At 48.9% G+C, this 71,125-nt stretch overlaps 1 protein-coding gene across 1 annotated transcript; it reads right to left on the bottom strand.

The window, feature by feature from the left end:
• Positions 1 to 1,254: 1,254 nt before the first annotated feature.
• Positions 1,255 to 44,994, bottom strand: ALX4 (ALX homeobox 4). Its single transcript, XM_027719432.2, has 4 exons — positions 44,598 to 44,994; positions 16,540 to 16,850; positions 8,592 to 8,720; positions 1,255 to 6,528 (listed from the first exon to the last, which is right to left on the bottom strand). Exons 1-4 carry the CDS (start codon positions 44,992 to 44,994, stop codon positions 6,205 to 6,207), a joined length of 1,161 nt encoding a protein of 386 aa, XP_027575233.1. The 3' UTR covers positions 1,255 to 6,204.
• Between the last annotated feature and the right edge of the window lie 26,131 nt (positions 44,995 to 71,125).

The raw sequence follows: 71,125 nt of genomic DNA on the forward strand, positions 1-71,125 counted from the left end.
TTGAGCTCTTGGTGGTCCCAGTGCTGGTGGGTCTGTGCAGTCTGAAGGAAACAGGTTTGCAGCTGAATTTATTCATGGAGTGAAAGCAGCAGAAATGGCCCACACAGAAACCAGTTTTCTCCGCAGCAGGGCAAGAGATGTGCCCTGGGAACTGGTGGGGCTGAGACAAGCCCTCTCCTTGGTGTGGGGAGAAGTGAAACCTAGAGGGCTCAGTCTGCCCTGCAGCCCAGTGAGCAGCATCTGTCTGCAGGCAGGCACCTCTGGGGAACTCATCATAGCCACGGTGGAGGAGAGGGTGGGTAAGGCTGGGATGCCTCTGGATGCCTCTACTAAAGTGGATCTAGGAGGGGAGAGAGTGTGACAACCTGCAGGAATGTGGGGAAAAGGAGCACTTTTGGAGGGAAAGTCCCCCACTGCCAGCACCGGGTGTCATCTCTTTGGACTTCAGGCTGCCCTGTGCTGTGGTGCCCCAAGCGTGACTGTGCTGTGTAAAAGGGGTGGTGCCATAGCACAGGGAACTGAGTGGCTGAGGGTCCCCAGCTCTGTGGCATCTTGTTGCCAACTTACCTTCTCCCCGTGTCAGCTGTGATTACCTGCTGCCTCACTAAGGACTGCATGAGAAGGGCTCATGCAGGAGCCCTGTGAGGCTTAAGCTCTGCTAGAAGCAGCAGCTCCTGAGCAGTAAGCACAGGAGACCATCCTTCTCTCCCCCGTGGCCAGGGTGCCCTCTCTGCTGTCTAGCGCGGATGCCGAGTGATGTTGAATGCACTCCCAGAGGCAGAGAGGCCCTCGTTAGCTGGGAGCTGGCTGGCAGGACACTCCTGCGCCTGGTTGCTGGCTGTTAACCATCTCTTTGTACGGGGAGAGGCAGCAGCCCGTGAGCTGCCACCTGTTGTTAATCTACCCCCAGCTAATCCATTCTGCTCTGCGTCAGCAGTTCAAAAGGGCACTGTTAGTATTTTTTGCCAACTTCAATTAACGTGAGATTTTGGAGGCCCCTCTGATCACATTTCATCTGTCATGAGTCAGGAACAAACCAGCCAGATTGCAGTTGAGAGGAGAGAAGAGAAGGAGTTTATTGCAAACCAAAACAACAACAACAGTGTTTGTTCCCCCTTGGCCAGGGTGGCTGGGAAGCAGGGTCCTTCCCAGTGATGTCACTGCTTTCAAAACCTAGAAGAATAAAATTGGTGACTGGAAATTCCAGCCCTCCACCTCCACCCCCCTTCCCTCCCAAAAGAAAAAAAACCCTGCAAGTGCAATAACTTATTTCAAAAAAGTTAAAAATAATCAAGCTGCAAGACTGTTTGTTCTTTTTTAATATTCCACTGTAATGAACAGGTAATACATGGTTGCATAGGCAGTAACATTGTATGGCACAAACCTCACATGGCAACATTTTTAATGATTTTTTTAATTCTTTTTTTTCCTGAACTTTTTAAAAACTTTTTTATTTTTTTAGTATGTTCTACCCCAGGCCGGTAAGCTAAAGAGGAAAAAAAAAAAAAGGTTGCGTTTATACAAGGTTACAATATTTTACAACAAAAACCCAACAATATTGATTGAGGTTTGTTTTCTTTCTCCCAGTCTCTCTTTCAAACACTGCACACCTAAACCGATATATTATTATACATTGAAAACCGTCCTTCAAAATCAGTAGTATAAAAGTCCTAGCTCTACCTACCTACCTAGCTATGTGGGGGGAGTGGGGAACTGTGTTACCAGCAAAGAGTTAAGGGGGTACAAGGCCGCTCCCTCGTCTCTTCCCAGCTCCCTTTGGGAAGCTGCAAAGGACTGAATGACTTTCCATCTGATTTCACTCCCTTCCCATTTGGGTTTAATTTCTCCCTCAGTCTGTTTGCTTTTTGCTGTGTCAGTCAGAGTAGCAAAATAAACACGGGGCTCTGCCTCTGCTTGATTATTTTTTCAATCCTTTTCCAGGAAACTACCTTTTTGCCTTTGTTTGTTTGGAAAGTGTTTTACAACGTGCTGCCCGGTCTGAGCGTGCTCTGGGAATCAGGGAAACGCGCCTCCCCACCCCAAAACACCTCCATTACTGGAGAAAACCAGCAGGCAGCACTGCTCTGCAGCACACCGGGTACACCTGCCCTGGGTTGTGCTGTGTGCCGGTGGCTGATGGGGCAGGTGGAGCCATGTGTGCTGCAGCTCTGCGACCTCATGTGTGACACATTGTCACTACACACGGCCTTTCCCTAACACCCTGCCCACGCTCACGGCTCAGGCCAGATGTGTTCCATCAGGGATGCGTGTTCTGGCAGGGATGCAAACTCTCTCACACTTTGCCATGGGCTCTAGAGGAGAACGAAGTTGGTTCTCTTTTCATCTTGCTGTCTTGGTACTCTTCCCCATAAGCTCTACTCAGGTAGGTGCTGGGGCAGTGAGACCTGAACTGAGTAGCATATTCAAGATGCGGCAGCTGGAGCCTGGCTACTGGCTGGAGAGCCCACTTGGAGCACAGGTAGGTGGCAGTGCTGGCAACAGGCAACATGCCTGAGGGCTGACCTGGCCCCTGTCTCACTCCTCTCCATGAGCTTGTTCAGGCACAGCAGCCCTTAGAGTCTAGACCCTGCAGGGCCCAGCAAGCCCAAGCCTGGTTCACCACTGGTTTGCAATTGCTACCAAAGCATTAACTACTGCTTGTAGGCAAGAAGTGCCTCTGAGTACTTGGCAGCGAGTGGTACCCAACCACTTTTAAACAAGTGCCAGGAACCCGTGCTGTTCTCACTATTTACATCCATCCTCCTGGTCTCAAAGCTCTGGGACATCTCTGGTAGTTTCTAACCATGGGCAACATAAGCTGGCCCCCACGTATGGTACCTGCTGCACAGGCAGGGCCAGGACTGCTTGGGAGAAATGTTTTGCTACTGTCATGAGGCTGGAGAGAGTGGATGGGTGAGTCCAGCTAGCTGGGCTGCATCCACAGAGGATGCCACTATGGGGGTGGCAGGTGTCAGAGCGGCTGGGGCTTGTGAGACATTTTGGTGGTGGCTGGGGACAAAGCTTGCAGCTTTGAAGGCAAGTCCAAACCAGGGAATCGCGACTCAATGTATGGACAGGAGTAAAATACTAAATAAGAAATAAATAGAGAAGAAAGTCATAAATAGAATTGAAAGGTATTAAAATAACAATAATAATAATTAAAATGGTATCATCACGGTAACTTGAGATTGCAAGAACAGCACTGACCCTGTGACCCTTAAGAAATGCAGTAGCTGCAGACCTGCTAGGTTAAGATACACACACATATATATGCATGTATGTATATATATATATTTATACAGTTTTTCACGTTAATTTAACAGCTAGTTTTAAAAAAACTTTGAAATAAATTTTTAAAATGTGTGTAAATACAGATGTATATGGGTTAAAAACTGCCAGAATAAACTGCTTTTGGAGATTTGTGAGGGGCACGCCTTCCAGCATGACCCACAAGGGAGCTCGCCAGAATAGCAGCAGCACCCAGAGAGGTGGAGCAGAGCCTGGTGAGCAGCAGGGCTCCCCATGGCAGGGGGCAGGAAGGGAGCCCTGCGGTAGGGGGGTCCAAGGAACAACATCCCCCCTCCCCTCATGATGCTTTCAGGCAGGCTGAGGGCTGGGCATGTGCAGTGGCATTTAAATTAGACTGAGTGAGTCCAACATGTGCTTTCCACATGAATTTTAAGGTGAGAGAAAGTGGGGGCCAAGCCTCTCTAAATGCCAAGTCGGCTGCCAGGAGTCTCTAACAAGACAGGGATACAGCACTTAATCCTCTGGGCTATGAAACAGCTTGGATGAAATCCTGGCCTTGTGGAAGTCTGTGAGGAAAAGCTACCCTTTAACTTCAGTAGGGAACGCAGCAAAGTTCTTGAGTAACTACAGTCCTCCACTGGAGCTGCCTTTGGTACCTGTAGGCCATGCGGGACGCATTCCCGTGTGCCTGCCTGCCCCATCACCCTCTCCTTAGCTCTCCCTGTTGCTAATTTGCCTTGTCAGTAGTGGTACTGGGCTGTTTGGGCAGTGGCCCTTCACAGATTGCCTGCTGACTGTGGGAAGCATCATGCTCTTTGGTGTACCTGGGAAAGTGCTCTCAACACCATATTCAGCTGCCTGCACAAAATCTAGTGGAGAAATCACCTCCTGCCACTGGTCCCTGGGTGGTTGGGAACCTCAATGGCTTCTGAGGCACCCACTAGGGGTGGTGTATGTACACTTCCAACTAGTCAGCATGCCTGTTCAGTGATCAGCATCACTTCTAGCATCTAACCCACCATGGCCCAATGTCTCAGCTGAATGTTTAGGTTAGGATGTAAATCCTGGCTGCTTGGGATGGGAGAGACCCTGGTCATACAGATGGTGTGGTTAAATGCATGCTGGCTCCCTGTGTGTACCAGGGAAGGCATCTCTTAGCATTTCTGAGAAAAGATACAGTACTACTGATCTTTTCATATTCCAATAAATATATTACTTTTGACCTAGAAATGGTGTATCATTTAGGTAGTATATGACAGTCTAGACACTATGGAAATACTTGTATAGCTTGTTAACCTGAAACCTGACATTTGGTTGTAGCTTATTTGAAGCCTTTTCCAAGACCACTGGATATTCCTGGACCTCGAACTACAAGATCCCCTAACACTATGCATGAGGAGACAGGGCAGGGTGACAAACCAATTTTTATGTGAGTAATATCCTATAGTTCCCTTGCAAATCTTGAGGACAGCTGCCCCAGTCCAAGCCCAGCCTGTGTAGCCATACTGTGGCAGTGATAGTGCTCAGCTGACTTTCAGCTTCTCTCTGGTAGTATTTCAGTGGTAAAAAGATGTTCCAAAATTATTCCTAGCACTGTAAGATCATTGAAAAACTTCTAAAATGTTCAGCCTTGCAAAGGAGATCTTACTTAAAATGCTGTGCAGGTAAGAGCACTGGGAGGGAAAAATGGGGAGGCGCATTGGCTCAGACAAACCAGGCAAGTTCTGGTGTCTCCTCCTCCCTCAACAAGCTGAAGAGGGTCCAGGGTAGCTGGAGATTGGACAGCGTCACCTCATCCACCTTTGGATCCCTTCCCAGCCTGTTCCCTGTGCCATCCCTTGCGCAGAAATGCCTGCAGCTGTTGTGTGCAGCAAGGCACTGGAGTGGAGGGCTGAGGGAGGGCTTGTCATTGCATGTATCTGACCCCAGGATAAGGTATATGAGGAATTTGATGGTCTCATGCCACTGTGGTTGTGTGCTAGCACTTGAGCTGTTTCTCAGAGCAGTCTCTTTGGGGACCTGTAGATTTACACAGCATCTGTGCTTCCCTGCTTTAGCTACTGTCTCTAAATTGAGGTTAGTGATTGCCAACCCAGTGAAAGCTGGAGGAAACCTTTTGCTGCCCCACCATGCACATAAGCCCCATCATCAACCACAGCCAGGAAAAGCAAAGCCCAGGCGCTCCCTGAGGCAGCGAGCCATGCTTGGGAAGATACTGTCTGCTGGGATGCATCTTTGTCTGGGTCACCAGAGGGCTGGCGAAGACTCTCAGCATGATAGCACTGTGCCATGTTGGGTAAAAGGGTATCCCCTTCGTGGACTTCATCTCAGACTACAAGGTGGAGAGAAAGCTGGGTAGAAGGAGGTGGGCTAATGTTGCCTTCTTAGTTATCTTCCCAGCCCTGTTACTGCTCAACTGTGGGAAGTCTTAGCTCCCGCTAAAATGACATAAGCAGCACGAGAGGTGTCTCTTTGCTGGTGCCAGAGTTCCCATCCAGTCCCCTGCCCAGGGCAGAAAATATGTGTGTTGAGAGAGAGTATGTGCATGTGTGGGTGGGTGGGTGGGTGGATGGGAGAAGCTGCTGAAAAGCCAGTGGGCTCTTTCTCTTTGGAAAGGCAGATCTGGTGTCAAAAAAAATAGCAGGGAGAAAAAATGCCCAGGTTACTGGGGAGGTGGTGGTGAGGAGGGATGCATCTCATCCCAGATCTTGATGGAAGAAGTGCTGCTCCACAGCCTCCCTCTCCCTGCCTGATCCCAGGAAGCCAGGAGCTGCCATGTTCATGCTGGAAACACTCCACTTACATTAACATATGTACTTTATATGCCTAGGGTAGCTAAAAGTGCTGCATTCAGATCCCCGAGGAGGCAACTGCTGTCTGGCGTCCAAGCGGATGGATTTGTTCAGCTGTCCCTATGTGCTCTCTCCGTGTCACGGGCACTGGGCTGCAGCCCTGTCATGTCGCCCAGGAGATAGCGGCGCTGTGCTCCTTTGCTTTCATCCTCAGGGCAGCGATGCTGGAGGTCTTGCGGTCCGGCTCGCTGTTCAGCTCGTAGCCATTGAGGCTGGGGCTCATCCCGGCCGTGCCAAAGAGGCCACCCATGTGAGTCTGTCCCACGTGGCTGCCAGGGCCGGAGACGCCGAGGAACTCGGAGACACCGCCGGCCGCGTGGGGGTGGGCATGGGGGGACATGCAGGAGGGCACCGTCTCGCAGGGGACAACACAGGCAGGCACAGGAGAGGCAGCTCCATTGTTGCCAATCCAGGAGGGGTTCTGGATCTGGGGATGGGGAAAAAAAGCATCAGGGCTGCCCTGAGCAGGATGCGTCCAGCAGCTGGCCTGGGGGGATGGATTGTGTCCAGCCCCAGCCCTGCCGGGCAGCCCTGCGCATGAGGGGCAGCCAGTGTGAGCCAGCAGATCCACTCCAAAACCTCTATGCCAGCCCAGACAGGGGCAGGGACTGCAGGAGGCTAACTTGAAGGGAGCAGGATTGTGCCATAGCCTCTGCCATAGCATCTCTCTGTTTACCTGTTCCCCTCCCAGGCATTTCTCTTATTTTATTTGCACCATGAGCACTTTTCTCAGCGCAGAAAACCTTATGTCATCCATGGTGTTTCTGTGGTCACACCCATCACACAGGGAACAGGCAGAAAGGGGTGCTGCAAGGCTGCTATCTAGCCCTCCTGCCCCAGCCCAGGGCAGCTTTGCCCAGGCAAGAGCTATTTTGTACCACACAGACACGCCTGTGGGAGCTGAGCTGCCTGCAGCCCCCAGCACAGGCAGTTTCCTGGCCCCTCTACCCAGCCCATCAAGGCAGCATTGTCCACCCTTCTGCAGAGCAGAGCCCTGGAGGGCCACCTCGAGCGACCTTCTGGGCTCCTGCAGTATCACTTATGAAGTGATACTGCAGAAGAAGAAAGGGGGGCTCAGTATTTGGCAGTGGAAATAGGTGTGCTGTGGCAGGGAGGGACATGGGGATGCAGGATGAAAGTGGGGAGGAGATGAGCAGCTGGCTGGAGCAAGAGGGCAAAGGGCCCTTCATCCCACTGCACCTCTCCACCATGGGCCCTTGGGCCCTCTCTGATCTCTTACCTCCAGCAAATTGCTTTTCAAATTTTTGATCTCTAGTGCTGGGAGAAGAGAGCTGTGTGGAGGGAGTGTAAGTTACGAAGACAAGAGAAGGGCGTGCTGAAAACGCTGCTGAGAGTGTCCCCTGCTTGAAAAGCTGCTTTGGCATCTCTCAGCTATTTCATAAAGGTTTCTTGTTCAGTTTGGGGGAGACGCCAAGCAGGAGAGAGGTCAAATGCTCCTGGCTTGGCTGTGGGGTAGCACTGGTACAGCACTGGCTGGGGAGGTACCTGACAGCCAGGGAGTCAGGAAGGGAGGACTCCCAGCACATCTGTGAGGACAGTCAGGTTCAGAACATCACACCTGCAGAACTCTGCCCTCAAGCAAATTCTGGGTGGTGGGAAGAGGAGTGCAGGATGGAGGGAGTGCTTTGCAGGGGCACAGCCTAGCCCTTGATCAAACAAACGCCTGTCTGGCATTCTCTGAAGGCAGCGTTGTGAAATGGGGGCTGGCCCAATGCTTAAGAGGTTACTTTGGTCAAAAGTTTTCCAGGACAGGAAGCTAAGGAGGTGAGGCAGCTGTGTGATCTGCTGCCAGGGTCAGGGCAGGAAGAGTTTCAACAGGACCCAGAAGCAGCCTCAGGTACCCCAACAAGGCTGCTCCCCCCACTTCTTTTGGAGCATAAACCTACAAGTCCATTGGGAAGCATCCTCAGATATCATCAAGTGTGCTGTAGGTACCACAGCCCATCACTGGGAGATGGCTGTAAGAATTTGCCGGGAAAAAATACTTTTGTCCAACCACCATGTCCCAGGGGCATGGAAACCCAGACACGGCAACAGGAAACCTTCCTGGAAACTGCTGTTCTTTAGGCATGAATTAGCCTTTTGGATCTTTTTCAAACTGAAATGAAGTTAGTGGGCAGCAGCACACATGATGGGAGAAGGGCAGTGTAACAGGATGTGCTGAGCAGGGTGACCTGTGCCCAAAGGGTGCTGCACTATGGCACACAGGGCTGGGCCTGGTACCTGCTTTAAAGATGGCTGCTCTTGGCGAGGGCATAAGGGAGCTAGGCAGGATACTTGACTAAAAAACTCCCAGCCCTTCAGTGCTTGACAACACATATAGCCCTGGCACCAGCATTCTTGCAACCTTGCCTGGGGGCAGGTGGATGAACCTGAGAAGGGAAACATGACTTGGAGAGGACTGGGACCAGAGGCAGTGTGTCCAGCAGGCACTGGGACAGATGGGCCCGGGCAGGGGAATGCACTCACCTGGGCGTAGTTCTCAGCACGGGTCAGCAGAGGCAGCTCATAGGCAGTGGAGAAGTGGGTCCGGACCTGCTGCATCTGACCGAACCGCTCCCTCTTGCGCCATTTTGCTCTCCGGTTCTGAAACCACACCTGGGAGAGAGCAAGAGGGGGGCTGTGACCAAGGGTTGCTGCTGCCAGTGGCTGGGAGCCTGGCAGCCCTGAGGAACCTGCCAGTGGGCAGGCCCTCCCCAAGTGCGTGGTTTTGCATGGCATGGAGATGGGTGCTCCTCCACACACAAGCTCTGCAGGAGAGTGACAGTCCTGCCCTGCATCTCTTGGAGGTCTGGGACCGGCCTTTGCTGCTAGACTGGGCACACCTAAGGCAAAAGGGGATGCCCATCTTTTGGTGTACTGCCTCTCTGGTAACATTCACAGCTCTTGCCTCCCACAGCCTAATTTGTCCTGGGATAGCCCATCTTCTTCTCACCCTGAAATCTTTGTTACCCAGGCTCTGCCTACAGCTCTCCTGCTGTCAGCCAGTCAGACAAGAAGTGTGAATACATGTGTGCTGCTGCCTGGCTAAAACCAGCAGTGATGGGGCTTTCCCCAGGCCTAATTCTGGCTATGACCATGCTGTTGGCTGAAGCTTGCATTTCTCAGCAAGCTTTAAGGGTTATTTTTCTTAACTGTGATGAGAGAGAAAAAGCCTAACACCCTTTCCCTCCTTAGCTGCAGAAAAGGGCAAGTGTCCTTCTACAGTGTCCTTTGCTTTACATTGAGTTTTCTTCGCAAAGTTTGCAGCTCTCTACTTCACAGTGCTGCTCAGATCCCTTCAAGGCAAAGACCAAAACTCTCTTTCTGCTCTTATTTTTACTGGCTTGACATCAGTGTGGATTATTGCACTGTTGTCAGCACCATTGCTCCTGATTTGCATCAGCCTAAGAGAGATCAGAGCCTGGCCCAGTGTCTTCAAAGCCTCTTGAAGCTCCTGAGTCAGGGAAACACATCAATCAAGAGCCTCTTTGAAGGCACTGAGAGATGAGGGCGATCACCAGGGGCTGGGTTGTGCAGGTCACGCCAGTGCATGAAAGGAGCAGTCCTAGAGCCTCTTGGCTCTGCTTCGAGTTTTACACGGTGACTCGCTGGGGGGGTAGCAGGGGCATTGGTAACAAACAGCTTGGCCCTTCCCATGCCTGGCCATGGGGCAGCTTTGCTGCTTGGCAAGCAGCTGGGGAAAGCAGACACCAGGTAGGAAACTCATGTGTTAGGAGAAGAGGAGGACATGCCAGACACTTGGCAGAGGGTGGGGTGGCAGGCCAATTCTCGGGGGCCAGGACAGCAGTGGCACCTGTAGCCTGCATCAGCAACTAGAAGCTTCTACAGGGAGAGAGAAACATGAGGGGCTGGGGTTTCTCATCTGAGCTGACCTTCTTGCTTGTGCTGGAAGAGTTGTTTCAGGCTCTGCTGCATCAGTTTCCCCCTTCCCACCATAGGCAGCCCTGCGCTGGTCTCTCACAGCTCCCCATTGTGGCCCAGCTGTCAGCCCCATGGTACAAGTGGGCAGCTGAGGGTCTGGCCACGTGCTATGGTCTGCTTGGTGCAGTGAGCAGATGATGCAGCACCCGGGCATGTCCTTCCCATGCAGGCTGCAGATGGTATAGGGTTTACTGCCCTGCTCCACGGCCATGGCAATGTCACTGGCATGGGCCATCCACAAGCTAGCCAGACTAGCCTTACCCAAAACAGCTGCTCTTAATCCCCCCCCCCAAATCAAAAACCCTATGAGTATTTTGAGCAGATTCAAAAAGCACTGGCAGAAAGGTCCTAACATCATCCCAGCTGAGCACACGCAGTACACGAAGAGCATCCTACTGGAGCAGGTTTGATGCCCCAGGCATCTGTCTGCTTTTCTTCTCCCTCTTCTTGGCACAGCCACTCCAGCCCAGCTGCAGGCCAGTCTCAGGGCTGGCCAGGATCATGCTGCTTTGATCTGCAGATTCAAAGTTAGCGGTGGTGACCCGGTTCCTCCTCGGGCGGAGGAGGCCCCGCTGTGCACAGAGGGGTGGGGAACAGGTAGGGAGCAGAGTGCTGACTGTGCGTGAGGCCGGAATGAACATATGCCAGGCATATGCGGCCGTTCTGTTCCTGGCGTAGGCACCGGCGGCCTTGCCCGCACACCTGCGCTGCCATGCAGGGGAGCCCGCCTGGGCATTCCTCCCGGGAGCAGGATGGCCAAGCACAGGCCCCCCCAGTGCTGAATTGCTCTGCGGTGTGACCTTTGAAGCCATCAATGCAGGGTTTGTGTGCTCAGCTTCCCAGGACAGCGCAGCAGCTGCCTTGATGGAACCGCAGGGAGGTTTCCTCGGGCCAGCTGAAGCAGAGTGGGGTCTCAGCCTTTGCTCTGCCACATTTATGCATTGGATTGAACTGGCTCTGGCAGAGCAAAATGGTTTAAACTGGCAGTTCCCGAATTGCAATCCCCACGTGTCTGGTGGGCTGGGAGGCTGTTGCAAATCATTGCATTAGGCTGAAAAAGAAGAGTGACTTCAGTCCAAGTGTTGGTGCCATGGGCAACAGAGACACTCTCAGAAGGCTGGCAGTAAGCCACGAGTCCAAAACACTTGTAGCAAGGTTTGGACTGTTTTTCAAAGTTCTCCTTTCACCTCTGGTCCAAACACTTATAGGTTGCTTGGTATTTTGCAGTTGGGTTTCTCCAGGCCTCCACAGTGCTCCAGGGAAAACAAGACAGGCAAGACAATGTGAAGATGTCAGCAAAAACCCCAGCTGATCCTCAGTATTTCCACAATCTTAGAAGATGTCTGCTTTTAAAAAGCAAATTTAAACCCTGACCGAAGTCCATTTTCCTTTCATTGCCTGTCACTTTTTGTCAAGAGAAACTGCTGTGGGATGGGGATGTGACAGCGGAGGTTGCAGTGGCTGGTGCAGCATGTCCTCTAGGGTTGGGATGGGGTACTTCGTGCAGAGACCAGCAGTTACTGTGGGCTGAATCTCAGTGTTAAGTTAGAGTGGGAGTGTAGGGTAACGTCATGTATCTGACTCCTGCAGACAATGCTTTGATAAGCCATGATGTACCAAATAAGCCCTATAAAAATCTACAGAACAAAAAATGTTTCATCTCTCCATAAACATTCAGCCATATGCTGGTACCTTAACCCATATGCATACACAGCTGATGTGCTGTTGGGGGAGGAGAGGCCAGGAATGGCCTGAGACAAAGAAAGCAAGCAGGAGACTCCTGCTTGCTGTCTTGCTGCCTCTACCCTGTCACTGCCAGTCTGCCCCTGCCACCAAGCCCCATGTGCCCTGCACAGGGCACAGGTGGATGGGCTGAGTTGGGATAACGCTCAGGCCACTCTGGCCACATCTGGATAGCTGGGGGCTGCATCACTACATTTGTCCTTCCTCCAAGCAAAAGAAAAAGGTGCTTTCCTCTGTCTCCTATGCCCACCAGTGCAGCAGTGGAAGGTGAGGCTGATCTCTGCACACATGTGGTGGTGGGCTGCTGGCAGTCATGAGGTTGCACTCACGCCCTGTTGACAACCCTCATTGCATCACTGCCCTGGTGCAGACAACAGCTGCCCACCATGTTCAAGTCTCTTGTGTTCCTGCTCTCCTCTGGCAGCCTCACAGTATCCATTCTTCCCATTCCTGTCCTCCAACCCTACTGCCCTCCTCCCTCTGCTCAGCCTCCATCTGTCTGTGTCTAGGACCCCATCCCTCTGTGAAAGGCTAGGCATCTCCCCTCTTCCCAGAGATGGCCACCAGCCCTTTGCTTTCCAGACTGCAAAAACAGAGCCAGAATTCATCCTTGAGCGCTGAAACTGGACACCATTTTATCAGTGGCCTGGAATGGGAAATTGGAGCCTGGGATGAGAGAATTGAATAACTTGAGCTTGTTTTCATTTCATGTTTAATTTCCTGCAGGCTTAGCTCAGTCTTTCCGCTCCTTCCACAAGCCTCCCAGGGTTTTATGGGGGAAAAGGGATCAAGATATATTACTTCTTGCTTTGCTTTGCTTTTTTTCTTTTCTTTTTTTTCCAAGGCGGTGATTTTGCTACAGCAGAGTTTGACATTTCCCTCTCACTTTCAAGCCCCCGCCGCATCACAGGGTTACCACCAAAAACATTTCATTAATGGTCCCAGCAATCTTAGGGCTGGCTCTGAGGGGGGCTAGCTGAGGGGTTATAGTTATATTCCCTGGCTGCAAAGACTTCTTCCAGCCCCATCCCTTTCTCCTCTGCCACAGAGCAGTCCAGGAGGCAGAGATGCTCATAGCCCGAGAGATGAGCAGCCAGGGCCAGGCTGGCATGGCCTGGGATGTGTATTTGAGTATACACAAGGGGAAGGAACCATGTGTGAATACACGTGTCTACCATGTTTTTCTCGTGCCACTGCCTCAGACATATGCTGCAGACCTGGATGATCTGGAAGAAGCTCAGACAGTTGCTGTATCAGGCAGTTGCTAATACCAAGCAGAAGCTCTTTCTGGAGCTCTGCAGCCCCAGATACGGAAGAGAATAAGGGAGTGGAATATACACCTTGTGTAGGACCTACATGAACTCAGCACCCACTGTGCGCCCATGCAGGCTTGTGACTGAGCCCCAGCAGTCTGTCCTGGCTGTGTAGCTCTGCCTCTGCACAGGGCTTACACATGGCTCGCACTCTGGAAAACAGGGATGTGCAGTATCTTAATAGTACATGGAAACAAGGGGCCAGGTTGTGAGGTTCGGAAAGGGAAAATATTGCACTGCATCACACGGGGAATTAGCTTTGACATTGTCGGACACCACTACAGATGACTGGAAATAGAGGCAGGCAGGGAAATGGAGCAGGAGAGGGGCCAGGCTGTGGAATGCCACCACTTCACAGACAGTGCAGCCCACCCCATGCATGCTGCTGGCATGGGCTCTTCTCCAGGCACCGAGAACTCTGGCAGCTATTTCACTAATGAAGCGTGAGCTTGGGAAAGGGTTGGAAAAATCAGAGCTGCCACTTGCCTTTCTAGGCTTCACATCTGCTCCTGCCTGCAATGTGGCTGGTTATGCTCCCCAGAGAGCTCGGCCAGAGGGGATGACCTCCAGCCAAAAGCTGGCTCAGCTCTGGGAGGGAGCATCAGACCTGCTGGGTGTCTCACCTTCCTGCCACTCTCCTTTGCTCAGTTGAGCCTTGCAGGCAGCTGAAGCTGGCCTCCATGATATTATTCCAGGACATTTGGCATCCCTTAGATGACCATACCTTCCTTGGGAGAGGGACTGTTGAGCTTCCCTCAAAGCCCATGGGGCTGCCATAGGTGTGTACCCCAATACCCCACAGCAGCTGGAGCCTCTGCCAGCTTGGCAGAGGGTACCTGAGTACACAATGGTTATTTGGCTTGCAGGCGTAAAGTAGTAAGGGGCTCACGGCTAATTTATGATTTCCAACCCTCTAGCCCTTGGTTCTTCATCCTTGCCGTAGGCATTTACTTTGCCATCAGTCTCCTGAGCTGTTGGCCCATGCCTGTACCCACTCTTTGACTGTGAGCTGATGGCCCTCACTGTTAGAGTGTTGGCACTGGAAGGCCCCCCCAGAGCTGCCCAGAAGAGTGGGAGACCAAAGTCAAACTTAAACAAGCTATAACACAACCCAGAGCTGGAGACAGGCACTGGCATGATTCACTAAGGCTCTAACTCCAAAAGCTTCCTTCATGGGAAGTGCAGCCCTGTGCCATCAGCAGAAGAACCCTGTGCCATCTCCAGTTGCACCTCCATGCCTCCTGAGGGGCTGCCACTGCCACGATGAAGCTAAGCAGCTCACTAGACAGCAGCCCCAGCCCCCTAGGAACACATGGGAGATACCCAACACATAGGGTGCCCTGAGTCTGCCCAGCCAGCACCCACAGGCCTGCTGGTTCTTGTTCTCCAGTGACAGGCAGTCTGCATTTCTACCGACAGCATGGCAACCCTTCATCATGAGGTGGTGGCTGAGTTCCAGCCCATAGCCCAGGGGACTGGGCCCTTCCTGTCAGAGCAGCGGAATGACTGAAATGCAAGTGCTGACACCTTTCAACTCTGGGTAAGTGCTCAAGTGCCAGCCCTCTTGGACAAGTCCTTCAGCCACTCCATTACACGAGCCCTGTCATTGCCACCCCAAGTGAGGGGTGTTTGCTGGCAGCCATGGCAACAGGTTGCTGAGGCACTTATCTTAGGACAAGGTGATATCCCCTTCTGCCAGACATCTGCCTGGTGAGGTGCTTCTGCCCTCAGCTTTAGTGTTATCCAGTGGGGGAAACCCCTCAAGATCATAGGTCAGATGTAAGGAACTTGTAGATTGCATCTGCCTCACCTGCCCTGGCTCTGTTAGCAGCCCTGGGTGCTGGCTAGGATGACACACTAGCTGCACACATTGGCTCAGAAGCAAGCAGGAGGAGCTTGCCACCCTCCAGCACCTCATTCTCATTCCTGAGCAAAAGGAATTTCATGCACTGTGCAGCGTGTAACCAGATGCTGTGCCTGGCCTCCCAGGAGACCCCATCGGCACTTGTGATGTGTTCCTGGGAAATCAAGGGCTTCATCCAGTGACAGAAGTAAAGAGCTGATGTTTGTAGCACTGCCTTCCTCTGTCCATCCTGCAGCGCTCAGCATGCTACACTCGGGACCAACGGGAATCATGCTGCTTCCTACTGAAATGCAGCCGTGTCCAGCCTGAAGAGAAACAGCTGTGGGGAAGAAGAGCACACCAGCCCTGCAAACCAATTTAGGAAGCAGACAAGAAAAATCCTGCTTCCAATTGAATCTGGAAGTGAAAGTACAGACTAAAATGGACTTAAGCATGGATGCTGGCTTGACTGCTTCGACTGTCTGCAACAACTACTTGTAAAGGTTAAAGCAGAGGGAAGTTGGGCTGTCTGGGAGCTAGGAGTCTGCCTGGTGTAAGACATACAATCAGGTGCCTCCACAGGCCAACTATTCAGGTAAATCACAGAATCACACAATATTCCAAGTTGGAAGGGACTCACAAGGATCAGTGAGTCCAATGCTTAAGTGAATGGCCCATGTGGCGATGGAACCCGTGACCTTGTGATTTTTAGCACCATGCCTTAACCAACATTCTTGATGTTAATGCAGGTTCTGGGGATGGTGAGCTGACAAATGCCTGCAGATGGAAGTTACATGATTAGCTAGGCTGCAGAAAGAGCTGACCACCAAGGCATGAGTTGTGGATGTCTGCTCTACGCAATGATGTTCCTTTTTGCACATGCTTCTGAGCCCTTCCAGGCCTTCTGTTAAACTCCTTTGATGTGGATTTTGGCTCTGCTGGACCCCCAGTTTAGTTTGGGGGAGCTAGTTCATAGGAGCTGGCACCTGTGTGGGTGGAGGTGGTTGGAAGTCTGTCAACAGTGTAGCTGTTTCACTCTCCTGCTCCTCCCAAGGTGGTGGGTGCACCTTTTGTCTCCAGATCTCCAGCTCTCATGCGTCCTCAGCACCTACTTAACCAAGCAGGCAATAAAAGCTCTTTGTCCTGTATCACCTCATGCTCTCTGCTACTGAGCTCCTGGTCACCTCTGCATCCCCATCTTGCCAGAAAGAGCCCATCTTTTGGAAAAGCTTGCTGCCACTCAGACTAATGAACCTGTGTCCCCTGTGAGTCTCCTGAAAAAAGTGCTTTTTGTAAAAGCTTTGTTGTGAGTGGCCATGAGGTTTACCTGCCTGCTGTCCCATTAGCTCAAGGGCAAGAGGTGTCTCTGTGAACACTGAAGCACAGGACACCAGACCAAATAAGGGAGCTGACACTAGTGTCAGATGTGGATGTACCTTCCTGGCCTGTCCCTGCTGGAGAGGCATGCTAGCCTGTGGCACAGGCTCTGGGTAGGGCTCGGCCGCCTGCAGTTTATGGTGGGGCTGCAGGGGACCTCCGGGGCTTGTTTGCAGCTCACCCACCCCTCACCCAGCCCCAGGCCATTCCCCCATACCTGTACACGAGCCTCGGTGAGGTCTGTCCTCATGGCTAGCTGCTCCCTGGCATAGACATCAGGATAGTGGGTTTTCTGGAAGACCTTCTCCAGCTCCTCCAGCTGGTAACTAGTGAAGGTGGTGCGGTTCCTCCGCTTTTTGCCCTTGTTGCTCTCCGAGTCGGCCTTGTCCATGGGGCTGGGGAGGTCTGTGCTGGCCCTGTCCTGGGGCACTTTCACCCCAGCCTCCTTCACGCTGAGGTAGCTGCCATCCATTCCCGAAGGGTCAGAGCTCGGCTGCAAGTCGGCCTCTCCCAAAGCACTGTCTTTACCTATTTGGGTGGGAGAGCAGGGAGGGGAGAGGAAGGCGGGTTTCAGCAGAGGCAGGGGGTGGGGAGAGACAAAAGGAAACAGATGTAAATATTTTGACCAATTAGTTGGTTCAACCAGTTACAGCTAGCACCCTGGCAGGGGGGCAGCAGCTCCCAAAGGTGGGCAGAGAGGTTGGCACCAACCCTGGACAGAGAGAGAGAGAGAGGAAGGAGGTGAGACAAGGCAGAGGGCTGCCATGGGTGCAGAAAAGCTGCCAGCCTTGGCCTCAGAAGGTATTGGAGCTCCGCTTTGGGGTGGCACAGGCTGTAACCAAGGGAGGAGGTGGCTGCTATGGCAGGAACGTTGATCACAGGCCACAGAGGCCAGCACAGATGGGGAAGAGGAAGTTGGGGCAAGCTCTGCCAGCTACTTCTCCCTCTCCAAGAGCCAGGTGGAAGGATGAGCCCTGTGCACTCATGTGCACACAACCCAGTCAGACCCTTCTCCAACACTCACATTGGGACTGAACCCTGCAGAGCACTACATTCCTTGGTCCTGGCCACAGGAAAGGTCTCTGAGGATAGAGGAACCCATCTGCTCCCCACATCAAGTAGGTCCCCTGTCACCAGCTCGTTGGCGCTCCCCTACTGAATAGCACACAGCAGAAAACCAGTACCCAGCAGCCACGCGTGGTGCTTGGTTATGTCTGCTTTCTTGTCCTGCATCCCCTGGCAGTGGTGGTGTGTCAGCAGAGGTGCTCCTGACTGATACCCCACAGTCACCCCACAGCCTTCTGAGAGGACTTGCGCTGCTTTTGGCAAGAAGGCTATAAATTGGGCTTAGTGCCACAGAAAAGGACGTCATGAGACACCTACAGAAACAGCCCAGCCTGTGTGTGGGGCAGAAGGAAATGAGAGGGAGTCTGACAGCAGCCTGGGAAGGTGTTCCTGCCTGACTACCCTCAACAATTAATAATTAATGGGACATGAGGTATGACAGCAGTATGGTGATACAGGAGGAGGACATTTCAACCACTCAACCGGTAAGCTGGTTCCTGTCTAAGGTGTAGCAGCTACAAGTAAAACCACCTTTGAGCTTCTATAATGGGGCATATGTATCCTCAAGCCCATGTGCTGTGATGGAGCATCCTCTCCTGCCCACCTCCTGCCTCCAGCAGAAGTGGTGACTCCTTCATTAGCAAGAGTGCTGCTACACCAGCAGGACTCTGGTACGTCCTGACAAGTGACCACGGCTCTCCCTTGTCTGGTGCCACTGCTCTGCATTGTGGGCCATCTCCGGACCAGAAAAAGAGGGATCTGTGTGAACAATAGACAGCCTGCATATGCCGCACAGCTCCCTGTCACACCTGGCCACATTTCTGACTGGGATCTTTGGACAAAAAACATGGTAGCCCTACTGCAGATTTTAACCTTGAGCCACTATTCTCAGTTCCTAAATGTCCAGGAAGTGGTACAGTGGTACTTCCTATTCATGCTCTCCTTACCAAGCAAAGAGTACATCAACTGGATGATCTTTTTTTTAATTTTCACATTAGCCTATTTTTAAATGCTACCAGTCCAGGATCAGTCTTTCTAGGAAACAGCTCCCCCATCTAGTGGTGTCCCCACTGGGAGCTTTTCCCCAGCAGTGTCATATCCAGGGTCATTAATGCCAGCTCAGGCATCTTAGCCTGTGTCTTTGGCAATTTCCATTTTTTCCAGCACTTGTCTCTTGTTACATCTTTCCACTAATTCACTGTATATTTAGAGTTTAGCCCTTCTGTGAACAGCTGTCATGTCTCCACAGCCAAAAGCCCGTGAATGAGCTTGTGAGAAGGTGTGCATGTCCTCACCCATTTCTCACTCTTGCAGCTGAAAGACTGCATTGAAGTGATTGGGATAAAACCAGGATGAAATGTAGCTGTCACCCTCAGGCACAAGGGCAAGGAAGGCCCAGATTTAAGTCTGGTAGGATGAGCTATGAAAGGGTTTTGAGAAAAAAATTGCCCAGTTGGTACAGTGGGGTTGAAAGCAGACGTCTGGTAAAGGTAACAGCTGCAGGAGCTATCTGCGACTACCTCCCTGCTGTGATTTCGGATTTGCTGCTTTCTCTGATACTGTTCGCTCAGGCTTTTGAGGATGTCCCTGTAAAGCTTTCCAAAGTCTGATGTTATCTGTCTCAGCAGTCTTTGCTTTGATCCTTAGCAACATTTTGCCAATATTTATACTCCCTGGACCAATGTCTAGGCCAGGGACTGACACACTGCCTCCTCTTTGCACCTCCCCTCTCTGACCAGCTGACCTCTTCCACTGCTCCTGGGGGATGCAGGTGGGCAGGCCTGTCCAAAAGAGGCCCTGCTCCACAGCCTAGGTAAATTATATGATACGGACATGATATTTATAAATTTCACAGCTGAAAATAAAACAGTTCCAGAAAGTCTGCAGCAGAGACTACCACCTATGAGAGTCAGTAGAGACAGAGCAATAAATATATGAAAGTATTCCAGGAATTTTTTTTTCTCTTGTCTTTCTTTCTTTTATTATTTATGATACCAGGAAGCCCAGTTCCCCACGGCTTTGTGCTGGCTGCCTCCCTAACTCCCAGGTGCCCTGCAACTGCACCAGCAGCAAACATAACACCTGAGGCCTTTCCTTGGGAACTCCTCTGCTGTTTCTTATCTGTTTGAGCAGCTCAGCTAGCTGGGAAAGGGTCTGCAGAAACATATACACACAGAAAAGCTCTCAGTCTGTTTGAATTTCATTGACTGCATAGCCCAAACTGCATTTGGGAGCTGGGTGTCGGACTTTCAGCAGCGAAAGTTACTTCCATCACAAACCATCAGCTCCAAGGAGCGACTGTCCCTGCTATGCACACAATGGGTATTCCCCTGCCTGCCTGCTGCCAGTCCAGAGCCCTCCTTGCCAGCTCAGCCATGCTGCTGTTGTGATCCTGCACTGCAGCAGACATGGGCTTCTTCACCTCTAGCCCCTGAGGGCCCTGGCAGGGATGAGCTGACTCCATGAGAGGAGCAGCAACTGTGGGATGGAGGGCAGGACAGCAGTGTAGGGAGGGGATGGCGTGCATCCATCCTCGGCTGAGCATCCAAGAAGTAACTCTCATTCCCTAGAAACAGGATCTCTGACCTCAAAACAGTCACGCTAACTGCTGAAGTGAAACAAATTGCATACATCTGCATATGGATATGCCCAGACTTCCTGTAACTGGAGATGGCCTCAAAGTTTCAGTGCAAAGTTTGGGGTGTCTGTTTCTAATCAAACCTAGAGAGACCTTGAGTTATATATTGTGAAGATCTCCATGACAAGGAGTTAATGTGAGCACCATTGCACCCTTACAAGCCTGACAGGACCGCTTGATGCCTCTTTCACTGCTCATGACTCCATCCTTGCCCTTGTAGCAGTAGAAGGATATTTTCTGGCTTCCCACAATTATGTGCTGCTTTCTCAGTGCCTTGGTGCCTGCTAGACCATCAGCACTGCCAAGACCTTCCCTGAGTCACCCTGTGTCAGTTGCCAATGGGCAGGGACAGCCCAGGATATCTGGGCATGTGAGCCCCAAACACCTTGCAGCTCCTTTTGGGCAGGATGCCTGCATCCCCAGTTCACCTGGAGGGGTTATGCCTTTCCGATCTCACCGTGTCTGTCCTGGGAACCCTACAGAAGAGAAATGGGGTGCAGGAAACACAAGACCATGTGGCATATATGGCCATGAGGTAAGCAAGCCCGTGAGGGAGCCAAGCATCGTGCTGCTCTGCTGACACTGTCCTGAGGGAATGGTCATTTTGCTCATGCTGTCAGAATGTTTGAATTCACAGCTTGTATCTGTTTTGTTCCTCAAGTGTTCTGTTTTGTCAGGACGATGGAGTAAAATCTTCAGTATGTACAATCTTATCTATGAAATTTAATTTAGAGCAAAGTCAGCTTGGTGCATCCACACGGCAATGTAGGATGGGACAATTCCGATACACGGCTTTGGGCCCAACTTGAAAAGATAGGTCTGCTTTGCACAGCACATGCATGACAAGCCACAGCTCCTTCATGATAGGTTCCTTCCCATAGATTCTGTGACTGTAGCCCCACAGCCCATAAGGATGCAAGACAGCTATATGGCCAACACCCAGGGACACAATCAGCACAGGGCAGTTTCCCATGGGCTCCAGGCAAAAAAGCCTGGATCTTGGCATTGCCAATATACTGCTCTGACAGCATCATGTCCAAGCTATTAGTCTCAGTGAGGAGTTTATGCTATCCCAGTCTTGGGAATCTTCAAGCATAGCCTGGAAGACCTACTATCATGCGGCAGCTCAGAGAGGCTGCCTGTTGGTGGACAACCCACGTCCAAAGCACACGGCACAAGTGGCGTGGGGCTGCACCAGGCTGCCTCTCTGCTCCCACGCTAAATGACATAGGGACCTTCTGCCTTCCTGCCCAGGTGTGGGCACAGGGGTGTTCCCCCCACCCATCCCCAGATTCTGTGGCCATTTCATGGTGCCTCTCCCTGTCTGCATAGCCATGGTCTGACTCTTCATAGCAATGATGCATTAAAAAACCCCCAAAACATCACAACCTCAAGTGCAGATGTTTAAGAATACTTTTTAAATCCAGTTCTGGCTCTTAATGTCATTCTCTGAACTCTTGCATAAATATCAGTGCTAAAATTTTGCCTAGATAGGGTTTGGGCAGGGTACTCCACACTTTTTACCAAGGCAGATTTGCACCACAGCCCAGCCAGCACACCTCAAGGATTTGGCCAGCCGTAGTAACCTTATCCAGTTCTTGTGATCTTGCCTTAACACATGCTGAAGCCATTATGCTTGTTCTTAAGCTGTCTGCTGCAGCCTTCTGCCTCCTGTCTGTCACTGAAGTCTAGAAGTCAGCACAAGACTATAATTTAAAAAATATCCACATCTAGGGTTATATGGGAAAAAATGGAGTGGCTGGATTTTAAACAAATAAGGACCCAAATATTTAGGTTTATTTTTGTTCAGGGAGTCAGTAATCTTGCAGTCTGCACATGTAGATAAGGGTTTAAGGATGGAGAGAAGACCCACACTTTTTTAGCTGTATTTGGCATCACCGATTTTATTAGTGATGATCAGATGCCTAATCATACCTTCACTCTTGGGCCCAACTGAAATGTAAAACTGGGCAGCATTCATTGCTTAAATGTGAGTTGTAGAAGTCTACATAGGACACAAACCATTGGCTTCATTTTGGAGGCTGCAGTTACCCTTTGCTGCTAAGCAGAAACTGGTTGGAGAATCTCCATTTCAGCTCTGGATAAGGATTGCCTGTCCATCTATCCCAGACAGGGACCTCATTTGGTTGATCCTGCAGAACCTGAAGGAAGGCTGGAACACAGGCTAGGCTGTTCCATTGCAGTGTACAAGTTCCTCATGAGGTGAACAGGTGGGGGAGCCACTGATCTCTGTTGTGACCAGTGACAGAACCTGAGAGAATGGCCTGAAGTCGTATCAGGGGAAGTTTAGGCTGGATTTTAGAAAAAGGTTCTTCACCCAGAGGGTGGTTGGTCACTGGAACAGGCTCCCCAGGGAAGTGGTCACAGCACCAAGCCTGACAGAGTTCAAGAAGTGTTTGGACAATACTCTCAGGCACATGATGTGACTCTTGAGGATGGTCCTGTGCAGGGCTAAGGGTCAGATGTGATGATCCTTGTGGGTCCCATCCAACTAAGCATATTCTGTGATTCTGTGATTCATTGACTACCCATTGTGCTCAGGAAACCACTGCATGAATGTTCTCATCTACATGGACACCATCCATCTCTGCTGAGCCTGTCAAAGCTGCTGGCACTGCTGCTCTGCTGCCTGCAGCCTCCTGAGGCTCTACAGCAAAGAGGGGAACATAGTGGAACTCACAGGCTAAAAGCAGATGTGAAATACCTGACCACCTTGGAGAGCTAATTACAGAGAGAGCAAATTCTTACAGAAAACCCTACTTGTAGGATGAATAGGGGGAGAGCGGCATTTCTTTCTACTGTGCTCCTCCTGACCACACCTAGGGCTCCTCTCTCCAAGAAGAGACTTATTTTTCTGATCACAGTATAGTGCAGGAATAATGCTGAGGCCTGGAGCAGAAAGACCTCAAAAACTCCTTCTGTTCTGAAAAGCAGTCTGGGGACAGTGCCAGAGGTGCCACATCGCACGGGTGAGTCCATAAGCTTTCTTTTGGTCGTCCTGATGCCAGTGTATAACTTAAGTCACTGGCTCTATCTCCACTGTGTGCCTGGGAGATGCTTCCATGGGAGTCAAATCTACCTCAGCCCTGGCTGCACTTAAGCCCTCTTGTTCCTGGCTAGTTCTCCTGGATTAAATCACTTTGTGGGTTTGGGACGGACAGCTTGATAAACATTAACTCTAGTGCTGCTGAGAAGTTTATATCACAGAAAACCTGGGGAAAATGTGTATTATTTCTTGTGAAAGTTGCTGTTCCTCTTGCTTTTTTTCTGAACTAGCTTTTTTTCCCCCCAGTACAAACATCTGGTTTTAAGGGCACATTTTGCTTTATTGCCTGATTAGCTGGATTCACACACACTGTGGCTACTTAGGGAGAGCTCAGCATTGTCTGTATGAATGCAAAATATGCTGCTTGCTCCTTTTTCATGTTATTTAAAGAATGCTAACAAAACTGGCTTTTACATAAACAAATATTTTCTAAAAACTCTGCATAGAAGCTGTGACTAGAGTAAAAGGTAAAATTTATGCTCCAAGTCCTTCTTCATGTAGCACATTCATTTGAACAGTGGAAAAGTGCTGACTAGGAAATTTTGAAGGCACAAAAATGCTTCTAGCAACCTACTGTAATTACAGCTGACTTTCTGGCTCCCAGAACATGATATAAAGAAAGAGAAAGAGGAAGAAAATGTGCTGCCCTTGCCTCCACTGGGAGAAACACATGGTATGACTCTTGGGGATGGTCCTGTGCAGGGCTAAGAGTTGGACTTGATAATCCTTGTGGGTCCCTTCCAACTCAGCATATTCTGTGATTCTGTGAAAATGAAACTGCTTACTTGTGTATCATGGCTTCCTCACTACTGAATGCAAAAGGAGATTATTGTTTATGCCAAATATTCTGGAGCTGGGCATCTCAGTTCTCTCTGAAGAGCCCATTAATTTCCTAGTGATCTTGTTCCCTCCTCTCTGACACTTGAAGGTTTTCAGTGTCTGCAGGGGGTGACACACCCCCTGCCTTGGGGATATGCCAGGACCAACCACAAGATGACTTTTTAAGTGACAGCAGAGGGAGATGACAGCCCCTTCAGTGGCATCAAAGCCTCCTTATATCTCACACAGGCAGCCCCAGGTGCAGGGCTGGGCGTGTTCAGCTACAGGTTTGCAGCACACCAGGCTATGTTCAAGGCCCTGCTTGAAAGTAGGACAGACAAGATGGGTCAGCTATTGCATTTTAAAATATCTCTTTTATTTCCCACTGTAGGCACGTTACAAACAGCTGGGAAATAATTGTGGGTTTCTGCAGTGTCCTACTTGTGTTTCTGCCTAAAACGCTGCATGTGAACCAAAAGCCATGTAGTACCTCTGAACTGATACATCTCCAGTGTATGCCAGCCAAGAAAGATGGACAAGGCAGGCAAGGATGGGAAGGGGTCTTGAAAGGGCTTTCAGTTTCCTCTTGGCTCAGATTTTGATATCTTTTGGATAAGTAATCTTCATTTCCTTGCCATGGCAGTGAGTGCCTGAGGGTCTCAGCTTTTCTCAAGTTCCTCAGAAGGAGATCTAAGCACCTAACTTCTCTGAAGACTTGGCTCAATGCTGAATAGATGAAATGTGTGATCTCATTAAGAAAAAATCAGCATCACTAATAATTGAACAAAGTGTTGAATGGTATCATCTCACTTAGACCCAGGCCAGTAGCTGTTTGTTGGGATTTCAGTCCAAAAGTGTCCACAGACCCTTGGCCAAGTGAAAGGCAGAACAGAGACGTCTCCAATGCTGTTTGCTGGAGACTTTTGTTTTCCACAAACAGGCACTGTAGGGTTTTGCACATATTGATGCTCGGTCCCAATGTGGGGGCTCTGTTCCTCTCCTGTCTGAGCTGAGTTTCCCTACTGGGATATCCCTACTGTCAGCATCTGGAGCAAACTGCCCCATCCACCTATCTGTCTTACTTTGGGATCATTCAGTTCTCTCAGTGTTGTGCTTCTTTTAGAAAAATGTAGATACAGCAAGGTTGCTCCTCCCCTGCTATCTCCAGCCAAGTTACATGATGATAGTGTTTAAGGTAGCCACGATTCAACCCCCCTCCCTGCACTGAGGCCTTATGAAACCAGGCCCTGTACTTGAAGCAGAGAAAGGTAAGCCCTAGGGAGCTGAGGCTGACAGCGGACAGTGCCATTCGGTGCCTGTGGTAGCACTGAGGGTTGTTCAGTTGTGAGTGACAGATAAGAGTGAGGCAGGGCTTAGAGCTAAGCTCTCTCGGAAAGAAAGAGCATAAGTGTTCTCATCAGATTCAGACTTATGTATTCAACTTAACCTCACCTGTGCCCTTTTGCCACTGCAAGGATCTGAAAAGACCCCTTGCCTGAGCAGTGCAAGAGAAAAGGGGGGTCTTCACTGCAAGCTGTCATCTCCTCCAGAGCTTTCCCCTGCAATCAGTCAGCACCTCCATCTTCCCCACAAAATGCCCTGGACATTCCCCTAAAATTTCCACCCAAGGCTGGGCACTGGCTAAGCAGGACATCTGCTCCATCCCAGTGAGAGAGGCACGAGGCACTGGTGCAGCCTTCCACATCTCAATGTGTGTTCCACTCTAACCACACGCCAAGCGAGGCACCATCAGCCCTTATGTGTGACAGAAGATATAAATCACCCATCTAGTTAAGAGGGGAGTGGAGGGACACTACTTCCAGCTCATGAGGAAGGCTGGTGAGACAAAACTGCCTGAAGGGAGTTGAGCCTTGCTCTGATGTCTGTCTATGGCACAGTTTAATTCCTTACTGCCAGCTTGCAGAGTGATTCACCCCATCCTATGGGTCTGTGCCTGTGTGGACACTGTTCACGCTGTTGGTTGATTGGTTGGTCAGTCGGTCTGTCAGTCTGTCTCTCTGCATTCTTCTGTCTGTCTGCTTTGTAAAAGCAAACTTTTCTCAGCAGAGGAAGCAATGCATTGCTGAAGTTCAGCTGCCTCCCAGAGGTGACTTCCAGGTGCCTGTTTTGTGCTGCTGGCAGCAGGGCTGGAGCTGCAACCTGAAATCACCAGCAAAGAAGAGGGGCAGGAGGAGGGAGATTAGGGCCATTTTGTAATGAGCTGTGCAAGAGCTCAACTGCCTCTGCATTATGGAGTCCTGATTTAAATTAGTTGTAGATAAATTTCAGAAGGCTTGAGAGGCCCTGGCCAGAGAGGTGTCCAAGCAGACCCTGCCCAGCTGAAGCAGCCAGCCTGCAGCCCTAATCCGGCAAGACACAGCAGCATATGAATGTCCCTGGACTGCCTTTACACTTAAAGTGCAGCGTTATGTACCTCAGATGGGCAGTCAGGCAAGCCCCAACAAATCCTCCCAGCACAGCTCCTGTGCTGCTTCTCGTGCTTCCCAGTTTGGACCCACAGATGCCCCTGTGGAGAAGCCCTGGGGACTCTGGGTCTGGATAAGATGATGTGGCAGCCTCAGTGATACTCAAGTACAGGGCATCTCAGGGGGATTTGGGTGCTATCAGTTTCTCTTGAAAATTGGAAAGGAGAAGTGATGGGAAAACTGGAGAAAAGCAGAAAACACCCAAAGCTGGCTGAACATCACTGAACCACAGAAAGAGTTGAGTTTAAATGTTGGGCCAAAGTTTGGGCCAGATTTTTTAACAAAGTAGTTCTGCTGTTCTTCAGTTTTATACAGCTGATTAGTAAAGAAAGGCCCAGATGAGGGAAGGAAAACTGTCAGCCTTCCCCAAAGCTGACTGTTCTTGGAAGCACAGCTATAACTTATTTCCATTCCAACTGCACATCACAAAACTCAAGGCCAGCCAGGTCTGGGAAAACTCCTACAAGCAGTAGGCTTTTAGGAGTATTCCAAAAGGAAATCAGGTTTCTGGCTACCAAACCCACTAATTCACAGTCACTGAGCCTGGGCAACAGACTGGCATCATCTTTTACTGGCAGAGAGTGAGAGGGCAGCAAAATCGCAAACTGAAGCAAGAAGCAGCATAACCAAATTAGGAATTTTCCAACCAAGAAGGAAGACACAATAACTAACAACAAACCTGAGAGTAATAGGTTGTTCTCCTGACCTCTACACCCTTGTCATGAGGTGGGGCCAGTGCTGCAGCCCCATGAGGTTTCCTGCAGAGGTGTCAATGGAGATGGGGAAGCCTGGACTCCTGACAAGGTCTGAGGGCAGCAGCAACCGCTGCTAGTCAGGGACTGTCATCCCTGGTCTCCATGAGCCCACGTGCAGTGCAGGGGGGTGTAGTGACCTCAAGGTCTCAGTGATCTCAAGAGCTGTTTTGAGGTATTGAGGGGACATAGCTGCACTGCATGGCCTGGCCATGACCTACAGCATGTCTACACTGTAGCTGTGAAGAAAGAGCAAAGAAAGAAAAGTCTGTCTAAGACTGGCTTACTTGGAAACTCCAATTGACCCTGACACAATCTAAACAAATATTTTTTTAAATTGTTCACAGCGCTCCAGTTTTCTTATATGTATTCCCAAAGAGTGTCATAAAAATGTCTGCAGAAAGGACTCTTTTAACCTTTGCTGCCCTGCACTAGAGGCACATATTTCAGCTCCAGTTAAACTGAGGTTTAATAAACTCTTGGCCTCTGTAGGATCCCTCCAGCCTCTGTGGCACACAGTTCCCCCCACCTCAGTCTGGCTCTGGGTCTGTGTCCACCACTGGCATTTGCCATGAGCAGCCAATGCCACTGCAGCCTCCAGTGGGAGCCCACCAGGAGTCAGGAGTGCTACACTCTCGTGCCTTGCATTTGTTTCTGCTGGGGCTATGAGGAGTAGGGAAAGAATGTTTGAAATTCTCCCTCGTTTCTCCTCAGTTTTTAGGGCACCGCTGGAGCATTGTTAGCTCCACATCCTTCATATCACAGAAGAGAGAAGGTATATGTTGCCTGTGGGAGACAGGCTAATCTAAGTCATTTGAATTATACCAATAGCTGACACAAGCCAGCTTGGTAAAATACTGCAAACCTCTGCTTGCTTCATGGTTTAAGTGCAATGCTTTCTTCATCCAAAAAAATACTTATGTGTTGTTCAATAATCCCTTCTAAATGAAGTTTTGACAGCTTATCAAGGAGTAAAAATGATACTACATGACTTGGCCTATTACTCTCATGAGACATTTGTGCAAGAGCCCAAACACATGGTTCTCAAATGAAAGGGATGAAAATGATTTACAGAAGCAGTAAAGTGAGGCAAAGGTTTGTTGATAATGAGGCACTAAGAGGAAATGGAATGAATGTGCCTAAGATTCCTCTAGTAAATGAGTAACAAATAGTATTCACAGTCAACAACTTACATTTTTAATTTGAGCTGGGAATAGGAAGATGCAGATGAAATGACAGCTATTAAGAAAAAAAAAATCCACTAGGTAGTACTGATTAGGGAAAACATCCACAAAAGTGTACTCTTACTTGTGAAAATGGAGTCGTGAATTGCTGAAAGGGTAAACTGTGCTTGTCAAGTAATTCAGAGTGCTATGCACTCCGAGCTTAGAGAAAGGGATTTATTTCGCTTGAGAACTACTTCGTCTTGCAACACATGTAATTGTCACCAGGGAAAAAACCCAAACTAACTAACTAACAAATGAATAAAAATCTCAAACAAAAAAACAGAAGTAGGTTTGCATGAGCCGAGAGTATTTGACATTTACTTTCTTCTCCCCCTTCATGGTTCACTTCTTTGCCCAGATTGTCTGTGCCTGTTGAGCCACACTCCCGCAGTGTCTGCCCATCCTGCACATGCTCTCCAGCCACTTGACCCTGACTGCCAAAGTTACCAGGGTCTGGCCACTCACTGTACTTGGTAGTGACAAGGCCAGGCCAAGATAATCATCACCTGCATCACTAAATTCCTTTATAAAGCCACTCTGGGATCAAATTTTTTCTAGGGAGAAGATGGTGGTGTAGTTTCTGCAGATGGTGCTCAGAGCAGTGTGACTCCATTGGCACTGATGGACTGCCTCTGCTGGCTGGGAATGCTCCCTGGTTGCATGGCATCATTTTCCTGGATCCAAGAAAGGCTGGACCAACTACTGGGGGTCACTGAAAGAAGAGTAAGTTCAGACCTAGTTGGAAATACTCCCAGAACATGAGAAATCTGCAGTATGTTTAGGTGTGAAAATTAAAACTGCCACTACTGGGAGAGTTTGAACCACAGCTCCTTATAGCTTGTTGTTAGATAATCTTTCAAAGGAAAGGCACAGGGCACATTTCCTACCCAAAGCCCAGCTCTACTGCAAGTCTGATGATTTTTTCCACAGCACAGAACTTATGAAAAGAGTCATCATCAGATTTTTTCCTGACATGAAGAAAACAAAAATGTGCTTAGTTTTAGTTACATTCTTGGAAACAGCTTAATTGATTTAGATGAACTTTAAAAAAATAGTATTATGAAAACAGCTGGAGGCACACAACTGCTTTTAGGCAAGGTTGTTAAGTTTTGATTAAGTTAGAAGCAACTGGATGCAGAATTGTGGTAGGAAGTGTCAGGCAATAGACACAAAAAACAGTGACTCTGGTAACATGCTTTCCTAAGAGAGAACAAAACAATCATGACTCTTGGAAAGAGAAGAACTCCTGGAGCACCGCTCACTCTCAGATGAACTGGATGACTACGTGAAAGATGATGACCATGAAAATCAGCCTAAATTAAAAACTGTATCCACATCAGCTGAGTTCATGCCCACTTTTGCGTTTGCTTCCAGTTAACATTCCAGGACAAGATCAGATTGACATGAGTGACAACAAATGTCAAGTAAATATTAGCAAACATTTGCAGAGATCATCTTTAGGAACTTGTGAAAAAGAGGATTTTTCCCAGAAACCTACTTCTGCCAGAGATGCTCATACAACTGGGGAACAAATACTCATCTCTTGTGTCCACCCTTTACCTACCTTCTACTCGCCACCACAGTTCCGCTTGCAGCTGCCTACTCCTTGCACCAGTTGACACACACGCACAGTCTGCTGACCAAACATTACTCACAAACATCATCCCAACAACAATCCTGGCTCCCAGACAGACCTCAAAAAATCATACCTTGCTAACAATTTGCATATATAACACATATCCATTCTTCCTGCTCTCTTGTCTCCCAAAATGCTCCCTTAGGGGAGCCCTTGTTTTGGGAGATAGTTGATCTGCATGTGGATGTCTGTGTGCTGACATGGGCCCCACCTCAGAAGATCCCTGCCTAAAGACATTGTGATGCCAATGCCACAAGAAGAGCTTCGGTGCTTGAAAGTTGCCTATTCTAGCTGGGTGGGAAGCAACAAGAGGCTTTAAAATCAGGTGGTAAGAGTGGCTGCAGGAAGGATGGCCTAGAGGGGAGAATAAAATACACAATCAGAAAACATGGGCTGGAATCAATACACATCGAAAGCACCAGTCTGAAAGGTATGTACTGTTTCAGAGTTTCCTAGACAAGAGTAAGCAAGCCCCGTTTTCAACAGCTGTCTCCCTGTGTTCTTTAAAAATGAGCCTATCTACCTGATAGGGTCTGGAAAGAATGAAATTTGGGAAGAACAGATAAACACTTCAGTTTCAAATATCTGAGGGCTCCTGGCATTAATGAGGCCACTAGCCACCAGCTGGCCTCTCTTTCCCAAAGCATTTCCAGCTCCTGGACTCAGAGTGCTTTCAAGGTAAGCTGCTGGGAGCTTCAGTGTCTTGCTTTCTCCTTCCTTCTCATCTCAGACATGCTGTCTCCTGAGATTTACTATCTCACAGTACGTTTGGATCATAGTTTTTCATACTTCATGAGAGGCAAACATGCTTGCGTGGGAATGTGTGATTTCTTCTGCAATTCATCTTGTTCATAGTGCTCCCAGGAGGAAGATATACAGTCAGATGTAAATAATGCGACTTCAAAGTCCAAAACTCCTTCAGTGAACACACTTATGAGGCTAAGCTTCCAAGAAGCCAGGGTTTTAGAGCCGAGGTTTTAGTGCTAAAGGAAACTGTGGAAGCTCTCCATCCCAAAGATGGGGTCCGAGAGGCCTTCCAAGAGCAGGCTGTGCCTGCTAGTAAATACAGGTTTGCCTGAAATTAGGGACCTCTGAGTATTTGCTGCTCATATCCTATGTTTTCCAAAGCAAAGATGCAGCTTCCTGAATTGCCTTAAACCACATTGTTCTTTCCCACTGACACTTCCTACAGCTGATGAAGCTGAGGCTTATAAACAGGGATAGCACAGCTGCTATACAGTCCAATTTACTTCAAACTGTAGTACATAGTGGACTAAATAATCTGTGTGTGTAACTTTGTCAAGAATATGATCTGATATAAACAGAAAATAAAACATTGGTGCTTCATCTCCTGTCGGTTGATGTACTGTGATGTTTGGATGCTACAGTAAGAAGCTCTGTAGATTATTACCAGCCAGGGACACTCTGGAAGCCAGTGTGCCATTTCTTTATTTAATAGTTCTTGCTCCAGGAGAAAGCTTTGCCAGGAGAGCTGGGGGCTGTGGAGCAGAGGAAAGGATGGTCTGGCATAACATCACTTTGTGCAGGACACAACAGGGTGAGGAGCAGATCACCTCAACCATGGTGCTACACTGCTATCACTGCCATACTGCCAGGGCCCCTGCTTACCCCTGCCACCTGGTCTGAGCATGCTCTGGGGTGTGCCTTGAGCAGTCCTCAGTGCCCACACTCACACTACTCACTGTGTTAATACTTCTGGCACAGGGCTGAGCAAAATCAAACTGCTTTGCTCATCACCATCAGGAATCCCTGCAAAATGACACCTTGCTCAGCCCTCCTTCCAGAAGAACCCAGACCCACAGACCTACTTCCTCTCAGCCACACAGGGAGGAAGTGTCAGAGCAACCAATTTAGACTTTTACATACTAGTATCACATTTTCCTGTTGGGACATTTTCAAGAGCCAGCTTGGACCAACTTTGCTCCCACTGGGATGCTATTGCAGGCTTTCAGCTGCTGCTCCCTTTTCTTCTGAAGAAAGGAGAAGGAGTTCCTTCTGAGAAGGAGTTCTCAGCAAAGCTTTTGGTTTTAATGAAATTTGTGGACTAAATGAGGCCATTCCCTATTTTTCCCCAGTAGGGAACTAATTTCTACCAGACAGACTCAACATCCTTAGCTGTATTCTTGGCTTTCAGGACCCACTCAGTTACCTTCCTAACTTCTCCTTGGCCCTAACTCTTACAAGTTAATGCACTTACATGATCACTGCTACACACCATGCTTTGTCTGCTTTGGGCTCCTAATATCTCCATCTCCGTGGGACGTGAAATCACACAGATTTCCACACATAAGCCGACATCAGAGAATGTTCATGTTGCCTGAGGCAATAATTGTATTAGATTTTCTTTAGAAAAACCTGTGTCATTCCACCTGATTTTTGCAGAGTCCAGGTAGGTCGGACCATTATAGGCCAGATTTATGAACTTCTTGCAGGGACTGTGTTGTTTCCTGGTTAATAACTGAAAAGGAAAACTGGGGTCAGACAGCACTTTCCCTTTACACTGAAAGTCATTAAAATCAACAAAATAAGCAAAGGGCTGGATCAGTCCTGGTTCTTTTGCCACTCTTGTAAAGTGTCTGGGGTGTGATTCAGTTACCCAGTCATAGGTTTCTGGTGCTGTGGGAGGCACACTAAGGTCTCTCAGAGGCCAACATGGGTTGGGCAGATACCAAGGCCTTGAGGAGCAGCACAGGGAGACCAGGCAGTGTAAATGGGGGCATCTTAGGCCAGGTGGCATGCAGCTGGCTCAATGCCTCCTCCTAGCACCAGCCAAGCTTCCTCTCTCTGCCATCTTTAGGATGCTGGATACCTCCTATTGCATTTACTAGTATCTAATAAACCTGTCTAAACACTTTGGCCTCAAAGCCTTTGCCTTGTTGGATGCTCTTCATGTCTAGGTCCCCAAATATGGTGAAAAATTCATTCCTTAGAAGCTTGGTTGCTATCACAGCCTCTTAGTTCCTTTTTGGGTAAACTTCAGGTCCTTTTCTAAAGAAATCCATAGCTACCAACAAATATTGTCTGGCAGATTCCACCTCAGGCAAAGGCCCAACAACATCACCAGCAATGAACTGCAGTAAGGTCCCCAGGAGACACTGCTCGGTAGGGTTTCTCCCCATCTTTGGGGACCCACTTTTGGAATAAAAGACATGCAAGAAAACCATCACACTTCCTGTAGTAATTTTCCATCATCTGTCTGCGTTTTCCTCAAAACCAGTTGTCTCATGGCTTGACTAAGGGGTTTACAACCTCAAGATATCCAATGGTTTTGACATCATAACAAAACATCAGAACCTCCTTTTTGAGTGTTTCAGTTATAACAAGGTCTCACAAGTGCTCATCACACATTCTTCATCTCCTATACAACATTTCATCTTTAAATTACAAGATTTCCCACCATGACCAGAGAGCTTTTGCCTTGCTAGTCTGAAGAGAATTTACAGTCAAAAGCAGACAAGGTTGCCAAATGAGAGGGGTTTTTTTTCAATCACACCTTGTTTGACACCACAAACCTTTTTGAGGGACACTTTTAGTTCCTTGAACTCTACTCTTGCAAACTTACATCTACTGGATGAAACAGGAATGTTTTCATTCCTGCACATTGTGGAAGGAAGGAGGTAAAAAAGGATGCATCCTCAGTTTTTTCTTGCTGTTCTGCTGAGGAAAGCATCTGTCCAAAAAAAGGCCTTTGAATAAGGCATTGTTAGAACTAGTCTTGTGTCAGTGCTGTTCCAACCCCACAGACACCTGTGTTCAACGGAAACTGCTTCAGCTCTGAAGTTGCCCAGCTGCTCTCTTTTTGCCACCACGGTAGCTTTCTCTTCTCACAAGGAGCATGTGGAGCTTTTATCATCCTGGCAAGTCTGCAGCTGAGCCTCCAGAGGCAGGATCAGTGCCCTGCAAAGCCAGATAGGCTGACAGTGCCGTGTTCCCTTCCCTGGCATTGGGGAACCACTGCCCCTTTCGCTCCTGGCTGAGTGTTTGCCCAAGGTGCATGTTGTGCCTCTCTTCAGAAGTTGACCTTGCTCTGGGTTCAATTTAGATTGGCAGCCTGGAGCTCATGATAGCCTGTTCATAAAACATCATCTGTTCCTATTAAAAGGCCGACCATACACCAGGAGATCCACAGTACAATATTTTATGGACTTCTGTTAACATGAAAGCCATTTTCACCTCCAGATATTCACTATGGAAACCAAAATGAACCTAGTAAGGCACATCCCACATACCACCTAGTAATGGTGAGGCACAAGCCCCCTCTGATTAATGTATTATACAGCAAAGTTCTTGCTGGTTTTCTTTTCTAGCGAGGACAACAGATGAGGTCCAAAAACTGGCTACAAGCTCAAAGAAACAACTCAGGGCTTGCCCACAGAGGCAGACACCACAAACAGATTGCCCAAAACTCTTTCATATAAGCCATGTCTTTGAAGGAAAACACCACAGGCTGAAAACCCTGGTGCTGACCAACCAGGTCCCAGCCACAGTGATGTACATGCTGAGTGTTAGTTCATCTCTCACTTTGGCTATGCTGAGCAACTTCCTGGATCCCAGCACTCCAGTCTACTGTATGCATTTTCCCACAGCATGGACACTTTCCTCAATCCCTGCCTTCCCTCAGATCCCTGTGGGGGCTACATTTTGGACTGTCCCATCATCTCCCTCTTCTGTCTAGTTTCAGTGACCAGTACCTGAACGAGCACTTGCAATGTCTGTAGATTACGCAAGTGATAAACCCCTCTCTTGCTACTTGACTATTCCCATAGCCCTCCCTCTGAAGTGGACTGCTGACAAATGGACAAAAATAGGTGGTTCAACAAAGAACTCCAATTTTTACCACCAAGGCCAAGGAAAAGGGGATTTCCAGTACAACCAGCCACAAAACCAAACTAGTTAAAGGCTACAAGGGAAGAGCGGGGTTCTCTGGGCACCAGCTTAATATCCAACCCTGGCCACAAATAAGCCTTACTATAGCTTCAACTTTAATTTAAAACTGGTATCACGAAGCTTTGCACGTGCGCCTTCAGGTCCTCCTGTTTCCTGAGCTGAGTTTGGGCCTTTCAGTAGATTTTCATGGGGCTCTGTCCTGACCAGCTATATATTTATAACAACATTCTCTGTGGATATTTCCCCTCCCCAAAAGAGCCAGAGTTAAATGAACCACTGCACTCATGTTTGATGTTGTAGCCAATACCCCATTGCTTTCTATCCTGCAATAGAATATTCTTCTAATAGTTTGAAGTGGTATGAACTGAATGGAAATACTCTTTTCTCCAGCACAGGACCTCATACCTATATAAAGCAACTGGCTTCCCTCTCTTCCAGTAGCAGTTTTCTGACTTCTGTTCAAGAGCTGAAATGAAATATTTAAGCTCTGCCATAAATCCCACAGCTTCATGGAGTGTTTCTGGCCTTCTGCACCATCTGCCTAACTGTCTAGCAATTGGTCCATCAGCTATTTATCTTGGAAGTCCTCACTGGAGACATGAGGAACACAAAATGTCTGCGGGTCTTCTGCCAATTTAGGTAGGTCTATTCTTCCTCTTGCCTTCTAGCATTTGGCTATGTCCTGTCTAGCTCAGACTGGTATCTGGCTCCAATCTGCTTATGAAGTTTCAGACCAAATCTTGATAAGCCAGGTTATGTCTATAACACAGTGTTTCTCAGCTCTCAGCTATGGGCCCTTGCCACAGCTGTGCTCCTGACTCCACTCCAGGACGATGTTTGGGCATGCACCATCCCAGGGAAGGTTGGAAAAGAACCACATGGTGCTCCAGAAGATCTCACAGCCTCCTGAACTGGAGACCAGCACCACAGTCCAAGCTATAGAGCATACCTCTGCCCCAGCATTTGGCCTCAGGCTCTCCTCCATCCAGTTCCTCTTCCCAGTCAGTTATACAGTGAGAATGGACATGCATCATCCTCCCATGCAGTCTTTCTTGAGTGACATCACTGGGGCTGGAAAAACCTGATGCTGTGGGTCTCCTTATGCTTGTGTAACAGAGCACACACACTGGAAACGGGCAATCTCACAGGTGACCCGTCCCCACCTGACAGACCCAACTGCATGCCCAGCATGAGACAGCTCCATGCCCAGCAGGCTGGTACCCTGGTGAGCCTTTGGTGTCATTTTTGAGATGTTTTGCTTTTCTTTCAGAAACCTTGCTGTGGCACAGGTTTCCTATCAAGTTTCGGGCTGAGCAATGTTTTCCTATTTCCCCTGTTTTGTAAAACAACTTCTGGCCTGTGTCACACATGTTCCTCAGCACCTCACAGAGTTGTCGTCTTGCAGCTGGGCCTTCAGATCTCTCTGGGCACTGTCCCAGCATACAGTTATTCTCTGATTGTTTTTGACCCTTTCTGGGAAAATTCCTGATATCGCCTCCTCTCCCTGCGCACACTGTACAGCTATGGTTTGTTTTGTTTTGATTCTGGTGTGAATTCCTTTCACTTTCCACTGATCCTGAATAGATTAGATATCTGCAAGAACCTTTGTTATCTGATCCCTCTTACATCAAAAGAATGAATACAGTTCCCTGTTTCCCTCTTTGGAAATTGCATCCTACTCCAAAACCAGTGTTACAGCTCCTAAGTGAAGCAGTCAGTCAATATCCAAAGTCCCAAGGAGACTGCTTCCACTACAGGGAGGAACTGATGAGACACAAGATATTCCTTTCAAGCAGCAGTGCTTGCACACAGAGCCCAGATAGGGAACAACAGCAGTCAGGTAGGAGTTATACGGAGACCTTACAAGTTTATTTTATTTCCCCCAGACAGAAATCTGACCAAAACATTTATTCTGTGTCTTCCTCCATTTCCTCAGTACCCATTGATAGCACTTCTCTGATGGACCTAGATGCTGTTGACTCCCTGCCCTTTGGTTTTGTAGGGTTTTCAGACTTCCACTGAAGAAAGGTGGTTGTTGTCTTTATAAGCCCCACACAGTTTTCACACAGCCTCAGCATACAGCATGTCTGTCAGTGAGTAAACCAGCTTACCTTTCAGGCTCCATCACCAGCTTACCCACTTGCCTTACAGCTAATGAACATGGTTCTTGCTAATAAGGAATATATTTAGAAATAAAACTGATTCAACCACCTGTTTCCAGCAAGCAGATTTACAGTAACAAGATAAACACTTAAACTACATCTTCACAAAAAAGAAAAAAATTATCAGATGCAAACGGACTTTTTTTTAGTGCTGAGTTAGGCAATGCAATGGTCTTCAGTCAGTGCAGATGAGTGTGTGGGGCTCATGACATACCAGCTTGTCATGACTAAATCCTGCTGGGACTTGAAGACAGCAGCTACTAAATGTTGAATCACAGCTATTCTCAATGGCAATATAAAGAATTTTATACTAGTGGGTTCATACTTATATATACTTATATATACTACATATATATATACTACATATATATATACTACATATACATACTTATATATAATATAATATATAATATATATAACATAAAATCAGTTGCAGTCCACCTTCCATAATAGCACTGAGTCTGTCACTGCTTATTACTCATCCAAGGTATCTTCTCTTCTTCTTCCCTGCCTCTTCTCATTAATCTCTGTTCCTCCCTCTCCATCCTTCTCCCCTATTCCTCACTGATCCCTCTCTTTGACCAAAAAACAGCCCTAGAAGTATTGTGCTGATATCAATTTCTCTTTCACATTATGTCTACCTTTGTGACAGTCAAAATATGAAGATGATTTGCAAGCATAAATGGCCAAGCAGATTCACCAGTACGTATAATAACATTGACTCAGCTGAACTTACACAGAAAATAAAGTGGAGGTCATTTATTTAATATATCTAAGTAGCTTTCCTCTTTTGGTTATGAACTTTCATTTACAAGCTAAGGCAACTGAGAGACATGTAACTATGATAAATTACTCTAACCCTTTATTCACGTGAAATGTTCCCATCTATCTCTTAGTAAATCTTTCTCAAGTCACAGGGGTCCTATATTAGCTGCATTACCACTCATACTTCTGCAAATCCAGAACTATATCTCTTTTCCTTTTGAAAATGTATCTACATGAAGATATTAGACCTATGTTTTCCAAGCTAATTAACAACTGAGATGGTGTTTTGGGTTTTTTTCAAATGTGTAGGAGGAATATCTCAGAAACATATGACTTTTGGGGCAGGGATTTCTCAGCATTTTCTGAAATGCAAAACTTGTATCTTGTGTTAGCCAATATAGGTTGCTCACGCTAATGAGTTGTTTTTAAAAGATTAGACCATTAAAGTGGATTGGCAGGTTGAGCCTACTTTACATACTGAGAGACCTGAGCATATGAGAACACATCAGTTGCTACAGCTTCTTGCACAGAATAAGGACAGAGCTGTCAAGAAACCTAAGTTAAATCCCTTCAAAAATCAAGCACAGGACCTCTACTCCTTGAGTTTCTGACTCCAACAGGGGCTGCTTCTACAGCCGGCTGAGTGCCTTTTTCTGCTGGAGCCACTGCCCTGGGAAGGTTACACTGATGCCACTGAGTGGCCACAGCTTCACCTTGCATTAGCTACTCGGATGTTACGAATTTCAGTTTTTCCAACTGCAAAATGGAAAGAAAATTCTCCTACTGCCCCAGGACGCATCATGCTTTTTACCTGAGAATTGCTGCAGCTGCAGAAATGCCCTGAACAAATAATAAAGCAGTTTAAGGACTCCAGGGAGCGAAACTGGCTAAAGAATCGAGAATTAGGGCGAACGAGTGGACAAGTCTGGAGATGTCCTTTAGCAGCGGACCTTGGCTCCGAGCCTCCCAGACACCACCTCCCGCTTACAAGGGAAACTCATCATGGCTTTGAACGCAGGGCTTGGAAAATTAATAAATCTTCAAGATCTGAGGGATTTAAGTCTGCACATTAGCTCCCCTTAAACCTTGGGTGCATTTAACTTGTGAGGCTAGAAACCACAGCCAAAGAAATCTCTTTTGATTCAGACCGTGTTTTGAGCAGTCACCCATAAAGCAGCCAGTGAATCACTTCAGCCAGTTAGTCATGCAGCCACACTGAATGCACACTCAAAAGGCTGCACAAAATAAACAGCCTGCAGCTCCAGATAACACATACATAGCTCATTTGCGTTATCTGGCATCAGCATATATTGTTAATAGGACTCCTACACCAAACCCTTAGGAAAAGACGCACTCAATAAGCATCTCCAAATCTCTCTCCCTATCAGTATTTTTCTCATCTGCTCCACTCTGTGTTGCTTTCAAAACAATTAAGACCGGCAAAAGTTTTAAGACCCTTTCTCTCTCTCCGCACCCTTCTTATTGCTGGTAACGTCCTGCTGAGGTCAGAGACGTGCGCTGCAGAAGTGTAGGGCCAAAGCGGAATTAATTCCAATTAGCAGAGGACAAGTCGAAAATAAACAACTCTAGTACGAAAAGAAATCTTCCTGCAAGGAGGGAGCGGCAGGGATATAGGCAGAGGGAGGCTCCCAGTCCTTTGACACGAGTGTTATAAACAGCTCAGGTCAGGAATCCTATAAAAACCTCCAGCCAGATCTACCATCCAAGTCAAGAGAAGCGCAAAACACTTTTTGGAAAGAGCCGCGAATAAACCTTCCTGCGCGGCCCCAGGGGTAAGGAGCGTCAGCCCTACCTTCGCGTCTGGCTCCCTGAGGAAATCCCGCAGGTTTCCGCGGAGGAGATCCCGCACCTCCGAGTGTCTGTTCAAACAGAGGCTTAGCCAAACTCCTGGCGAGAGCTCCCTCCCCTCCCTGGGAGGGTGCCGGAACCCTTGAATGGCAGATCTGGTGGCCCTATTGTGGAAAAGAGAGGGCTATTGCCAGGGCGGCGTCAGCAGCACTCCCGGAGCCGGCGGCCGAGTCCCGCCGGGCAGCCGGCCCCGTAGCACCGAGAGGGAAGGGTCGACTCTGCCGCCCCGCTCCCCGAAGCTCGCCTTGCCTCCCCGCCCTTCTGGCTCCGCTTGCCGGCTTCTGCTCCCTGATGCCAGCTTAGGTCCCGTCCCTCCTTCCCCGCTTCCCCACTCGCGCCTCCCTCTCGCTCACTTCTCCCCTTTATACTCCTTTGTTGCCCCCCGCGGGGATCAGGGCAGCAGCATCTCCCCACCCCGGCGGAGAGAGGTACAGGGGGAGCCCGCGCCCTTATCCGCGGGGAAGGAGCCGAGAGCCGAGACCAAAGCTGCGGGGATAGGGAAGGGGAGGCAGGACCGAATGGCCACCGCAGCTCGGGATGCCCTTCTCAAAGTTCTCAGCTCCCCTGGCTCGCGAGGGGCAGCGACCGCAGTCCCCTCCCGGCAGAGCGGTTCCTGCGGAGATGCTCAGCCGGGCGGCCCACATCCTGGTGCGGGGGTACTGTATCGGACCATGCGGAGAGCCCCGCAAGAGTCCCAAGAAGAGCACACGGACCCCCTAACCCCGTTCCGCCCAGGGCGCGGGGCTGCTGCGGGAGCCGGGGCAGGGGGCAGGTGCCGCAGAGCCCTTGAACGTCGGCGGGGGCTCCGCGCGGAGCTGCGGGGAGCCCCGAGCGCCTGGCAGCGAGCGGTCCCTCGCGGGAGGCGCAGAGGGACCGCCAGCGAGCTCGTTCCTGCCGTGCCTGCAGCTTACATTACATCAGGGGAGGAGGAGGAGAAATGCATTAAAAGCGTCAATTTAAAAGAGCATGCAGCGAGCCTCCGACTCCTACAACAGTGGCTTTCTGCACTTCTAACAATAAAAGTGCACTTGTGGCTGAACTTTTTATTTGCTCGCTAAATAAAAGAAACGGTTCTTATTTGCATAACGCGGCACTTAAAGAATTTCCTCTGTTAGAGAAAGCCCGTTTCCTTTCTCCTGTTTCCTTTGAGCAAATATCCCCATCGCATTCGCCTTCACTCCACAAAGGATTTTATTCCAGCCCGTATTTCTAGACAGCAATACACGTATACCTTTCTGTGTGTATATGGGTATGTGAACACATATGTTTCAAGACATATAACTTACTTCAGCTCCACGTAATAGAAATAGCAAGTCAGATTACTACAGCACATAAATCATTAGAAAGCTTTTTTCTCTCATAAGCCAAGATATATAACCTGTTCAGAGGACTAGATGATCTTGAAGGTCTCTTCCAACCTTGGTAATTCTATGATTCTGTGGCTTTTATTTAAGAATTCGGCTTTAATTACCCGTGCCGGTTTGCGGAATAACCCGTACCCCTATTCGCGGCAGGGAACGCGGGGGAAGCCGTGCGAGGCCGCCGGCCCGCCGCAGCGCACAGGCAGGGGGGCTTCTAGCAGGGGCGTGAGGAGCCTTGCCTGGTGCCCCATAGGGCCAGGCCGGCAGCCGCCGCTGCGAGAGGGCCGCGGGGAGCCCGGCCGAGAGCCAGGGCCGCCCGGTGCCACCGTCCCTGCCAGCAGCCGGGCTGGAAGCGCTCCGACGACTGCCGTCCGTGTCCTTCGTGTATTTACGGACGCAGCTCGCCCTTTGCCTATATTTATCCGTACAATGCAGTGGAAGGGCTTAGATCTAGAAATAGAAGCCGAGAGCAATAGATGGCAGGCTCGGGCTTTTTATAACTCAAAAAAACTTGTTTATTAAAGAAATAAAATTAAATTAAACGACAACAACAAAAAGGAGTGGACACCCTGCCTGGCCGGCTCGGAAGGTGCGTGCCATGCCTGCCGTACCCCACCGGCCCAGCCCCCGCCTCAGTGCCCGGCCGCTCCGCTCCGGGCTCGACCGAGGCCTCTACCAGCGCCGAGGGGAAAGGCATAGGCGAGAGTTGCGGGGCCGCACTGCGGAGTGCAGCGCCCCCCGGGAATGCTGAGACCGGCCCGGGCCACGGGCCTGCCGCAGCGCCGGGAGTGGGGAAAGCCGGCCGTCTGAGCATCGCCCGGCGGGAGAGCCTGCCTGTTGGTCGGCCTCGGTTTGCATTTTGTTTGTTTAGGATTTTTTTAAGCTTCTTTTGGGATTTTGTTGTTTTTCAAATTGAGGGATTTACGGTCACGACATGCCACCACTCCAGCATCCTGCTCAGGCTCGGACAACGGGGAACGCTGGGAGCCAGTAGTCCCCGCCGCAGCCGCCGCGCTCCTTTCCCTCTGCACAATGCGCAGGGCAGTACCAGCACCGAAGCTGCCGCGGGGTCTCGACGGAAGGCAGCGGGGCAGCCGTCTGCTCCCCGGCTTCCCGAGCAAACCCCTCCGGTAGCTCTCCTCACCCGCCGTGTCCCGCCTGCGCTCCGGCTGGCCACGCTTGTGCCCGCTGCAGACAACGAGGGCGGCTTTCTCTTCCCGCGCGCTCACTCACGCCGAGGTTATTTACCCGCATTCGGAGGTTTCCCGGTCCCTTTAGCCCGTCGCGTGATTCCCGGGGGACAGCCCCTATGCCCGGCGCGGTGTGTTTCGCCGTCTGGGAAAAGGCGGAGGGTCGCCTACGGGTGTTGCAGCCGCTCTGCGAAACCCCGCTCTAGCTGTTGTTAGCAAGTCTCTCTCTTCAACCATTAAGCACTCTTATTATCACTATTGCTATTAATTATCCTCGCCGAACCATGTGTCTCTCATTACAGCCCACCATCCCTAGCCACATCACAAGGGGCTCGCAAAGAGCACGGGCTGGGCCAGTCCGGGCCGCTCGCCGCCGCTGCGGGGCTCCCACTGAAGGAGAGCGCGGAGGCCCGCTTGAAAATAAATCAGGGGAACCCCGGCGGTGTTAAGGAGGGTAATAAACTCGTGTGATTCTACCGGGAATTGTAATGTGGCATCACAGGCTATGCCGGCGCCCTGGGCTTTGCAACCTACAAAAACAAGAGAGCCGGTTAGCAGAGAGAGGATGGCAGGACGGTAGGGAAGGCACGAGGGCTCCCCTGCGCTCCCACTCCCAGAGGAAGCGAAGACCGGGAATGTCTCCCCCGGGCCGCAACCCCGCGGGGATCCCCGGTCCCATCGTGTCCTTCCCCGTGAAGCCCCACCTGGCGCAAGAAGGCCTTTGCGGATGAGGCCTTGACGCCGGTGGGAGTTGTCCGCCAACGGGGAAAGGGCAGGGGAAGAGAGGGAACGTGGAAGAAGGAAAAGGCTTCAATCATGGCCAGAACAAACGTGAAAGCAGCCCTTAAACAGAGCCCTCATGCCACTGCGCGGTTGAGTGGGGAGATACCCGCGGGAGGAGGGTTGCGGGCAAGGACCCGTGAGGGCCGGGGCAAGGAGCAGAGTGCAGCCGGAGGAGGGGGGACGGGATCGACCCCTGCCCGTCCTCCGGGCGCACCGTAGCCAGGCTATGCCTGCGCTCCCGAGCACGGCTGTATGGCGAGGACTTACTGCCCTTTCCCAGTGAAGGGAAGTCACCTGTGCGGGGAGGAACTGGGGCTGTGGACCTGAATCCAGGGACACCTCAGATGCAAGTAGGGGGCGATGGACGGCGCCTGAACGCGAGCCGGCACGCAGCGGAGATGGATAGAGGCATGGCGCCTCTGCCCCCTTTTAAGTCTAGAGATGGGGCGAAAAAGGTAAGTAAAGAGGGAAAAGAGTGCTCAAATGACGGCGAGAGCACAGAAGTGGGATTGCCGGCCTGATCAGGACCTCTCCTGGCTACCCTGCGCCCTCATTCCGTAGACACCGTCCGTCTTAGGGTCTCCCTGGAGACACGGTCCTATCGCTGTCCCTGCCCCTTGGGGACACGGTGGACTGACTCATCCCAGGATGGGGACCACCTCAGAGGCGACGCGCTCAATCTAGGCCGGGACAGTCCCTCTTCACCCACACAGAGATCACGATGAGGAAGAGGGATTTCATTTCCACTTTCTCTTCATGGGAAAACTGATTAGGGGGATTTATTTGTTTCGTTGTTGAATTTTTGTTTGTTTTTAGGGGGTGTTGTTTGTTTGTTTTCCTTTTTTCCTAACCCCCCAGATACAGCGGAGACCTCCCGAAGAAGCCTTTTAAAGCCACGCTCGGAAACGACACGAGGAGCGCCCCCGTTCCCGGCTGTCCTGTGAGCGCCAGCGCGAGGGAGTGTCTTAATTGCTGCTAATGACCCGCAGAGAGGATGCGAGGGAGTTATCTACAGCAGGGCAGAAATCAATTAGAGAAGTGGCAATTAGGAGAGAAAGTGAGAGACAGGAGAGACCGTTACAGTGAAAAGTGAAGATTTCTGTGAAGTTTTCCAGAAATTCTTCCTGTGGAAAAGTGTCCCCGCGGAGAGTACACTGCGCAGCCCGGCGCTCCGCTCTTTCTTTCTCTCCCAGTTTCTGCGGACTTCCCCGCACTGCTCAAGAACTAACGCTTTGCGGGAGCGCAGCGGCCCCGTTCCGAAATTACGATTAAGATCACCGCAAAGCGGAACACTGCAGGAAAGGCGGCTTCCCGCGGGCGTCGGAGGCTCCAGACCCGTCTGAGAATGAAGATACTCGTGGGGCACGGCGGCACCCGCTGCGGCGGGAGGGGGCTGCGCGCCGGAGCCGGGCAAGGTCTCCTTGACCCTAGTAGGGTTTGTTCTGCCGGGCAACCACCCCCCACATCCCCGGGAAGCCCTTTCCAGGCCCGGGAGTATCTGTCCGTTTTCGCCTCCAATGTTTCCCCCTCCGCACGCCAGGGACTCACCGTAACAGGAGACCTGCAGAGTTCCGTTGTGGCCGCTGCTCTCTTGCAGCTTGATGTTGCTGTCCGGGGGGGTTTTGCAGGGGCCTCGCTGCATGTAGAGGTGCGGCGGCTGTTGCTGCGGAGGGTATTTGTTAAAGGAGGCCGGAGCCCCGGCAGAGCCGGCAGCCTGCACACTGCCATCCAGGGACTGACATTCCTGCTGGCTGTAGCGGCTCCGGCACTTAGTGCTGCTGTCACCAAAGCCTTGTCCTTTGCTGGCCAGGAAAGTAGGGCTGAACTTGTCACTTGCTTGAAATGCCCTAAAAGGCGAGGAGCCTTCTGTGTCCTGGGAGGCTGCGTTGTAGTAGGAATCCATGGCAGCCGGATCACAATAAGAAACACAAGTATCAGCATTCATTCCTAAAATTAAAAGGCCCGAGTGTCCTTAATGCGCTTGGAGGGGCACCAGGAACCACTCTTTCTCTCTCCCTCTCGCATAGACACACACTCACAGCTGGGCTGGGGAGCTCTAAGAGAATTCAGATGTTGGTGAAAGCTGACCAGAACTCCAAACCCCCTTAAGATCTCGCACAGTAAAAGGGGTCTTTTTCTTTCCCTCCCTCCCTCTCTCTCTCTCACACACACGCTTGCCCTCCGTCTCTCCCTCTAAACTACACTTTAAAGAGGCTCTTCTCCGCACTTTCCCCCCACAATAGGAAAGAAAAAAAAAAAAAGAGAGAGACCTCTCCCCCAATTAGTATGTAGATGATGACAGTGGAGGGGAGGGGGCCCAGGAAGGGGTGTGTGAGAGTATGTGTGTTTATGGGGGTGTGTGGAAGCAGAGGGGGGGTGGAGGTCATATCTTTTGCGTTAAAAAAGTTTAAAAATTAAGCCAACTAAACAAAACAAAACCAGCCCCAAAAGTTTTTATGATTAAAAAACAGAAAATCAAGCGGATGACATGAACGCCACGAAGAAATGGGTGCGGGATCCGCGCCGGCGGAAGCGCCAGGGACGATTTAATGGTCGTGACACGCTCTGTTTGCTCCGGCCCTCTCCCCTGCTCACTGCCCCAGCTGCGGGGACCCTCGCCGCCGCGACCCCCTCCTCTGTATTAAAGGCAATACGGATTTCCCTCGCAGCTATACGTCTTTAAGCCTCCCCCCCACCCCTCATCGCATTAACCCCTTCAGGGACGACAGCTCTCCCAGCGCTGCAGTGAGGCGGTGCCACAGTCGCCCCGCACATCGCCGGACGAGCTCTCCATCGCGTCTTGGCGCACGTTTATGATGGTCGTGATTTATTTACCTCTAAAAACGTGCTCTCTCCAGGTGTAAAACAACTGCATCCAAACGGGAGGGCAGCAGGGAGGGATTTTAACAGTGTCACCAAGCATACAGAATCGCACCAGGCTTCTGGGATTGCCAGAGGTGACTTGTAAAAGGACAGAGGCTGACAGGAACCCTTTTTGGTTTGAGGGGTCAATTGCAAACCAAAAAGGGCTTAAAATAAATCAATACTCACCTTTCGTCGTTCATCTCCCCCCGCCCCCCCGCCATTCAACCTGATTCCCCTCCTCCCTCAATTAACTCCTACTACCCCTTCCACTTACTCGTACCCTGCCTTCCTCCCATCCCCACATCTGGTTTCTATTGCTCACTTACCTTGAAGTTTTCAGTAATAAAGATATTACGCAAACTAAATGCGCAGTTCTTCGGTCAAGAAGAAAAAAAAGAAAAGAAAAATTGAAATAAAAGAAGAGAAAATCAAGTAAATAAAACAGAAAATAGAAACGGAAAGGGAAGAAAAGAAGACCCTTAACCCCTTCGGGAGCGCTGGCCGTGACGAAGCCGGCTGCGGGCGGGGGGCGGGGGCACCGTCGGCTGCTCTGGGCTCCCAGCGGGCTCCCCGCGGAGTCCGGCCCATGTGTCCTCCCTTCTCCCGCGCAGCTTCCTCCACCCCGTGCAGAGTCGGGGGGACTCGTGGCTTTCATCTGTGTGTGTGTATCTGTGTGAGTGGGGGGGAGCAGGCTGCGGCTCGGGGGAAAGTAGGGCGGCAGAATGGGAATGCGACCCCCAAGACGACTGCTCGGGAGGGGCCCGTGGACACCGCCAGCCTCCAGGCCTTTGCTCCAAGAGCGAGGCCAGCACCGCCGTTTTCATTATCTCAGATGTGACACTAGGCGCCCACCCCTCGCACCAGTATGCAGAAGGGATTTCTAGCGACGTTGTCGTTAAAAACAGCCAGAGATGGTTTCATTTACGAGATTTCAAACCATTTTGCAAGTCTCACTCAGAGCAGCGCTGGGCTCGCTCAGTTTTCTTGTCCAAGAAAGCTTTCAGGGGATTTGCCTTCCTTATTCTCTTTATTACCTTACTTAATTCTTTTCTCGTCTTTTCTCTCTCCCTTCCCAAACTCCCCCAACCCACCGCAGCCCCCTCTCTTTCTCTTGTCCGCCACATAATGAAAACCAAACCAACTCAATGCATAAGAGTCTTTCTAAAAACCACTTCGGGGCGGCCAAGGGGGCCGGGGCATTGCCGGTACCGGCAGCCTTCGAGCGGCTCCGCCGAAGGGCAGCTGCTCTGGGTACCGGCAGCACTCCAGCTCCCGCATCCTCGGCTCCGGCACGTCGGACTCGCAGCCTCTCTCACGGAGGAGGGGCACGTTAAATACTTGTTTTCCAGTTCTTTCCCCCCCGATTATTTCGGGGAACGAAAGAAATTCTGTGAGGGCAATTCTCGATGCTACGGCTTTATATTCGGCCTCGGGATTTCTCTTTGGCAAAGTTAAATAACAGCAAGAGTAAAATCTAAAGGCGGAGATTTGGGGATCGGGCAGGAGATTTTATATATATATACAAACATATATATACACAAATATATAAATACACACACACATATATATATAAAAAAATTTTTTATTCGGAAGTGTTGCGATGCAGTGGCTCGCAGAGACAGTGCGGCGTGGCCGAACCGAAGGAGGGCTGCCCAGGTTCCCTTCGGTCAGAGCAGTCTCCCAGCCCCTCCTTGCATTAGACTATAACGAAAAGTCCATTAATTTCACATCACAGCTAATCCGCAGCCCTTGGAAAGGACTGCAATAAAACCCTCTCTCTAATGGCCAATTTTCCGTCCCTGGAAGCGGGAGGTTAATTTGGGAATCGTTACCGGGAGAAAGGGTGCGCGCAAATACCTGGCGATCTACCGGGGGTGGGAGGGAAAAACGGGGTAATCACTTTTCTTGACGGTTTTCGTTTAGGTGGATTGGGTTTTGCGTGCAGTTCTCTCAGCAAGTGTGATAGGGGATTCCCGCAGCCCCCGTTAGCCGGGGAGCGGAGCCTTGAGAATACAGAAGCAAACAGGGAGCCTGTAGCCCCCTCCTGTTAAACGAGGCGATGGGGCTTCTTGTCGCGGCGCTGCCGGCACGACCGTGTCCCTCCGGCCGCGGGGCTCTGCCAGGCCGGTCTCGCCGCACTCCCGCCTGCGAGACCGAGGATCCGCAGAGCAGGGACACAAAGGGACGAGCAACACTTGAGGCACGATATCACCATTTTTTTCAGAGTGATCTCAAACCTACCCTGTCCCTGCATCAAATGCGTCCAAAAGGGAAAGGCGAAAGGGCAGTCGAAAGGTCTGCGCTCCGCAGAAACCCGTTGCCAATTCCGTGTGTATGTATGCTTTATACTGAGACCGTTTTCAGGTACGATTGCTGTTAGTTTTGGAAGGGGTCACTCCCGAGGGTCCCTTCTCACATAGAGCTGCGGGAGCCCATATGAGAGCCAACCGGTCCGACTGTATGGACGGCAGCTCACACCGAGCGAGCGGGTCATAGCTGGGGGAATTGTCGGAAATCTCCAGCGCCGGGCTATCCAGGTGTCGCCTGCCGGCGACACCCCAGGGAACAGGGACAGCTCAGGACAGCCCTGCCTGGCTTGTTTTCGAGAAGCCATTTCCTTTCTGCAGAAGCAAGGGTGGGCGTCGCTCCCGGGTGAGAACCCGGTGCGAGGCGCAGACGATAGCAGACGGATCCTACATCTCGATCTCTGAAAGAAAAACAAATCTTTATTCCCGTGCGATTTAAACAGTCAGGCTTGTGTCAAGTCCAGGGGAAAGGCAGAGGTTTCTGCACACCGGGTGCGACAGCGCAGGGCTGCGGGAAGCGGGAGCCGGGAGGGCTTCTGGGACGAGCCCCGCTCTCGCTGGAGGCCGAGGGGAGGAGGCAGGAATGCTTTTCCCCGCTTTCCCAGCCACGGCCGAGGGAAACCCGCCGTGTCCCCTCAAGCCTCCACCGTCCTCCCGACACTCCCGGTGGCTGCAGCCGGAGCAGAGACAGGATGGCTGAGGAGAGTCCCGGCAGGGCTCTGGGGTGCCGGCTCCAGAACCCCCGGTCCTCCTCCCTCCCTCAGAGAGGTGGGAGAGTAAATGCCTCGGTTCAGGGAGCGGGGTCATTTCACTGGAGAGAGGAATGGAGAGAGGGGGGATCTTTCACACCGTTTCCTCTCGGCACTCTGGTAGAGCCCTGCTCTTGGAAACTGCCTCGAGCTTGTTTCCCCAAAGGGTTAGTTTGTGTGGTCACTTCAGACCTGCGAGCTCCTTTTGTACTGAACCGAGATCTGAAGGCGACCTATTTATAACACCGCTGCAAGGGGGGAGAGAGGGAAAAAGTATTCAAAAAGTATTCGCGCTAATCTCCCCTAACATTTTTTTTTTTTTTTCCGGCGGGACGAAGACTGCATCTTTATTTCGGGCGTGGAGCTTGCCTAGCGACCATCCCGACAGTACCTGCCGCCTTGCGCTCTTGGTTCCTGCCACCCGCCGGGCACCATCTGGGGCCTGAGCAGCGCTTGGCGGGGGCTTTGCTGTCCTGCCTTTTGCGCCTTTCTTCAGGGATAAATGTTTGTTGTTAGCAAAATACGTTCCTCGTGTCAAGAAGGTGCTTGCAGAGAACTGGAGCTGACCAGCTCTTCTCTTCCCAGGGAAAGCGAAGGAGCAGGCTCCGAGACGGGACAGGCTGGCCCCTACCTCCCCGGGTTTGTGCGGGCAAAGCTTTTCTATCCATGTCCTCCGAACTGCCCCCTGCTGCCTCTTACCGCCACCTCAGTAAGGCGGCAGTGCCTGCTCCGCTTCCCGCAGGCTCTCATCCCTCAGCCCTTGTGCCTTTCGGCTGTGGACCCGCAGCCGCGCTGCCCGTGGCTCCCCGCGGCCTCGCTCCGCAGTCTGGCCCGCCTTACTGCTCCGGGGACGGTGTGTTCCGTGCGGATCCACAGGTGTGCATGGCCACCTGTCCGTGTACCTGGATGGTGTCACCAAAGCGGTCACGGAGGGACGGTGGGTGCGGGACCCGAGGGACTCAGGATGCCCTCCGTTGCCGGTCAGCGGACTGAGCGGCTCATAGTGGGGCCCCGGTGCCCGCTCTGGGTGGAGGGGACCAGACGGAGGTCCCCCGCCCATTCCGTGAGGGGCACGGGGGACGGAGGCAGGAGGAGGCCAGAGCGACCAAGGTCTACTCCTCTCGCACGGCCTCGGGCTTCGTAAGGTGCCGCAGGGCACTGCTCCCGGCCGGAAGGGCTTTCCAGCCGAGCTTTTTTGTTCTCTTATTTCTGGTGGTTTTGTTGTTGTTGTTGTTTGTTTTTATTTTTTTTGTTTGTTTGTTTTCTTTTTCAGGCAATGCCGTGCTCGCGTCAAGATGTGGCAGGGAAGGGCATTTATGCACCCAGTCCTGCACGCAGACCCCGAGGCTGCCGCGGCCGGAGAAGGGCGGCTGGACCCTCTCCAGTGGCCGAGGGTTGTGCCCTGCGCTGGAGTCCGAGTGGGCAGTGGAGCCCGGGGGCTCCGGAGCAGCACAAACCCCTCGGTCTCGTCCTCCCCCACCGTCCCAGAAAAATACGGAAAATCACTGCTTTTGGCATCGCGCTCGCGGGGCCCCGGGTGACGCCACTGCGTGAGAACCAATGGGAAGACGGAGCAGGGGCGGCCCCCACGACCCCCGCGCCTCGCTCCGCGCCCCACTCCGTCTCGGAGAGCACCCCGCCGGCACAGTGTCCCGGGCCGGGCTGAGCCAGGTGGGGGAGGCTCTGGCCGGCGGCCTCCCTCGGACCCCAGCCGGGACTTAGGCAGTAATGCCGGGCTGAGTTAAAGCCGTTCTGCGCACTTCGCCCCGCTTCCAAGCATCCCCGAACGCGATCTGGGATGCGGGAGTGTCTGCATCTAATATGCCATCCCAGGCCTGAAATTTTTAGTGACTGTCTGTAATTTCCTTCATGAGGGGAAAAATACACTTGCTATTAGTTTGCTCAGTACTTTCCTTTTGCGTGTGACCTTGCCAGCACTGGCTCTAAAGTCAGGCACTGTTTTTTGCTTGAGTCAGAAGCCCGGGTGTAGAGCAGCTTCAGGGAAGGCGGGGGCCCTCCGGGCGGTACGGCGGGCTGGCAGCCCTCCTGCCGAGGGCTCCCCGGGCCGGTGCACGACAGAGCCCGTGGGAGCAGAGGGAGGGGTCCGGCCGGGCCGCTTGGCGAAGCAGCGGAGCCCTGGGGATGCGGCGCCGCGCTCTGGGTACCACTCGGCTGTCCTGGAACTGTGCTACGGGACCGGGAGGAGCCACCGCCCCAAGTGCCCAGCGCCCGGCTCTGTGACCTTTCGGGGCCAGGGCCGCGATGCGCCGCGGGATAGGCTTTTCCCCGTGGGGTGTGTCGACCTGGGAATGTCCTGCGTGCCCTGAGCTAGAAACGAAATGGCTGGGGAGAAGGGGGCTCCGAGCCGCAGGCAGTTGGTGCACCTGTCAGTGCGGCGAGAGCGGCTCTCCCTGACCTTTATGAGCAGGGCAGAGCTGAGCCAGCCCGCAGCGGCGGAGACGAGGGAAACGGGACGGAGACACTCTGAGGCAGACGGGGAGGCCGAGCGAACGTGAGCTCTCCCTCGGACTGTCACGTCTGGTGCTGAGACCCGGCCCAGCCGCTCGGGCCTCTGGCCCAGCCCGGCGACCCACCTCCACCATCCCTCGGCAAAGAGCAGCTGGTGCCTGCTGCTGAGTGAAGATGAAAAGCTCTCCCAGGGAAGCGTGGATACTTTTAATTACAAATATGAAGCACTCAGGGCCAGGTGACCCCAGGTCTGTAGAGGGGCGGCAGACCTGCGTCTGTTCCCTCGTTTCGTCGTGCTCTGCTTCCCACCCCCGAGCTCTCAGGTTGCCTCGATGGGGAGGCCGGCTTAGACCCATCCTCGGTACCGCCCGACCCTTGAATTTCGCTTATTCCTCTACTTATCTTAGACTCTGACAGATATTTCCACCCCGCGTGGTTTGTAAAAAATCCACCTTTCTCATTGCAATTTCCAGGCAGCTCTCTCAACCCATCTTTAAAACAAACAAGAACAGATCTCCCCAAACAAAGCAACTCCAGACTCACTGCTAGAATTATAACCGTGATTTTTTTTTTCTGTTTATAATCGCGCCCCAATTACAGATATCACAGAGAAATGTTAGGCGGTCAGTGCACCCCGCACAAATTTTTTCCGTATGATTTGCGCCAAAATCTGCTGCACCAGCAAGATTTAGGCGCTCAGGGCTATGGCTGCAGCGCGCCACGGAGTTCCTGGCCCGGGCGGGGAGCGTCCGCGCTGCAATCCCATCTCGTGCTCCGAGGCCAAGGCAGCGGCTTTCCCCCATCCCGCTGCTCGGAGAGCCGGTGTCTAAGGCACTGGATCCAGAGGAAAGCCCCCCTTTCTTCAGCAGGTTCATTCGGGGAGAGATTCAGGAAGGGGAACGTACTCTTTGTGGGGAGCTCAGGCAAGCCGTGGATAAGTCCTGTCCCGAAAAGAGAGGGCAGCAGGACAAGGGAGATTTGCAAATAACGTGATCGCCTTCTTCGTACGGCATGTTCTCTCGGCACACTTCACTGCCCGCCTGCTGACCTGCCGCCCTCGGCGGCCGCGGGCACACACCACCCGGCCCGAGGGCTACCCGGCTCCACCGCGGCTCCCCGTGAGCTCTACTTTCCACTGCGGCCGGGTCTCACAGCCGCAGCGACGGGATCTCCGAGCAGATGTGATTCCTAGCAGGGGTTTATGCCGCTCTTCGAGTCTCCTGGACCATAGCTGTGACCTTTTCTTTGCTGTTATTCGTTTGCTTGTTTATTTTTTTAAGCCTTCCAGGAACGTTGCTATTCCTTACTCTTTTTTTCGAACTCTCGCAAAAAAATCCTATCAAGGCTTATTGTGTCAGAGCCATGCCTAATTAAGGGAGAATCAGTTCACAGGGTTCACAGATTCCCTCCACAGGATGGCTCAGGGTTGATTTTATAAAAAGCATCCAAGAAATTTTGCAAGCAGTGAAATAGGCTGAGGGGATGCCTGGATGTACATTCCATGAGGATGCCACATACTTATTGTAAAGTCTCACACTGAGGGAAGCAGCCTTGTTTTAAGGCAGAGAAAACGAGTTTCAAACAAAGTGATTGCCCTAACTCACACTAAGCCACAATATCTGCTCTCTACTGGGAGCTGGGAAAGAGCTCAGGAGTCCTGCAGGTCTCCACCCTTCCCTCCAGTGAGCAGCTCAGCCAGCCCCCAAGTTTCAGGAGAAGGTACCTTATATACTGACAGACACAGGGACATCAGTGACTAGGATTTCTCTACGTCCGGAGCTTCCTCAGCTCTCCCTGGAGCCTGAGAGAGCTGAAGCAGCTCGCACAGAAATGAGGCCACTGTGATTTAGACTACTGATCAATCTTGGTGAAGTGCACCCAAGTCTCCAAATTCGACGGCCAACAATCTTGCCCAGACACAGCAACAGACCTCTGCCCAGCAGCCACCCTCAGCTTTTACGGGTCATCCACTCTTGAAACCTTCTCACTACACACTACAGCCAGGGCACAAGAGAAAGTCACCGAGAAAGCCCGAAAAGGAGGAGTCGTTAGGAAGTTCACTATCAAAGTAGGAGCGGTGTGACTTGTCATCTTTGGTGGCTTAAAGGTCAGGACAAAAAGAGGGAGTAAACTGAACAGCAACAACGATAACAACAGTGAATCATATAATCACAGATTGGTTTGAATTGGAAAAGACCTTAAAGATCACCCTGTTCCAACCCCTCTGCCATAGGCAGGGACACTTTCCACTAGAGAGGTTGCTCAAAGCCCCATCCAGTCTGGTCTTGAACACTTCCAGGAACTGGGCACTCACAGTTTCTCTGGACAACCTGTTCCAGTGCCTCACCATGCTCACAGTAAAGAATTTCTTCCTAATGTCTAATCTAAACCTGCCTTTCAGTTTAAAGCAACTCTCCCTTGTCCTATCACTACATGTTCTTGTAAAAAGTCCCTCTCTATCTTTCTTGTAGGTCCCCTTTAGGTACTGGAGCTCTTATAATGAAACAAATGCAGAGCCTCCACAGCTATTGCAGTCTGTGAGGCACACAGCCTGTGGCTGTGCTGATGCTGGGATGGGGTGGGAGGACAGTCAGACAAACCTTCCCCAAGTTTAAAATGACAGTCCAGTCAGCTGAGCACCAGGGCCACCTGTGTCCTCCCTGCTGCTCAGATTTATAGAGTGTAACATTTTAATAAAAAACACACACACCTCTCCACTTTGGTGCATTAAGAGATTTCTAGCAAAACACAGTAATGTTGCTATAAATTTCCCTCCCAGCACCCTCACAAGTAATAACTCAAGCCCCAGCATTTTGCATTTAATGTTTATTTTGATGGCTGCATTCCAGAAAGAAAAGGGAAAAAAGAAGCAAAAACTACTCAACCACTCTCCCCATTGCTATTAGCCTGATGTTTTCAATAAAACTTAGTGCAAAGTGGGATACAAACACTTGGAAAAAGAAAGGAGGAAAACAAGCACACTTGGGCAAAATTCTCCTAGACATCTGCCAAGGCCTGGGTTCAAATCCTGGCTTAAATTACAGATGCCCTGCCATGGGTTCTCATTATGTTCTCCTCCACTGGCATGCTTAAACAACACCCCAGGAAGTTGTACCTTATGTTAAGCAAGACTCAGTGGTGGGATGCTCTGAAGGACTGAGACATATGGAGGCTCGAGGTTGAAATGGCCAAGTCTGGAAGTTAAAGACTGAGGCTTCTTGGCCAAGTAATGCAGGGCAGAATACTAGGAGCACTGCCAGTCATGTTTGAAGTATGTGACAGAGCTATTTAAAGCTTTCAAAACACCTGCTTCTCTGTGAAGCCATCAGTCCTTCACGTGCACCGGCACTAAGCCCACATTTGCCACTGAAAAAGGACAAAACCTCGCAGACAGATGGCAGTACACCCAGACAAGCCATGGGCATTTCCTTGATGATCTCTGACTGTTGAGCTTAAACTCTCATTCAGTGATGAATATTTACCCAGATGCAGTTTAAACTTCTGATTACTTAGCCAGAAGTAGTAACCGTTCAATTCAACCTGATTCAGATGTGGTTGACAAAAACGTGCTGAGAGCAGCAGCACTACATAATCAGGTTGCTAACTAATGAGGGATGTTGCTCAAGGCCACAGTGAACACGTGTGTGTGAAGTATGCATGTGGAGAACTGCACATACAGAGCATGTGAAACCCATCTTTCTGCATCAGACTAGGAAAAGCCAGTGGATTTAAGGAATTACTAGATTTAAACATTGCAAAATCTTTCGGGTTGCCCATTCTCCAAGGCACAGTTCACCTTGCATTCCCTGTCCAGTAGCCCAGGCACATGCTGGTGTGGCTGTGTCTCTGTCTTGGTGTGTATTAATCCAGTTGCGTCCAGACCTGAATTTTCCAGATCTCCTTCTCTCCTCAGATCACTCTAGACCCCAAGTAGATTCAGAGGCTGACCATATTGCTACCATGATGTTTCACTGAATCATCAGTGCCTGCACACATTCTTTTAGGACAAATTCCTTTGGTTAACGAAGGCACAAGCAGCTTCCTTTTCCATGGGGTTTCTCTAGTCTCTGAATACTTTTATATGGTATTCACTTCTCCCCACTTTTAAGTAGTGAAATCAGAAATATTCGCTGCCCCGGGTCAAGGGCACTGAATCCACCAAACAATTCTGCTATGGTGGCACAGGAATGATTTCAATCCCTTCTTGCAATCAGGCCAACCTCACTCTTGAGTTCTCATCCAACACTGATGTTTCTATGCACAAAATAACTCTCTATTGTTTGGCTTAAGACATTAGGTTTATTGGGCAAATGCTATCTAATAAATTAGATATTATGGTCATGACTTACATATGAGGAGGGACCTATCATCTCACACTAATTGATATACTTTGACATAAATGATAAATTTGTAAGTGTTCACAATACCCAGCTTCTCCTAAAAGGAACTCTGTGCTATCTATGATACTGAAATTTCCATACCATCTGAGTGAACCTCTGCATTGAATTCTGTCATATCAAGCCATCAAAGGCAAAAAAACTCCAGATCACAGAGGGCCAAAATTTAGTACTGAGGCCTGTGGTGTCTTGCAATGGCCCTCTGTTTTTTTCAGTGGTATGAAACGAGCATCAAGACTTGGTCCTGAGCACACCGATCAGAGTGAAGGTGTAACTGCCTGTAAAGTCAATAAGGCTTTCTGATCTCCATTTTCGAGCTAATATGATTATTTCTATTTGAATTATTCCTAGTTACACATGTTGCATGTGTGCAAGGCACCACCAAACTCTCTGCTGACAGGAATGGGAACAGCTCTCAGCTCCTTGCCAATGATTGTCAAAACCATATTTGCAGCCAGAACATGGCTAGAAAATGCCAGATTTTTCCTTACTTAAAGTTGTTCTACTGGCTTCAGTGCTGATGAGTGGTTTCAATGAGGATAGCACTAGTTTTACACCTAGAAGCTGGTCCTTTGCTTCCTTTTCACTCTCCTTTTGAACAGAAATTTAATTGAGCAACTTACAGCTCTGTAGGGCAAGGCTGTTAAATATGCTGGCAAAACAGCATCAACCAAACCTGTCCTTGCTATTACCTGGAGAACATCTGCTTAGTGAACAATATTTGTGATTCTTTGACTCTTTTTGAGAAACACATCAGACTGTGACCCCACAGGTCTGAAATATGAACCTGCTGTTACTAAAGGGGTTAAGACACATCTTTTTACCTGTTATATTTTCCCATCTTCCTTCCCAGCAGAATTGTCTGCAGCAGCCTTAGTGTATTGAATACCCAGGCTGGTTTTTCACCTCACAGAAATTGGCATGGCTCTGATGACATCACGGTGATTCACACAAGGCATTTGACTCCTCAATATTTTTGTCAATTAAAAAAAAAAAGGAGAAATCTAACGATGCTTAAAAAGAATAATGCTGTTCAAAAGGAGGGCTGCTTGGGTTTGAGTTGATTGTGTTCCAACAGTCAGAATCAGCAAAACTTTCAGCCAACCTGGACAGGAGGAGAGAGTCCAGGGATGTGTCAATCTGACATCTTTTTTTTATACAACACATGACACTGGAAAATATTGGAAGAAGTATAGTAGTTCCTCTTCAAGGCCTCAAGCAGCATGAAGGAAATATACTCAATATATGCACTAAAAACCCCTTAAATTGACCCAGTGGACTAATAGCTAGTTCCAAGAAACTCAGCATTTTTTTTTTAGGTTAATATTCTTTTTATAAGGAAAATGGGAATAACAGTTCACTCTGGATGACCGGCATAATTTGCTTCAACTGCATCAGCACTCTTGCAGGTCAAATTTTAGGCAGTTCTTTGGTGATATTTCTGCGAGGGCAGTGGAGTTGATATTTCTGGGAGGCAATGGAGTTGTGTGATGCCATTTAAACAAAACAGAAAGCTGAAATATGATTTTTTTTAGGTTCCTTGGGGGACAAGAAGAGATTTGTTTTAAAAACCTTCAGTCACCTTAAATCCAGAAATTTATTTTGCCTTGGGACAGGCAGCAAGGATGAGATCACTGAACTGTGCAGATGAAGAGAGACCTCAGAGGTACCACAGAAACAAGAGTCTGGTTACTTGCATGGCTGAGGATGAAATGGAACTCCATCCATTGCCTTGTGTCCAGTTCCTCCTCCCCAGGGGCATAATTTCTGTGTTACCCTGGGTGCAAGCCTGGCAGGCTGAGTCAGTGCCCTGGCTTTGGCAACTGCCCAGGAAACCTGTTGCAAGAGACAGTGGGGAGGATCTGGTGGTGTCCTCTTGGATGCTTGACCCTGACCTCTGTTTCATACCTGCATGTGACAAACTGCCAAACACTGTCTTGGTTTGCTATCAGAAACTAGTTTGCCAAGCTGATCCTTCTGGACTGCCCTCCTTTGAAATCCCTAAATAACTATAGCAGGAAAAGAAAAGTGGTGTGGTTATGACTAGGTCTGAGAGATTATGTCCTTGTCCTTTGAGCTGCAAATATGGTCATGGGGAACTGAATTTATTTGGAAACTAAATTAATCCACTGGAGGAAAAAAACTCCAGTAAAGCTCAGTGCAGTGATGTTGCTATTCAGGTCTGCTGATGATACACCTCTTGCATAGTCTCCTTACAGAAGCAGAGGCCAATTCAGGGTCATTGTACTGATATTTCAATCTCTTGAGAGATTCCTCTGGTAAGAATATGAAGGACCACATAGAGTTTAGTGGCCTCCCTACAGGTGTGACTACTCACAGTGACCTGTAAACAGATGTCTGAGCTTGAAGGGTGAAGGGATATGCAACAGTTCTAAAAAGTGTTAAAAATCCTAATTTCTGCAGCCCATCATTCCAGAAAAAGTACCCATACACATATGTTCAACTAGTAGAGGCACTTAAACTTTGTTTTCCTATCTGCTAAAAAGAGAAATATACATATTTTTTGGAGCTGTCCAGGAAGCATATATTTGGGTCTGTGAGGGAAGTTGAGTTTCGGGAACTGTCTCCTTCTCTTCGTCATATGAAACTCCAGCATTTCAAGCATTTGGGTGGAGTAGTTTTCAAAGGGAAATCTCCCTAACCTCCTGAGACTGCATTATGTTGGCTCATACAATCTAGATAGCAACTTGTCCCAATTTCTCTGTGCCTGGGCCCAATCTGGCTTGTGCTAACGTCAATAACATTTTTGCTGTTCAACTTGTTGGCAGCAGAATTAGGTTTTCTGTTTGTATTACTTCTTTATCTGTGATTTAGATTTTCTGCCAAGGCTTTTAACTGTTGATGTCAACTGATGATAAGGAAAGCAAGAGGAGTGGGAGAGACAATTTTTTTTACTTGAAATACCATATATTGAGCATATAAGCATCTTACCAGTTGTGTATGGTTCTTTATGCAAATGTCTACCTTCCCAGATTACAATAACTTGGCATAGTTATTCTGTACTTGACCTTCGCAAAATAACTCTTAAAGGTACTTGTACATCTTAAGCACTTTGAGTATTATGCAAATAATTTAAGAGCCAAGAGCAGGAAGACCCATGAGTGGTTTTTCAAAAACTGGGTAAAGAAGAGTCTAAAGTTAAAGTTAACTTCTTTATCCTCTCTCTCTGTCTCTCTCTTTGCCTCATATGGGCCATAAACCAATATCCTCTATTTTCTAGAAGCAGCAGTAACAGTGACTAGTAGCATGAACATGCAAATATTAAAATTTGAGCTCATTCAACCATAATTGACTGAAAAGAAAATGAAGTGAGAACAAAAAGCTTAGTTTCACAGATAAGAAACAAATAATATCTTTCCCGAACACATAAGGGTACATTTCTGTCTCACTGATTAGAAATCCTCAGGAGATTCAGGTTTCAAGTGGAATTAAAAGCTTTATGATTTGTTTAGCCAATACATGTAAACTCAAAGGCTATTTTTGACCAGGAGTGTATCCTTGGTGCAGGGAGCATTTGCAAACAGACAGTGACACTGTCCCCTCTATGCTGCTGCCCAGCTGGTACATGAACATTTTTTCTGTGCCATGCTGGGAGGTAGCTGCTGGAAAAGCATCTTGGGAGGGGTGATTGTGGGGCTGGGATTTTTGCACATTATGGTCAAAGACCAGGATGGCCAAGAGCTCTGGCAGACACTGAAGGACACTGTGTCCTGGCTGGGGCAGCTGAGTAACACCCTGCCCCGCGCAGCAAAAAAAGGAAGACTGAGTACCTGAGGGTTGCCTCTGGCTCCCGGTCCTTCCTTCCTCCTGAGCAGAAAAACTTCATGGTCAGTTCTAGGCTGGAGCCTTAACACAGCCCAGCTCCCCGAATATTTGAAAGGCAGATGCTCTTATATAAAAAAGTCAAAGGACAAATGCAATTTTCTCTAACAAAGTAACAAACTTACAGGCACAGGAATTTCTTGTGGGTTTGGATCATTGCTGCAAAATATTACTGTGAAAGTATCCTCACTATGTTCCCTTGCCAGCATGGATGGTTGAACAGAACTGCTCCCAGTTGCCCAGACTGGGCTCTCATTTACACGCAGGTAAATAAACCTAGGGCAAATCCATAAGACTTTGAGAATGAACAATGCGAAGTCTGGGACTGATTCAGGGAGGTATAGACAGAGTAGTCTGATATCAGTCATGGACTAAAAGTGCAATGGTTAAGGTAAACAGCAAAGACAGAAGTATTCTGCCAATACACTGCTTCACAGGAATGAGTCTTGTGAGAGAAACTGTTTGTCCTTTTCAAATAGGAATACAGCCTGCTTGGTAAAGTCGACTTACATTAAATCTGCCTACTCATATTTCTGGAGGATGCCTGTCTTAATACTACCAGATTAAATATTCTAGGATGTGGAATTAAGATGGAACTTTATAAAGTGAAAGCAAATTTTTTTATGGATTTTAACGAAAATAGTACCCGTGTGACACCAGCAGTAACACTGCATATTTCTGGGAGCAAATGTTGTAAGACACTTTGTAAGACTGCTACTCAAATGTTGCACCCAGTTCTGCTCTCCTCTGGATGGACAAGTGGTGGAGGAAGTTGAAAAGATTTTTGGCAAGATAATCAAATAAATTATATAGCAGGAGGCTGTGTAGAGCATGATTCATTCATGTTATTGGGGAGAAAAGGTTGGGACATCACTGACTGTGCACACTTGCAAATAGAAATATCCACATACATGAGACCTTTCCATTCTGCAAAAAAAATGCTTTACAAGATGCAATGGTTGGATGCTGGAGTCAAACAAGTTCAGCTTTGGAGCAAAGTACAATTTCATTGTCACCAAAGGCATTTCTGCCTGTCCTGGGGACAGAGTAGTTTCTTGGCGCTTTGGAGTTTTAAGCTTGGGCAGCTTTCAGAAAGACATGCTTTAACCCAACATCTGGGAAACACCTATTGCCTGTGTAATACAGGAAGCAAACAAGATGATCACAGCAATTCCCTCTGGTCTGGGAGCCTGGGAATAGAAGGATGGAGGTGCTTTGCTTTTGCAGTGGCATTTGGTGATACAAAAGTTCCTTGGTCATTTAGGTATTTTGGGGTCTTTATTTTATAGGCAGGGATAATGTCTAAATACACATTATTTTTTTAACACCATCACCCCCTCTTGTGCTTTGTAGAGTCCCAAGCTACAGTTGCAGAGCTGTGGTCAGGATAAAAGCCGACAGCCCAACCATAAATCAGCCAGAACCGAGTTCCTTAACCTTTCATATTAACCTCTTGCATTGACTTGAGCTAGGTGCTACGCTCTGCTGCTGTAAATCATCCTGCAGAGAATTTATGAGCCTCAGCACAATAAAGGAGTTTTTCTTTGTCCCCCCCGCCCCCCCTGCTTTTCCCTTAGTGCATTTTAGAAATTACGCAGGAAAGGCCTAATGACTGGGATCTATGAATATTGCTAACTCCCCTTCCCCACCAAAGGGATCTGGCAGGAAGACGTGGGGGTTGGGAGTGGGGAGAGAGAAACTCTTAATTTCATTTATTGGTGACATGATCAGGAAAGCCTATTCTAAAAAAAACAAGAAACTGTTAGTTGCCCCTTGGAATAGGAAAAACCCCCAAACCGTAGTAATGAAACCCATTTGGGGGTTAAAATAACAATCTATTCACTCAGATGCAGTCATCACCCTGCTTCCCCCTCTCCTCAAAGCTCTCAGTGCACAAGGATGATGGGATGCTTTGCCCTGTGGACCCAGAGCGCTCTGCTCAGGTCACCCCTGCACACTCTCCAGGGGCAAAACCACTTTGCTAGGCTCAGCCCTCTCTGTCCTCCTGAATAGCCTGTGGCAGCATGAGGAGAACCCTTGGAACACCCTTTTCCTCTCTGCATCTATCCAGTGAGGCTGTGGCACTGAAATGGGAGCCAGCAAAAATTCGTGGCCCACAGGAGTGTAGGTGTGCCTTTCTGCTACCAGGCACTTGGGGAGAGGACCTGGGGCTGGGGTGGGCATGAAGATGAGACGGTTCTGCAGTTTTTTGGTGCTGTTGGGAAGGAGGAGATAGTTTTACATAGACATCAAACATCATGGATGCCTTCTGGTGTAAGTGGAAGCCTGCCAAATCCTTCCTTCCTGCCATTACTCTGTAATGCTCTAGTTTGCTATCTGCTGCTCTCCATCTCAGATCAGGCTGCATTTCTCCATTATTCAGAGGTTTGCAAGTATTCTGAGGTATTTTTGCAGTTAATGTATGTGACTCTCATCTGTATCCTGGTATCTTTCAGCCTGTCTACCTGCAGTATTTCCATGGTGCTGGTGACTGCAGCATCTGACCCAAGACCTAAGGAGTTTGGTGTCACTACCACTGAGGTTGCTCTTACCTCTAGCTCTGACACTGTAAGGCCATCAATGTCAATGAACTTCACATTGCAGGGACGACCAAGACCTGCTTGGCCTGAGAAGCTAGGCTCTCTGACCCCATGGCTAAAGGTAAAACATTGTGCCTGCTGACACTTTTTGGGGCTTCTGCCCCCCAATATTTTGATGCCTGATGTGAGAGCTGCTCTCTTATGCAGGAATGCTGTTGGGTTGTGAGGGTTACAGGCATAGCCTTGCTGTTTCCAAGCCAGCATCTCTGGGCCCCACACCATGAGGTGGTGGGGATCAGAGGTACTTCAGCTAACTCTGAAAGAGCTACCTTGGAAGCAAAGCACAGGCATCAGCATGTCCCACCACCTTCCTGAATTATCCACTTTTCTGTGGAAAATCAGAAAATTAATAAAAAATGAGCATCCTTCTGTCCTACCTGTGGTACACTCCCTTTCCGTGGCTCTTTTAAAGATAAAATGGGCACTTCAATTAAACATAACTGGAGCTTCAGAAATCTTTCTCTTTTTCCCAGGGTAGGCAATTTTATTCCATTATTTATATCTGATGCTCCCTAAAACCACAGTGACTTTTTTTTAGGTGCAGGGAGCCGTCTGGGCTTTCCTGTCCAGGGGATGGCAGGGAGCAGCGTCTGCTCCCTGAAGCTTGGGATGGTTTAGGGGATCGGTGTGGCACTCCCTATAGAGAGGCGCAATCCTGAGGGTTCTGTTTCCTCGCCGGGAGAGCAGCACAGCTGTTCCATGGTTTACTAGGCAAGGGAGCAAAGCAAACATCCATCAAGGAAAAAGTTAAAAAGAACAGGTTTCCTGGTTACATACAAGGTGGGGGCAAGGACCTGCATATTTATGTGTTGGGTTTTTTTTCACAATGAGAGAAGAAAACTGAAGAGGGTTTAGCTGAAAGCTTTTCTCATGCTTTCTATTTCTCCTTCCCTAGCCCCTGCTCCTGTTTTTGCATCTGCCTGTGAACTTGTTGCTTCTCACCTGCCCCACATTTCCCCAGAGCACCCCCAGCATGTACCCTTTCATCTCTCACTGGGACGTGCAGCACAGCCAAGCTGTGCCCCAGCCCCTCAGCCCGACTAACTCCTATGCCTGTGTGGAGTTTTCAGGCTGTGGTGGGCCTTGTCAAAGCCAGCAGTAGGGCTGCAGCTTGTGAGGGTGAAAAAATGCTCCCATTCTCCCATTATATGGTGGTCTCAGTTTATGTTATCCTCCTCGGCGTCTGAGGAGCATCTTGCATCTCAAAAGCTGGTCTGAGTCCAGGGCCATCTATGTGTTGTCCAGCCCTGGGCTCCTCCCTGTGGGTGCCGTCAGCCTTTCCCGGCTGCCTTCTTGAGCCCCACAAGGTCTCCTCCCCACAGGCTGCCTCCCCAGCCCCTGCTAGGATCCCCACAGAGCCAAGTGTGGGAGCACCCCTGCTCTCTCTGCCCTGGCAATGGGGAAAATGGTACTGGAAAAAAAAGGGAAAACAAAAAAAGGCCAGACCCCAACAGTTGGATCATTCGTGGGGATATTTCTAGTTCCCTGTTTGTTTACCTTCTAGAAAAGTTAATTGGCTCCTTTTGATCTTACAGTGAAAACCACAAAGGAAATTTTGTTAGAGTAGGAGCAAACTGAAGCCTGTGAGTTCCTCCGATATTCATTAAAGCAATTGTGCTTGAGTCTTAATTTAAGAAAACATTAAATTTCCCCCCCCTTTGCTTATTATTAAAAGCCCACTACGTCCCTAGGCTAAAGCACTCGCTCCACAAATAATGTTCCCGACAGCTGCCAACTTGGTGCAGTTTATAACCTGCCTTTGGAATATATATATATGCATGTACATGGTGATATAGAAAGAGCTGTGTTTATAGTGGTGTCGTCTTTAAAAATTTCCAAATGGGCTGTTCAAGATTATTAGAAAGCTTAACAGGCTAAAGGAAAATCACTATAAGTTTAGAAAATGCTACTTAATTTTTTTAAAATATGAGTTTTCCCAGTGTACTGAAATTAAAACAATTTTTAATTCCAAGTTTGAGGCAATTAAGCTGAAGCTGTGATGAGAAAATATTTCTTTTTTGAGGTTGATTTAATTAGCAGAGCTATATTAGGAAAGCAAGTAATACAATCTATTTATGGACAGATGTATCTCTTCATAATAATAGACAATAAAAATAAATTAAAGAGAATCACAAGGCAAAAATAGCTGATGCTTTTTCTCAAGTCTCTTCTAGTAATTTCTTGGGGGCAGTAGGCAGCAGATCTCTGCCTCTTTCATTATTTTTGTTTCAAACAAAATTATTCCCTCACCCTTTTTATGAAATCTTTGTCTATTTTTATGAAGACAGTTGAGGGCAAATCCAAGTCATCCAGCAGTCATCCATCCTCCTACCCCCCTTTGCATTTATAACTATTGTACAGCAACAAAATGGTTTTAGTGAAAATATGGTTTGTGACAATTGCTGACACACAGCAAACAAACACATAAGATCTGATTCCACACTCTGAGAAAAAAACCCCCACGTTTTAAGCAGATAAAATCCTAAAGGAACAAACTCGAGGAAACTTGTGTGCTGAACACACAAGCCCCGATGGTAAAACAGCATGACTCGAAGGCAGGGAAATAAGGGAGCGGGTTCCTGAAGGATTTTCTTCTTCTCATTGTAAAACTTAATTATACCTGCTGCCTATCAATCTATGTATATGCATACATGGGGACAGAGTGACATGTATTCGTAGCTCGTTGTCTGGACATATGTTGCCATATAAATGCAAACTCTTCTTAGAGTAGAAATATATTGAAGACAAAAAATAAATTGCCATGTAGGAAAGCCATTGCTGTGTGATTATCAGAGCAGAATAAAGCAGGGAGTCATTCTGGAAAGAGAGCGAATGCGCTGTGCATAATTACAACATCATGGTCAAGATATTTTATTTTCATTTTAAAAGGCTACATAATTATTAGCCAAAATGTGACAAGTAAGCACTGCTTAAATATGTAACATATTAAATAGAGTTTTATCGCTTTCTTGTTATGTTTTTAGGTGGTAAATTTTAAATCTACAAATAGGACATATCAGCCATTCAAAAATAAATTGCAATATTTGTCCTCCTTTTTTTAACATGCATGTGTAAGAAATATGCTGGTGTCAAAATTTAGTTTTAAATAATTTAAACAATAAAAGTGGAGGTAAGTTTGATTTTTTTTTTCAGCAGAAACAGACTTTAGAAAACATCCTGTAAGGTGTTAAAATTCTTACAAAAATTTTTATGTTGTGTTTGGCATTTTAGTTGCCTTTTCCAAACTGTGAATATTTCTCTTCTTTAGTCAATATAAAGATACTCTTGAACTATTTTGTCAAGATAAGGAAATAATTTTTGACTGGCAAAGTGAGAAGGCATTTTCCCCATTCTTTTTAGTGAAGAAATCATAATAAGAACACATAAATGCTGTCTAATAAGAGTCAAAGCCCACTCAAAAATGAGTTGGAGATCTTCAGATTTATCTTCTCCAAAACATTATTCTAAACAGCACAATTTTTCCCATTTTCCCCGGCAGAGACAAGTCTGTAGAATTGTTGAGAAATAAAAAAAATTTTTTTTGGTAATATCAGAAGAAACAAGGAAAATAAAAATTTCTACAGATTGGTGACTAAAACAAGATTATCCTTGGGAGGGAGGGAGGGAGGGAATGAGAGTGTTGAAAAGCACAATCAGGCAGCAAAATGCAAGTGTTTCTCTTGCCAAATCCAGCTCAGCGTTAAAGCAAATAAGTTACTCGGCAAAGAAAGAAAAGTTTGGACCCTACCTTTGTCAGCTGAAAAGTAATGGGGAACGTCTTCCAGTACTAGGAATGACCTGCACTGCCTATACGGTACGCCTTACCTTAAAATCTATACATTTCTAACCAAAACAGCTTGGAGCAATTCACATAAAACAGACCCAAATGTTGCCCATTCCATGTAAAAGATCAGGTTTCTGTCTCAGCTCAGCCTGTGATATCAGACTTGGGCTTTTTTTTTTTTTTTTTAAATATGTATTCTTATGTTTCCAATCCTCTGACACACTTTTTTCATCTTGGTAAAGTTCACTTTTTTGGAAAGGGTGTGTGGGAAGGATTTCCAACTTGTCAGGACTCTCTCTTTTCAGTACAATCAAGCTTTCACTTGATCATTTTGAAGGCCAGAATGATTTGCTGTGGTCACTGGCTCCTTATTATTAATATTGTTTCAGATACATAAAGTTTACTGCAAGCTGTAAATATGTCAGGTTTTGCCATGGGGTTTACTAATAAAGAACTCTTAGAGGGGGATTATTGATGGGAAAGATAATCTTTTCAATAAGGGTTTCTGCTTTTTTTGTTTCCCCGGGTGAGCCCAGCGCGGGGGCACTCCCCGCGGGGGATGCCCCGATCTCCTCAGGCTCTGCCGCAGGCAGGGCGGGGATACCGGGCAGGGCACTCCTGCTCCTGCCTTCCTCCCAGCCCGATGCGGTTCTGTCTTTCATCGGGATTTTAAATACTCTATTAATTTTATTAATACCTTTGGTGCTACGGTTTTTTAAACGGGTTTGTGACCATAAGGAATTGATTGATTGTCAAGTGACACTTCCAAGATATTTCTGTAGGTGTCACCTTGGGTTAGCAGAGTGGTATTAAACACAGTGAATACTTCTGTTTCTTTCGAAGTATGGCCACATAATTCAGCTAATTATTTCTTTTTCTAAACAAACAAACAAGAAAGAGGCACATATATTTGAATTTCTCTTCTGCCAGGATTTATCTTCTTTTGAAACATCCTATTATTAAATATGTATATATTTGGTCAAGTCACAATAAGTGTCCAATCAATCATTCTTAATTCACTTTGGTATTTACTGTAACAACAATAAACAATTTTGGGCTCATCTGGTGTTAATGTAGCTGTCATATGGCTGCCCAGAAAACTTCTATGCACATTTAATCAAATGCATCATTATGAACTGTGAAAAGAGAAGGGAGAAAGGAAGGGAAAGGAAGAGAAGAGAAAGGAAGGAAGAGAAGAGAAAGGAGAGGAGAAAAGAGAGAGAAGAGAAGAGAAGAGAAGAGAAGAGAAGAGAAGAGAAGAGAAGAGAAGAGAAGAGAAGAGAAGAGAAGAGAAGAGAAGAGAAGAGAAGAGAAGAGAAGAGAAGAGAAGAGAAGAGAAGAGAAGAGAAGAGAAGAGAAGAGAAGAGAAGAGAAGAGAAGAGAAGAGAAGAGAAGAGAAGAGAAGAGAAGAGAAGAGAAGAGAAGAGAAGAGAAGAGAAGAGAAGAGAAGAGAAGAGAAGAGAGAAGAGAAGAGAAGAGAAGAGAAGAGAAGAGAAGAGAAGAGAGAAAAGAGAAAAGAGAAAAGAGAAAAGAGAAAAGAGAAAAGAGAAAAGAGAAAAGAGAAAGAAGGACACATGGAATGCTGTCTGGTCAGAAGCCTAGTGGGCTTACACAGTATAGGGAAGGAGGGGAAATTAATGGTGAAATAAGGCTGTATTGCTTCAGCTGTCACTTCAAATCCAAAGCTTAAATTTTCCTGTCATCTATATAAAATCTACCCAGCACAAGAGTCTCTAGATTCTGCAAGTCTACGCTTGGAGAATTTCTTTATACTCATCTAAAATAATGTCAGAGACTACAAGACAAGGACAGGACTGGTTTTACTTGACACCTTTCCTCTGGTTCCACGTAGTAGATTTGTTGAAATGTTGGGAAATTTTGAAGCTCAAAGGGCAGGTGGAATGCAATTGTCTTTGTCAGAGAATGAGGAACAGGCTAGAAGATGGGCTGCTTTAGGGTAGGAAGGATTTTAGCGTCCTAGATGGTTGCCCTATGCATATTGAGTGGGGAGGGCTGGGGAGGCAGTGGGAGCCCTGTTTCTCTGCCTGTGGCACAGAGGGGACTGGAGAGGACAGGGTGATGCAGGGGGCCCTGGTGCATCTGTACCCTTCAGTGCCTTTTGCTGCCTCTCTCCTCCAACTGCCTGTGCCTTCTCCTTTGTGGGGGACTCACGGTGTTGGCATGGTGATCGCCATGTAGGTGGTGCAGATGAAGTATTCTTCTAGAGGAGAGGCAAGGGTGCCGTGGCGGGCTGGGGCTAGGCAGGGAGCATGGGACAGCAAGCGGCTGTGGAAGCCTTAGCACCCCAATATGCACCCGGGCACTAAACAGGAGAGCCCTGGGCCATTTCTTCATAACTAAACAATTCTGCATATAACTCTGTACGTGTTCATTGGGCCGCAGTCATGGCCAAACATGCAGAGAGCCCTTGCTCCTTGTCCCGATGCTGCCTGTGGCCTGGAGATGCAGAGGAAAGGATGCAACTCCAGCTGGGTGCTCAGGGGGTTTTAGGTGCAGCCGAGTGGCCGTTTGCCCCCCCAGGCATCCCCACCAGAGTGGAGGCAGCTGAGCAGCCAGTGCTGCAGGAGGAGTGGAGTTAGCTGCAGGAGTGGGAGACATGCTGGAGCTCGCTGAGTGGGATAAATTGGCAGGGGCAGGCATGAAAGGGGGACAGCATGGCTGAGCTTGCCGTGATGTAGAGGAGAGTGGGGGGATTGAGCTCTGCAGGCAAAAAACCCCAAACCTCAGCTGTCATCGGGATAAAATAATGAATGTTTGAGACCCAGACTCGGTAAAGCAAGCATGTTCAGGAAAGCCTGTAACCTCACGCTTGCTTTTAAGCCCCACTGGTGTAAAATCAGTACTATCCTGAGGAATGGTAGATTTAAGCATGTACTTAAGAGTTTCCTGGATTTGTGGCTCAGGATGGAGGCAGCTGGTCAGAGCGGCTGCAAGTTGTGGGCATGGATTTTCTTCAGTTGGTTGTGGCTGCAGAGGAGCAGAGCCGAGCCTTCTCAGAGTCAGCTCTGAGTTTTGATACATAATTGCAAGCAATTCTCATCTAGGCTCAGGAAAGCTGAACAGGGGCCTTGTTTACTTTACCCTTCTTATTTTTTCCCCCGAAGGCAAGCAGCCAGGGTTAGGTTTCAGCCTGGTGGTTGCTTGGTCCAATGACGCAAAGCAACAAGGTCTCATTTTCACTGTGATAGTCTCTGGGTACTACAGCCTGACTCGTAATCTTAATGAAGTCCCTTAACATAAACACTGCTTTTCTAACACACTCCTCAGGGATGTGGAAAAATCCCTCATCTTCAGCTCAGGAAAAGGCTGCGGCAGACAGAGACACATAGTGGGTATAATGCATTGGAGAAAAAAGAGCTGACTATTTCCAACAGGTCTAGGTAGTTGTTTAAACATGATATTTGTCTTGCCCCCTCTCTTCCCAGCTGCCTTGTACCATCCTTGCAGGCATCAATGAATTAAACTGATTCAACAGTTTGGCTTCTTTGCGTTGCCTACTTGCTTCTGGTGGTGATGCCAGTTGCTTTGGTGCTCTGCTGGCACAATGATCTCACAGAGGTATCAAGTCAGATGTGCCTTACACAAAAAGGGTTGTTTTCAGTGGAGTGAAACTGGACTGTCTCTACAAATGGTAAATCACAGAGCAAAGGGATTTCTGTAGGGACCAAATTTCACCCAGCTGAAAAAGTTGGATGGAAAAAACCATACCAAAATATCAAAATAGGACTTTTTAATAGGACTTCTTGTTTTTTGTTTGTGATGGTAGGAAACATTTTAGAAGTGTAAAACTAATGCAGCTTAAAAAAAAAAAAAAACAAGTTAAAAAATGAAAGTGAGAGAAAAATAAATTAAATAGCTTCCAGTCGCTTTGAGTTGGAGAAAACATTTGGAGCTGGAACAAAACAAAACAAAATAATTTTTCTGTTGTTCCCTCAAAACTTAAAATTTTAGCTTGAAGTCATCAATTATAACTTAGGCCAAATTTCACTTTGGCATCTTAACTAAAAAAAAAAAAAAAACACTCCTCACTAGTGCAGTGCTAGTACTGAGGTAAATGGTCTGCCCAGACCTACTCACACCTATGATTCACCTCTCTAAAGAAAGTTCATCCTGAAGTTTTAGCATATCAGACTTATTCCTCATGCTAGTGAATAATAATCCTCCCCATGTCAGGTATTGGCATCTGTCAGAGCTGCTTTGACCTCTTCTTCTGCACACTGGCCGCAGCGGAGGAAGGCTGAATGTCCTTGTTCCACATGTGGAAGTGGGGTATGGAAGTGTAACTGGAGTGCCCTGGCATGATGGAAAGCACTAAAAGTCACATTATTTCCCTGGTCTTGCACATGGCCTTCATAGAGACTTGGGAGAAGTAGATAGTCTAGAGTCTTCAGTGCAATGTGAGTATCTTTTACTGCCTTGCTGACTGCTCTAGCTGTAGTCCATTTGGCAAAATTAGTAACAGCTTAGGTTAAAATAAGATTTGTTCTTTGGGGATGAAGAGCAGAGTAAAACATGGTGGGGACTACTACCACTACAAGCCCTCAAGTCTGAGAATTATAAAGTCCTTGCTTAACCGCATCCTGCTCCCCACCTCACCTGCCTTATAACAAGAGTCGCTGCTGAGCCAGGATCCTGATGACAGTGCAGAGACCAGCATCCCCGGCAACAAACCACTCCCTCCTGAGCCACGTGCTCCATGGGAACAGGGAGGGTGCTGGAGGCTCAGAAGCTTTTTACCGCATACTTCAGGTGGGGTGAGTCCCTGCTGATGTGACTGAAAGGAAGGGATGTAAAGACAACTGAGCAAATAAGAGGAGTGTGAAGTCTTGAATCTGAAGGGACTGATCAGCAAAGAATATATTTGCCTGCCCAGCAGGTACTGTGAACTGTAGAGGCTGCAGTTTGTGTTCTGTAAGTTCATGTGTTGTTTCCAACCTGAACAAACTGCCTCTTCTGAGGACATCTCCAGTGTTGCAGTGATGGGGCTCTGTTTTTATGACTGATGCATTTCACGCCTCCAGGGACAGACTTGTGAAATTTAT

The sequence above is a fragment of the Pipra filicauda genome, unplaced genomic scaffold (assembly GCF_003945595.2).
Source record: "Pipra filicauda isolate LSUMZ 115617 unplaced genomic scaffold, ASM394559v2 scaffold32_size4067784_pilon, whole genome shotgun sequence".
Classification (NCBI taxonomy): domain Eukaryota; kingdom Metazoa; phylum Chordata; class Aves; order Passeriformes; family Pipridae; genus Pipra; species Pipra filicauda.

What these genes read in the sequence shown, in the direction of transcription:
- ALX4 (XM_027719432.2), bottom strand. Translation starts at nt 44,994, where the DNA reads ATGAATGCTGATACTTGTGTTTCTTATTGTGATCCGGCTGCCATGGAT. An exon ending in TCTGCAGGTCTCCTGTTACG is followed by an intron (nt 16,851 to 44,597) that starts GTGAGTCCCTGG and finishes CCACCCAAATAG; the next exon opens with GTAAAGACAGTGCTTTGGGA. An exon ending in GTGCTGAGAACTACGCCCAG is followed by an intron (nt 6,529 to 8,591) that starts GTGAGTGCATTC and finishes CCCCATCCCCAG; the next exon opens with ATCCAGAACCCCTCCTGGAT.